The sequence below is a fragment of the Anarhichas minor genome, unplaced genomic scaffold (assembly GCF_050575085.1).
Source record: "Anarhichas minor isolate MPS153535 unplaced genomic scaffold, ASM5057508v1 ptg000007l, whole genome shotgun sequence".
Lineage (NCBI taxonomy): Eukaryota > Metazoa > Chordata > Actinopteri > Perciformes > Anarhichadidae > Anarhichas > Anarhichas minor.
The window spans coordinates 1506696-1578784 of NW_027466453.1; the positions used below are offsets into that span (position 1 = coordinate 1506696).

The window sequence follows — 72089 nt, forward strand, 5'->3', positions numbered from 1 at the left end:
CACAACATCAGGTTTAACTAATCCAGAATGAATATAGTGATTGCGTTAATCTGATTGGGGATCTAACTAACCCTAAACTCTCAAAAGTCAACAGAGACAGGGGACGCGATGTTTAGTGTCTCCAACCACTGTGGGAATATTCACATATTACAGGAGCACATCTGCAGGTTGTGTTCACTGGCTATAAAAATGAATCATTAAAAAAATATAGCGTCGTCATCAGCCTCCACCTGACTGGCCAGTTCAGTGGCAGAACGTGACGTCGGCGCTGCCAGCGTGGAACGCGCGTCACGTCGCGCTCCTATCCAGGAAGTAAACTATCCGGTTCGGTCTTGAGTCTGCGGAATAGAGAAAGAAAACACAGCAGCTGATACGTGTCCAACTCAAAGGTTCAGCGAGCTTTCTCGAAGACTTCTGAAGGGACAACGTGTCCTGGACCCGGACCCGGACCGTGTGCGTCCCGTGCCCCCTCACAGACCCGGACAGGCTGACAGCTGTGTGCAGTGAAGGTAAGAGCTCGGTCAGCTGTGTGTGTTGCTAGCTAGCCCTGTGTGTCAGACGTGAGACGGGCCGTGAGACGGGCCGTGAGACGGGCAGCGAACACACTGCTTCCCCGCTGTCCTCCGGCTCTGTGGAACCTGCTGGCTGAGAGGAAGCAGCGTGAAGCGGGTGTTTTCAGTGTCCTATGTCAGCGGCTCTCGGTAACGTGTCCGCTGACAATGCGGATGTGCAGTGGACTGCTGGTCATCACCAGATCACAGATCCTCCTGTGATCCTCCTGTCGAGCGATACATGCCATGTAGGTCTGTATCATATCCATAATGTAAATAAGAAATTCTCAATATACAAAATAATGAAACAGACCTGATAAGTTGTTTATAACTTAATGTTTATTTTTGGTCCAACAGGGTACTGCGCTGCAATACCTGTATTAGTAACAACAACAACTGTATTTTAATTTCAAAATTCCAATATGTGTGTCACTTTTCAAAGAGAGGTTTACAGTGTGCTTAAATGAAACTAATAAAATCAATAAACACAAACAATAGCAAAAGGGTCTGGTAGATAGGAAAACAACCAAATGTTAGCAGTGCATAACGTGACAACTGTGTTCTTAATATTGTTTGTCTATTTTTTTTTAAAGTTAGTAAAAAGTCACAATGTCACAGTTTTTTTTAACATAAAGCTAAATATCTAAATGTTGTGTGTTTAAATATCTTTGGAAAGAACCTGTATTCACTCGTTTAATTTTTGCAGCCTATCTTCAAACTGTCGTTACTTTAAGCAGAAAGTTTTTCTGTATTTATACACCACCAGATTTGAATAATTGTACGTCCCCAAATCGCCAAAGTTCAGCAGAGAGCTGAAACCAAATGAATGAATTAGTAGCTAATAAAATCTATGTTAATAGATAATTATAATTATAAGATCAGTTATTGTAAGATCATTATAAATATTTGAAGTGAAATTCTATCATGCCATAAGGACATTATTTTAGCAGCTGAACCAGTCGCGTTGTAAATAGGCCTCGTAGGTAATGCTTTAATAAAACGCTGTAGTTGCTCCAAAGTAAACACAGTGAACGTGTCCACACCCATCTGCATGCGGCCTATCAAGTATAGAGATTGTTCAACTTTTATTTGGTTTCTTTCCCACTGGCTACTGAACTTGTGACAACACTGGTGTTAGATTAGATTACATTAGATCACTTTATTAATCCCCAGGGTGGAAACTCATTTGCCACCAAAAACTCATACAGACACAGTCCACAGTACACAACACAGTACATAACAGACAGAAACACATTACAAAGGATAAATAACACCAGACAATGCCATATAAAACATGATCGACATCAGAAAGATAAAAACCTCTAACGGTGTTCATTTAAAAAATCGGACTGCTGCTGGAACGAAAGACCTTCTTATTCGTTCAGTAGAACACTGAGGCATCCTGAGTCTCCCACTAAATGAGCTTCGGAGTCCGTTGAAGACACCGTGTAGTGGATGTCCTTCAAACAAGACAATTGTTTTTAACTTGGCCCTTGTTTGCTTTTCAACAGTGATTTCCAGTGAGTCTGGGGTAAGGCCAATCACTGAGCCAGCCTTTCTGATCATCTTATTGATCCTGTTTTTATCATCCGCAGTGATGCCGTGCCCCCCCCCCCCCCCCCCCCCAGCAGAGCACAGCATAAAAAAAGAACACTAGCCAAGATCCCCTGATAGAAAACATGAAGAAGCTTCCTGCTGATGTCAAATGATCTCAGCTTCCTCAAGAAGAAGAGTCTGGACTGAGCCTTTTTAAAAACAGCATCAGTATTCTTCTTCCAGTTTAATTTACTGTCCAGATAGACCCCGAGATATTTCTACGACTGGACAATTTCTATCTGCTGACCTGCAATTGTCACTGGGGAGACCTCCTCCTCCTTCTTCCTTCTAAAACCAATAACCAACTCTTTGGTCTTTCTAATATTTAGTTTTAAAAAAGTTTCATCACACCAGCTGACAAAAGATTCAACCTCCCGTTTGTAGGCCAGGTCGTTGCCTCGGGTAAGTAGACCAACCAGAGCAGTGTCATCTGAGAACTTCTGGATGTTACAGGACACATGGCTCTGCCTGTAGTCAGCTGTATAAAGTGAGAATAAAAAGGGGGATAAAACTGTTCCCTGTGGTGCTCCAGTTTTAGTTAAGATAGTGTAAGGCCGTTTTTTATCAAGCCTGACAAACTGTGGTCGAGAAAGAAGGTAATCCAAAACCCAAGCAACAGTTGTATTGTGCAGTTACCGTAATGTAAATGAAAATGCACAGTATTTACAGTGTTTTTTTACTCTGTCATCTCTTTACAATGTCGGCAGGTAAACTGCAACACAAGGTACATCAAGACAATGTAAAAAAAGAAAACAGGGACAAAATGTAACATGTTACCGTTTGTATTAACGGAGAATATCATATTTTCAGCCTGTTTCCAGTCTTTTAGACATGATGGGCACACATTGTTGCATGTGAAGGGATGCTGTGAATACAACATCAGTGTGTCTCAATGTATGCATGCATGCACGCGGTGACAATTCTGCCTCTCACACACACACACACACACACACAAACAGTTTTAGTGTTGCAGCATTTGTAATGACTGATTTAAAAATGTTTTTCCTAATATTCTTTTTGACTTGCTCCCAGCACACACACACACACACACACACACACACAGATCCACAAACACTTTAGACGATGGTGGACTCAACGTTTGCTCAAGTGGGCAAGAATCTGAGTGAAGCCATGAGAATCCTGGGAGACGGACAGAGGTGAGATTAGAGACTATTCTACTTGAATTTAGAAAACGAGTATCAAATATGACAGCTGGAAAAATGACCACAAGGTCCATCAATAACTTTCTGATGATGCTATGATGTTGGTGAAACTCTAACCCCCTTTAAGATTATGGAAACACAACTTTATCACAAGGACGTAACATCAAGCAAACCAGCAAACTGAGGGAACATATCTGTATGTTGAACTTATAACCCAAGGGTCGGCAGCCTGCGGCTCTTCAGCCCCTCTGTTGCGGCTCCCTGAGTCTACATCAGGGGTCCCCAACTGACGGACCGGATCCGGACCCAGGACCTAAACCCGGTTGATAATTCGGAATTATACATATTATGCACTGAGTTTATACTTTAACCGGCGCTTCTTATTCAGCCGTTACGGCACTTGTTCGGCGGTGCAGGAAACACACCGACCAATGCGTTGTCAATCACATCACGTGATGCAGCTCAGCCAATCAAATATGGGCATTCTGACAAGTTTCCGGACTCTAGTGAGGTTTACACACACCGTGACACACGGGGCTAAGACGAGGAAATAGAAAGAAGAGCAGGGAAATTGCGTTATCTCACATGACGTTCTCCAAAAAGAGAAACGTGTTCAGAGAGAATATAATTTATAAGCAAGAATGAACAGAATCTTATATTTAAATTATTCCCACAGGCAGTTAAATCCTCTACTCCTGTCAAGCGCTTTTCCCTGCGAACGGCTAATCATGATTTTCAGACCCCCGCCCTCTGTAAACTATCAATGGATAAATCCAAAAAAAGAAAAGTCACGGAGGAAAATAGAGAGTTTAACTCTGCGTGGACGTCTTCATTTGCTTTCACTGCCAACGATGCTGGCTTACCTGTATGCTTCCAGAACAAGCACACAGCATTTGCTAAAGTGTCACGCTGGAGATGATTTCTCAACTGCTGCAGCAAACTCCTCTTCATAAGAGTTTGATATTGTTCTAACAGGTAAAATTGCAATAAAATGTCAAGAATTGTCTTTATTCTTGTTCTATATTTTCATAAATACAACAAACTATAGTTTTTGTATGTATATAAAACTTTATAAGCTGTGATATTAAATAGCTTTTGCGGCTCCAGACAAATTTTATTTGGTGGAAAATAGGACAAAATGGCTCTTTGGATAGAAAAGGTTGCCGACCCCTGTTCTAACCAATGAGCACAGAAAGCAACATCATCCATTACAGTCTGTGTTGTTGTGCATCTGTTTAGAGAGCCAGAGACGGGACCAGAGAAGTGGCGCTTCAGCAGAACCAGCATCCCTGGACCCCTGCAGGGAGAGTAAGACACACACACACACACACACACACACACACACACACACACACACACACACACACACACACACACACACACTATCCCTTTCTGTTTATGCAGGTCTTTAAGTCTCCTTTGAATATTCTTGTGTTGGAAAAAAGGACTTGAGTCTGAGAAGACTAGATGTTTTTTCTATTCTTGGTAAAAGGGCTCTGAACCACTAGTGACATTTTCTCTGAGCTAAGAGAAGAACAAAAAGCCAATCACAGAAATCAGTGGGGACTAACAAAATACAAACAAATCATGAATACGTACACAGATAAGAGGACAATTGTTTTTATATTGCCTCCTGCATGAGGCCCAATGAATCAATAAACAACAGTATCAACTTAAGGTCCTATACGTTTCACATGCTAGCTTTTCCTAAACGTTCAACGGCATATCGTTTTCTTACCACAATTGGACACAGCAGTGTGTTCTGAGTCACTTCTAGGTCAGTAACCTTCGACACAGCACTCTGTCTCCTGCTCATTATTTAGAGGATGCTTCACAGTCAGTCAGAGCAGACTCTTCTGAAAACACGTCTATGAAATATTTGTTGCAATTTCTGCTGTATTAGGCTTCTGTTTTCCTTGAGACATGTTTTGGGGCAGTTACTATTGGAGTCAATGGAGAACTGGATGTCTCTTGGTCAGTTTGGAGCTCGTTGAGCAATATGTATAAGTCTGTTTATTGGATAGATGTATTTAGTGATGGAGGAGGAGTTGTCAGTGTGTTGAGGATGATATTTGATACCAAGTGTGGAAATTGTGTGCGTGGGAAGAGTTTAAAGTTATTTTGAGAAGAGTTGAAGAGCTGATGCTCATCACTTCCTTTGCGTCTCCTGTGCAGCGGTCAGGATGTTGCCACTATACTGCACCTGGTTCACAACCTCATTCATGATGAGGAAGAGGAGGAGGACATGCCCAGTCAACAGTAAGTAGAACTCATCAGTGAGCAACAATACATGAGGATAGTCTGTCAGTGTTTTGTACCTCAACTGTTCCAAATGAACCATGTAGTGTCATGTTGAATCCAAATCCATACCCTAATATGTAGCTATGAGTAAGATGATCTTAGTCCTTTAAGGTGTCATGAATCTTGTCAGGCGTCTAGTTCCTCATCATAAAATCAGTACATGCATGGCTCAAGCTGATATGAACCAAGGCCAGACTGATCGGTAGAAGGAAGAAGAACTGTTACAACTACAGCTAATGTAGTTTTTCTTGAATCAGAGAACAGTTACTCCTCCATGGAAATAACGGAATGGAGGAATACGGTGTGTGATGAAGCTGCTCTTTGTCTCCAGTAGGATGCAGCATGTGGGTGAACAGGGTCACATGGCCCTGCTGGGTCACAGCCTGGCCGCCTACATCTCCGTGTTGGACAGAGAGCGACTGAGGAAGCTGACCACTCGGATCCTGTCTGACACCACATTGTGGCTCTGCAGACTGTTCAGGTAGACCTGTGGCTACAAGCCCAGTACAGCTTAGGATCTAAACTGATCACTCATACTTTGCTTGTGTTCATCATCACACAGTAAGCACCAGCACCAGCAGGTGAAAGGTTCTCCACGGTCTGTTGGCCTGTGTAATACATCTAGGTCTCATTCACAGCATTGTTATTATTAGATAGTAGAAAAGTAATCAGTAATACACAATGCTAAATCTCAGATTCTGTAGTTGTACCAGTTGTTGTCTTTGGCACTGTATTACAACTCAACATATTGGTGGAGCTTTCTGCTCTCAGTACTCTCCATTCTCACTGTGCCTCAGGTATGAGAACGGTTCAGCCTACTTCCATGAGGATGACCGGGATGGCCTAGTCAAAGTGTGCCGGCTGGTCATTAACGCCCGTTATGAGGAATATGCCTCTGAGGGCTATTCAGTCCTCAGCTCCAGACAGCCCGTCATCTACCAGAGCGCCTCCGGCAGGTCTGGACTGGGGCAGCATCTGTGCAGCCAGGTAGGAGGGGCGGAACACAAACTCTCGCATGATGACGGTTAAAGACCCTGTGTGTTCCTATGCTACCACTGGGATTTTAGAAATATTGGAATTGTACACTTGAAGGGGCTTTAAAAAGAAAAGATTCCACACGGGCTCCTTATTTACCTGCAGACGGTCTCTGTTGAATGTCAACAAAGTAAGGTATTTAACAAATATCCTTTTAGCAGCACGACTAGTATTGTTGAGACGTTTGCACACTAAATCTATGACTTTAATAGTTTCAAAGTGTCTGCTTTCAGTATTCAGTATTATATAGTCATGTAGATTACACTGTATTTTATCCAGCTGCATACACAATAGAACATGAGCGTTATTTTAATGCTAGTCTCTGTGTCATCAGCTCGGCCTGCCTCTCTCTAGTCTGTGTACAGTCCCATGCAACACCATCTTTGGATCCCAGCACCAAATGGTAAAAGAATCCAAATGAAAATCACTTTGAAAACAAACTTTCAGATAGTTGAAGATAATTAGTTTTGACTCGTATCCTGTTTGTCTGTCAGGACATTGCCCTGTTGGACAAACTAATCAAGGAGGACATAGAAACCGGAAAGCTTCCGTTGCTGTTGATCGCCAACGCAGGTGACGGATAATCACAGTTCAGACACTTTATGTTTCACTCTGTACACAGGTGGTACTGAATATATTCATTGAGAGGCAAATCACTTGCTTATGAGACTTTCTTACTGCTGTTTTTTTCCCAGGTACCCCTGGGGCAGGACATACAGACAAGTTGGCTCGTCTGAAGGACCTGTGTGATCAGTACAACATGTGGCTCCATGTGGAGGGGTGGGTCAATTCTTTAACTCTCTGCACTATATGGTTGTGATTTATGCACCTTATTTTTAACATGAACTCACAGAAATACTCAGTGTTTGTGCAGTAGACGTGTGCTGATCGTACATTGACGATTGAGGGCATGCACACCTCTGTTCTCCATCTGCCTGCTCACCAGAACTTTGCTATGTGCTCTATAAGAGTAGTTAACGTTGTGGATATGACTTGGATTATGATATTAAAGATAAGATGATTATGTTAAATGGAAAGTGATGCTGTGGTTTTCACTGTGGTTTCGCTCAAACACAGACTTTAAAAGGGAGCTGTTGTGTGAAATATATTTGTATATATGTCGTAGTATATGTTGTGGCGTACACAAGTCTACTGTCAGAAAACCTGTGGAAATCACTGCTGTAACGTTCACTTCTAACATGCTGTTGTGTTTTCTTCTTCAGGGTCAACCTGGCAACCCTGGCACTGGGTCAGGTCACCTCTGCTATCATGGTAAGCTAATGGTAAAATGACAGACGTGTTCAATGTACAGTACGTCCTGTTCTTCACCATGCTCATTGATTAAAGGACAGGTTCACATTTGAATACGTCTATTTTAAAATGCTAATGACATGCTCTATGTCCATTGAAAGGATGAATGGTCCTAATTGTTGATCCTGATCCACAGACACAAACCAAGACTGTGGGCTTTGTCCTCCATTACTCACATTGGAATCACATTAGGAAGCCAATATGGATAGGTGGAACAGGGACCAAAACCTCTATTTACATACACATGGGCATGTGAATATTGTTTTAAGAGAAACCTGAAAAAATGTGAACATTTCCATCAAGTGTTAAGATGCTAAATTAATTTCAAAACACAGCGCTGTGTCAGCTTATGACAGAACAAAAACTCATCACTTTTACAGATTAATGAAGCCAGCAATGTGACAAATAGCACATCTGAAAGGAGGTAAAAGCACATGTGCACAGTGTAAAAAAACCTGAAACTGAGAGATGGCAGTGTTGAAGAGTGTCCACTCTGAGCTACTAATTTTGACTGTAGGAGTCAGACACTCAGGAAAAGCCATCTTATATTTGACTTTCTCTTGTGACATGTGTTTATCAGTGAACGTTGTTCTTTTCCCTCCAGGCAGCCAGCAGGAGTGACAGTATGACACTGACACCAGGTCAGTGGTTGGGACTCCCTGCTGTTACTGCTGTCACCCTCTACAGACATGAAGACCCTGCACTGGTAGGCTCATCTCATTTCATACAAATTGATTCAACACAGTGATGCGTGTTGTTGGAGGTTTGTGGCAGTTTTTGGTCGTCCAAAACTATTTTCCACTTGCAGTCCAACTTTAACTTGAAGTACCCAAGTTAAGATTTGTTCTAAAGGTTTCATTAGTTGTATTGCGATTAGCTCTCAATGACACAGTCTTTGTCTTTCTCTAAAATAGTGCCGTGCCTGTTTGGGGTGTGGGCCGATTGCTTGGCCCCCAGAAGCGTGCTTGCAGCGTTATCATGAACCGTTCATCGGTCACAAGGCTATTAAATGAAGGCTGAGACACGGTCTCTGACCCCATAGGAGCTATGGGTTTTGACACATGCACAGTGTAACTGGGGCTGTGATGTTGGAGTGTTTCAGGAGACGACGCTAGAAATTAAGGGATGAGGTGCCATGGTGCTCTTTGGGTGTGCTCGGCCTGATGGAACGTTTTGGGCAAGGAGTGCTTACGAGGATTGAAATGGAGTTTTGTTGCATATTAACATTTCATTTATGTTTCTGACAAGCCAGTGCTCTCCCTCTAAGTCTACTAACGACTTCCTCATATCTTTTTTTGTTCCGACCCAAGGCCAACTGCAAAAGCCTCAGTGAAACGAATCAATTATCCTCATGTTCTATGATTGTGCACAAGCTATTGAGACTTTGGCGAAGTGGGTGGAGGTTCACTAACTCCAGTCAACAAACAGAAAGGCGTGCTGGAACCCAAATGTTCTGATTTATGGGCGAGTTTGCTCCGGCCAGTGATAGTCACTAACTTTGTCATTTTACAGCTAAACAGTAACTAAAATATGTTTCTGAAATCATGTAAAGCCAGAATAGGCAATACATTGACAGAATCTTGATGTTTGATCAGCGCTGCCTAACTTGACAGTTTGATCTGAGTTTCGTGAGCCTGGTGCGTTGTGATGGACGGACCTCATTTGCATGAGGTTGAGTTGATTTATACAAATTCAGATACGGCGAATAGTCAGTCAACTCGCCAAGCTGTATCCATCATGCAATGCGTGCCCGGATCAAGGATCTGTCGACTTCACATATGTCAACAGATCCAGTGCTGACCTTTAGTCAGCAGAGCCCTGAAGCCCCGCCCCCACTGCTACACAGAGCGCTGTCTGTTGTTTTAAGAGTTTATTCATATTGAACATGTCACCTGTCCAAATTGCACCAACCGTAACACTTTTGTAACACGGTTGTCGAGATATGCGAAGGACACACACACACACACACACACACACACACACACACACACACACACACACACACACACACACACACACATATTCCTTGCTTCATAGTTGGATGACTCACTGCTCCGCTATGTTTTGTGTCTCAGTCTCTGGCAGCAGGTTTGACCTCCAGCCAGCCGGTGGCCAAGCTGCGAGCGCTGCCTCTGTGGCTCTCGCTGCAGTACCTCGGTCACAGTGGAATCGTCCAGAAGATCAGACATGCTACCGCTCTGGTGAGCATCTCTCCCACTTAACCAAAAACTGACTTTTTTACATTTCAATATGTAAATGTCTTTCCCAACAAATCTTTTTTATTTATTTTTTTTTTTTTTTATGTTTAACCAATTTAAATGTTGGTATAAATGAAATGTGGCACACAGGTGTCATATTATGAAGTTGAGCAATAAAATCCTATTATTTTCTTTGGTAGAAAGTCAGTTGTTTCACCTTTTATCTCTCTCCCCTCCAGAGCCAGCAACTCCTGCAGAAACTAAAAGCTCTGGCCTCCATCAAAACATCGGTATGTGTTCTTTCTATGGACCATGAATAATAGCAGAATGTTTACCACAGTAAAAGGTGAACAGAGTTTTTGTGAGAACCTGCACAAACCAAGTCAGCGATACCCCACTGTGAGGGAAGTGATAACAGTATGTGCAGTTACTGTTATATACAAAGGGATATTTCTGTGTTCACCTTAGACTTTGCATTATGACTCAGTAAAAATAGAGCCCCATTGTGTATGTGATGGAGCTGCAGTCACCTATCACAGCACTGCCCTCTACATGCTGCTCTGCCTGGTTTTGATCACTGCTACATACCTGGGGATTTGAAAAAGGCCAGTGTTCAGGAAACAGGACATTTTAGGTATGATGATCAAAGTATAGAATATATTTTTACATGACAGCCATCATAAAAAAGATTCTCAGATTTGTGCTGATATCCGACTTTGGCTTCACATTTGGCACAATAGGCCTTATCTCTAAATCGGGAGAAGAGCGAGTTTGTTCCTGTCCATTTTACTGCCATTTCCACATCACCTTATATTATCTTGAGTAGCTAAATCACAACTTATGCATTTGTTACTGAAAACGTATACACATGTTAAATAGTTTATATACATAAGACCAAATAAAAACATTTAGCCCTACCTTTTCAGCCCCACCACACCACCATTTGTCTCTGTGTAGACCTAAAAACATTAATTGGAGAGCATAATATTATATTTACTCCCCCTAAATGCTAGAGGACCTGATTAGATTTTGGCACAACTTATGATCTGATCTTATATTATCATCACCCACATGAAATTCAAACACATATATTGACATAGAAATGTTGGTTGATTAATAATGTTATTTGCATGATGGACAGCTGAGGTACAATGTTTCTGTTTGATACAAGGGTCGACGCCTCTCCATATATTCATAAATAACATGTATGACATGAAAAAATGACCTCCAGCTGTTCCATGTGTGTTGATAGGATGTGCTTCAGACAGAGATCTCTCTCGTCGAGGCTTTGACCATGGTAAAACCAGAGTTGTTTTTGACACTAAAACACTCTCAGGGGTACAGACTTTGCTTCAAAGATTGTTCGCTGGGATACACTAAAGGCACATACTGCAGCCATACAGTCACTGAGATGTGATGTGAATACTCCCCAGCTGGGATGAGTAGCGTTGTACATTAACACAACTGTAATACATATGCAGTGAACAATCAGAGTGTTGGGGATCAGGATCATTACACTGTGGTACTCAAACTCACAGGTGCTCGTTAAAAGAAGGATGGAATTCAGTTTGGTCATGGTCAGCAGCATTCACTGTGAAGATGCTCCAGTTTGAGTTTAAAGTACCACTGTGTGAGTAAGATGTGACTGTGTATGAGCACAGGTCCATATGTGAATATATTGCTGTATGTGTGTGTGTGTGTATAACTGTAGTTATAGTCAGTGTGGGTTGCCTTGATTCCAGGGTGTGGTGTCACCGATCATCTCCGGGGCTTCACTCCGGGACGTTCTGGGCTCTCTCATGCTCTCTATTGTAGGTGGGACCAAGCCTCTGCCTGTCTCCCCTACTCCCCCTTCCCCTTTGTCCTCCCTTCTCGTCCTCTTCTTTCTTCATGTCACTCCTGACCATTTTCCTTCACTCACATCAGCTCAGCGGTATTTGGGTCTCCATTGGCTGATGGACTGTTCACTTCTTCCTAATTGTTTAGGATGTGGACCACTCAGGCATGTTCTTTGAGGTACTTCAGGGAATGCCTCTCCCCAGTCATTATGTTTTGTTGCCTTTGGAAGAAATACAAGGGTCATAAATAATTAATGATGGGTCATGTGCTGTTGCATTTCATTACTTCCTTTTGTTTAAAATCCAAATACCTCTTGGTGATGCCCCCTGTTAAAATGCTTTCCACAGCAGCAGAGTGGAAGGTTTTTAGGACTCCCAAACGCCCTGAACACAGCTGACATCAACATGTATCTTAGAGTATGGTACTGGAGCTGGTGACCACTTGTGATCAGATCTCACTTCCCAGCTCTGTATTCAAACAAACATTTACATCATTTCCACTTGCAAAGACTAAATACGTTGTTGTTTAGCCTGCTGGGTTAAACGAGCTAACCAGTGTGAGGCAACAATGCACTTTGCATGTCTTTGCACGCCAGTAAAGCCGAAGAAGATGAAGAAGAAATGCACTTCCTGTGCCAAGTCTGCCGAGAAAGATAAAGAAGAAATCAAGACAATACACACCTGGTCTATTGCTTGGCTGTTGAGTAGGCGGTCTTTACCAGGACACATTCACTTACAGTACTAAAAAAAATGTGGCGACCTCGGAATGTGGTCTGAGTGATTGGATCTCAATGTGTCCTCACATGCATCTTTGGTGCATTCACACCTGTACTTTAAGCTGTCACCTGAGACGCATGTTATTGCCAGGTATGAACAGGGTCGGACAGACTTTGATTTTCTTAAGCTAATATGTGAACATGTCAGATTATGTGTGAGGTGGACTCCCAGGTACCTTAAGGTGCTCGCCCTTGTGTCCTAGGGTGTTGGGGTGTGGAGCTCTTCTGCTGCTTTCTCCTAAAAGCCACAACCAGTTCCTTGGTTTTGCTGACGTTCAGTAGGTGGTTGTTGGCCTGGCACCATAGTGTTAGCTACTTCTTCCAGGTAGGCCTTATTGTTGTTGTGGACACGACTGTGTCATCAGCATACATGATGATGAAGTTGGAGCTGTTTCTGACCACATGCGTGTAACTTGAGTACAGCAGGGAGCGGAGTACACAACCTTGGGGGACACCAATGTTGAAGATGATGGCTTCGAAGTGCGACTCACCACCTAAGTTCTGGCAGTCAGAAAGTTCATGATCCAAGCACAGGGGGAGGTGTTGGGTCCCAGGTCCATCAGCTTAGTTTACAAAACGGTCCACAAATCCGAAAAGAACATTTCAGGGTTTTATCCTATTTCATTGAACCCTAGCTGGCTCTGCTCTTCTGAATCACAGCGCCTATCTCCGAGTTGTTATTAGTTAATGATTCAAATATATCTGTTGTGCTCATTGAGATCTGTACACCTGGTTAGAAAGGATGGAGATGACATCAGTGCAGCTGTATAGGTTGTTATAAATCAAGTCCTCTTACACAAATAACAACTCTTAAATCTGAATATTTATACTATCCTTTTGAAAAAGAAAGTTGCTTGCTCTAACACTCAAAACAAGAGTGATCCTGAAATGTTTCAAGATGAAATATTAACGGTAATGACACTCAATTAGAGTTATGTGGACAAAAGATCTTCTTGCGGATTCATTAGAAGACAGAAGTTGTGTTGTCTTCCTAAAACAAGCTGGGGGCGGGGCTCTACGGTAACATCTGTCGGTCGTTACCGACAGATGTCGGTCAGGCCACCAGTTTTGGCCAGATAGAATTATCTCAGCAACCACTGGATGGATTGCAAAGAAACTTTGTACATACATGTATGTTCCCAACAGGATAAATTGTAATAATGTTTGTCATTCACTGACTTTTCATCTTGCGCCATTATTAGGTCAAAATGTAACTCTGTCCAATACTTTTGGTTTATTACCAAATGTGCACATGAGCACACTTAACAAGATTGTGAACATGGTCAACATACCTGCTAAATATCAGCATGTTAACATTGTCATTGTGAGCATGTTAGCATGCAGATGTTACCATGTTAGCAGGCCTGCTAGCGTGGGTACAGATTCTTAGTCTTGTTAAAATGTTTTATGTAGTTAGTGTTCCGATACATTCACTGACCATTGAGTCTAAACCCATTTTCACTGCTTGTCCTTGACACGGTGGCAGCAGGTGAAGCATAGCTGTCTAAATTTCTTCTTCTTTAGCCATGTTCTTCATCTCATGCCTGTTGGGATATACTGTACAGTCCCTTCAGCATGTTCTAGGTCTTCCCCGGGTCTCTGCCCACACCACAAGGAGGTGTCTTGAAGGTAACTTCATCAGATGCCCCAACTACCTCAACTGGCTCTTTTCCCCATGAAGGAGCAATGCTGCTAATCAATGCTGACTTCTGACATGTTTAAGTCCAAAGCAACCTATACTGGCTGTCAGCTGACTTCAAATAATGTGAAATGCAGCTATAATGAGCTCATTCTCTGTGGGCTGTGTTTTGTTTGTACAGCTAATCTTTAGCAGTGAATGTTGTAGTAGACCAGGCCCATGGAATCCATGGCAATCCTCTGGATACTAGTTTGAAGAAACAACTATTTAATGATCACCGGTATCTGGTCTAAGACTAACCTTAATTGTGTTGGAATGGTTGTGATTCTGGTGTGGTTAAAAAGAGGAACTTCACTTTTTATCATAGTTATGATGTCATAGCAATTGTGTTAACCATGAGCTCTACCTTTCTTCTGTTTGAGCAACACAGTCATAGTATTTGCACAAGTAGAGGCATCCCATCTGGTGATCTTATGTTTGCTCTTTTCTTGCTTAACAGTTCTTTGTCTGAGCTGATGTCTCTTCTTCCTGCTTGGTTGAAAACATCTTACCGCTTGTATGTATGGGCTGCTGTGTACTTGAATCAGTTTTAGCTGTGCCCGTTGCTCCGACACAACTCCTGTAATGCTGGTTTTCTCCTGTGGTTTTATACTTTTAATTCCAGTTCTGATTTAATTTGACCCCTCTTCACCCCTCTGGTTTGTGGGTCCCCCACTGAAAGGAGGAAACCCTGGAGCTGGTGCATGTACATCAGCCCACCAACAGTTTCTCTAATAGATGAATTAAAACCCTCAGTATGATTCAAATGAACTAGGTCACAATGTGTCCGCTGTCCACATCCAAAGGCAAAAGTGGTACAACCTCTTCTGAGTGGCCACACTTGAAGAATACATCCTAGAGAAGGGCAAGCTGGGATAAACAGCACACATTTCCAGACAGTGTCTTCTTGAAGGCATTCAAGGAATGTAGACCGTCACACAAAAGGTGACTGTAGTAGTTGTGGTAGTGTGAAGAATGAAAAAGAGAGCAGTTCAAATTCTACCTACTTTTACAACTCCACACACCTGGCCAACCGATGCCTGGGTGAGATTCAGACAGCAACAAGCGCTGGGCCTGAAGCATGTTGAAGCCTTGAAACCTGTCCTGGGTGCAGAGCCATTTTCCTATTTATGGATCGAACATACTAGTCATTTTTCTGGTTTTCTAACTTGACAACACCCCATATGCTCGTGGATTATGCATGACCCTCACATCCACACCCGAGACACACTAGCCTTCATCTCAGCCCCACCCAGGCATGATGCTTTTCTTAACTTTTCACCTGAATGTCATCAATAATGGGCTTCACTGTGGTTTGTTTCCTGTCTTAGTGGTTCAGAAATGCACCACATGCAACTTCACTGACATTTGTTTGCAGAATTGTATTCTGGTTAAATGGCATAGCATAGCACAATTTGACCCAATAAAACAAAGTAATGCTTAACAGGTGACACCAACTCTGGGTGACAGTCAGAAACACAGACATGTCCAGGTGCTGCCTGCATCAGTGCCCTGGGTGCATGGTTCATAGACTTTCTTTTGAAAGAGTTTACAGTAATAATGGAGTAGTTAGGTTTTAGCTGCTCCATACCACTGAGAGGCAAGGACTCGATCACTTCCATAATGACCAGTTTGACAAATCAAACAACAAATATGTGTCGTACAGTTACAATCACCACTGACATTACATGTAGTAGCTTCAGTAGGCATGGACACAAAGCAAATTCAACATCGCACCCTTTCAACTGATGGTAATAGTTGTGCATGTCATTGAGCAGATCACTGGTTAAGTATGAGGATAACGATCCCTGAGCATCAGATGTTCACCTTGTCTTTGTCCAACAGGTGGAGGATGAACTCAGCTCTCCTGTGGTGCTTTTCAGGTTTCCCCAGGAAATGATTTCTGGTAAGGTTCACACTCCCTGGACCCAAAATAATGAGCCAATGTTCATGAAGACTGTTTGTCAATCACAAACAGTGATGTACTACCGGACGTCGATACTGACCTTATTTATTGTCATGTTAGCTGTTAAAACCTAAAGTAATAAGATATTATTAGCTCAAAGGTCCATTTACTAGTTTTCAATCAGGTCTCAAGGTCATCATTAGCTTTGTTGTCATCACATGACCTAAATATGGAACATCAGTCACATGATTCTGGTGGTCCTGTCTGTCCCGATCTTCAGCCATAACATGTTGCACTTTGTGTAGGCTTCTTGACTTCTTGACTTCTTTGTCAACACTACAAATATTGACTCTTTGCATAAACTTAATGTAATTGTCAATAAAAGCCTTTGACACTTATGAAATGCTTGTAATTATACTTCAGTGTAACATCGGACAAAAATATCTAAAAACACTGAAGCAGCAAACTTTGTGAAAACCAATACTTGTGTCATTCTCAAAACTTTTGGCCACGGGTGTAGTCTTCAGCTTAGAAGACCACAAGACGCTTGAAAGCTCAGTTGAAGCTCAGTCAAGCTAAGTTGACCTTTTGAGCCTTTTCATTTTGTTACACATACTATTCCCAAATGCTCAAAAATGTACTTTAATGCCCAAAGATAAGAACGAAATTTAGAGGATATTGAGATATCGGGATAATAATGTCACTATAAACTAAATAATCATAGTACATTGTCGTATTCTTACTTTAGTCGCCATTTCCCTTTTTGTGTTCATAGCATCCAGTGGGGGCTCAGGGGAAGGTTACTGTGCTGGGGAGAAAGAGGTGCTTGATGCCTTCAACAGATGGGTGAGTAAACATGTACTGTAACTTGTGCCTATGCTAGTTAAAGCTGCAATAATTCACATTTTCATATAAATGACGGGACTAGGGATAGGTATTGTTAGGATTTTATCGATAATAGTGCTCCACGATTCAGCTTATTGGTTCGGTTCCTTATCGATACTCTTATCAGTTCTTTTTGATGATATTGTGAGAAAAAAAGACAATTAATTAAGAAAAGAATCCACATTGCTTTATTATTCTTGTATTTAAACAAATAGTCTTTCTTTAACAGCAATACAAGAAGTTCCAAAATCATTAAAATACATTTGCAGATAAACAATTAGCTCAGTAATTATCTTTAATTTATTAGCCTGTTCTTACTACTCTGTATGGCATCACTGACGTTACCTGCAGTGGACGAGGATGGACGGCTGCTCCACAATCAGTAGAAAACTGAGCATTTCTGCAGATTTATGTTCTGCTTGTAAGCCAAATGTTGTAATATATTACTGTTATTACCTCCCTTTTTATTGCATTTGTATCAACGAGAGTTCTCAGCATCGACTGGAGTAAAATGTAGCCACACTTTGGATCTTTTTCTTCTCTCTGCCATGATGTGTGTCTCACACTGTACTGAGCCGGAGTCGGTGTGTGTCAGAGTAAAGCACAAAGATACCGAGAGAGGAGGTTTGAGACGAGGACATCACTGGAACTTCTAAAGTACCGATAGCAGAACCGTAAACTCTGGACCGCATCAACACTCTGAGTTTTTACTCACTTGGAACCGATTGCTGTCTAGAGCCAAGTTTCAGGGGGTCATCCCTAGACAGGACTATACCTGAAGGTGCAACCTGTAAGATCTGACCGGAATTTGAGTCAAAACATGAACAAAAATAACTAAAATGTTAAAAAGAATGTGAAGAAGTAGCAGTGTTCAAAGTTAGCTTTATTGTCAATTCCACAATATGTACCGAACATGCAGAGGAGTTGAAAAAACGTTTCTCTCCAGTCCAACATATAAATTGAATACAGTGCAAATGGATAAAAAAACATTTAGACAACATATATATTAAGAAAAAACTATAATTTCTGTATTTAGCAGCAGTCAGACATAGGGAGTCTTAAAAGAGAGGGAGAGTGTTGACTTTGTGTCAAATAGGTCAATGTTTGTGCTGCAGAGATATCTACTGCTAACCAGCTAGCCCCGGCCCGTCCTGAAACATCTGCAGGCTGAAACATCTGTTGAATCTTTCTTTGTTGCCAGAACAAAAACCAATGCACATAACTCACCAGGTGCTGCGGTGCTTAACTGTATCTTCATGTTGCAGTCAGAAATACCATGCATACTGTACATGAGCCGATACTATCGAGAATATGAACATGAATAAAGCATGGACTTTGAAGCTCACACTGGTCATTACTATGGATTTATGGATCTTAGCCTATGGCCATGGCCGTTTGACATGAATATTTTGTGCTGTAACAAAAGAATAAAAAGTTAGAACTGAACCAATTTAGTTGAGTGTTGTCATCGACCACACAGCTGATGTTTTCATTTTTCTATTGTCCTGAGTGTAGCTGGGTGAACAGCTGCTTCAGCTGGTTCCCAACAGTGGAGTAGATGTGGTGGAGCTTGAGGACGAGGGTACATGTATTCGCTTCAGTCCCCTCCTGACTGCTGCAGGTAACATGAACTCACACACACACACAAGCAAGATTGATATATGTTTTAATAGATGTTAGATACGGTCGGTAACGTTTAATGAAAACATCATTATGACCATGATTTTCTCCCTCCTCCAGTTCTGGGGACCCAGGAGGAGAACATTGAGGACCTGATGGAGAAGCTGTCAGAGCTGGTGCCTGTGATGTGCTCCACAATGTGCCTGAGACAGGACTTCAGAGAGGAAACCCACCGACACTCTCCCTCGCTCACATACATAGAGGAGCTTAGCTGGCCTGGCCTTGGTGCTGTCCGGTAAGAGTGGATCGACATTACCTGTATTCATTTAAAGCAACCTCCAGTAAGTGTATTCAATAATGTTAGTAGACTCATGTAAGCACATCGCCTTCACTAAATAAGCTGATCTACTTTAAATGCTACATTCAGAGACTATAGGTATTTATGTTTCAATTTAAAGAGCGTCTTTGACTTCATTGACGCCTTATATTTGGTTACATGCTCTTTGATATTTTCAATGCAGCAGCTACAACATGCTGCTTTACAAAGCAATTAGTCACATTGTAACCCCATATACAGTATATGCACTATCAAAATAATGCTTTAAATAGTGCTGTTAATGAGTTTGATGTGTGACTTGTAATCAGGCAGCGCTGCATAAAAAAGTTTTAGTCTGGAATAAATGTGGATGGAATTGTCTGTCAATGCTTTCAAAGTATGGGAAAATCCTTGGTGAATGGCCATTGGCTAAAACAAATCACTCACATTTGTGTTTTAGAGTATACCAAAAAAAACCTGAATTTTCCTGCAGGATTTGTTCCTCTGTCATTTCAAAAAGCTGACTGAACAAGAAACTCCAGTGTGCAAATGTCTGTTAATCATTCACCAATGTCTTCCTCATCTTGGGTTTGGTGTGATGCCTCTCTGTGTTTACAGCTTCACTCTCAAGGATTCAAGGATCATTTATTGTCATTATGCCACACAGGGATGTACAACGAAATTCAGTTGTAGCCCATTTGTAACACAGTGGGAAGATGTGGGATGACGCATGAACAGTGGGAAGATGTTTAATGGGAAGATGTCGGCATATGGCCGACATCTTCCCATTAAATATCAACATGACACACGTGTGTGTGTGTGTGTGTGTGTGTGTGTGTGTGACACCTGTGTCTGAATGACAAGAGAACGACATGGCTTTAACTGAAGGATTAAACCAGCAGCGTCATCAATGTCACTTGTACTTGCTGTCCTTGTAACAATGTTTGCATTTGCTGTGATGCTCAGTGGGACTCAAACTCGAGTGTTGATGTTTAGGTATGAGCCTCGGGCTGAAGGAATGGATGAGAGCAGGAGGAAGCAGGAGCTGGAGAAAATCAACAGTGAGCTGCTGAAGAAACTACAAGACCTTGACACTGACATCATCTTCTCCACTGGTGAGTAGCACCTCTTCACATTTGAGAAGCCTGTGAAAGATGTAACTCAGTATTTATCTTTTCCATCTCTTCTCTCCCCAGGCCCTGAGTTTGGGACGGAGGAGGACTGTATCTTTGTTGGCATGGTCACCGAGGACGTTGATGTTTCAGAGTTGGTGGACACAGTAGCTGCCCTCGGGAGGGACATAGAGGAGAACGGAAGGGTAACTGCTATATCATTTCTTTTCTAGGATACTTGAAGGTCAAAAATTTACTGATTAGTTAACATTCAATCAGTAACCTCCCACCAATACTGACAAAGTGGTTGCAATATTGTAATTGGCTATAACTGGAATGGTGATGGTCATTGTGTAATTATACCCCTTCTTTAAATAATGAAACGGTACGAAAGAATGAATAAATCTCTCCCAGTTCAATTATGTGCACTCAGTTATGATTAAATAGCAGCTAAAATATTTGGAGAACTCCAGAAGTGTTTTAACATTCGACCTGAGCATGTTTTACTAGCTTCTAAACAACTACAACAAACACTTGGTTGTGAGATTAGGCATTTTGGAGGTTAATTTGAAATATAAAATTCATTTCAGCAATGAGGACACTGTAGTGCAGTGCACGGCAATGTAAAGGTATTTGCCTTGAGGCCATGTTGGAGCTGTGCTGGTCACAAACCTGCTGCTCTGTAGATTAGGACATTATTTAGCTTTGAATGCTAAGCTCATTCACAAACAGTCACTCCGCACAAATCTGTGCTTGAACCCTGCGTACAAATGTTTCACGTACAAATATTTTCTTCCATGAATTTGTTCTGCCTCCGACCATGCATATGCACAGATTTTATTTAAATGCATCTCATATTAAAAACGCATTCATTCAGAAACACTATTTAAAACTGTATGATTTGATGTTTTTCTGGTTCTATAAATGTAATTATTGGTGCTCTTAGATTTCTGCTGGACCACCCTGTTAGTACAGAAGCATACTGACAAGTAGGAGAGCAAAACATTTTTTACCTCATTTAAAATGTTAAACACCCACAAATTAAAACGTGTCGTGAATTTTATCTTTTTTTCAATAAATTGTGACTTTTGGACTTAAACACGCTCTTGAGTTTTTGGAAATGTTTGGGTCACATTAATCGGAAACAACGTAGCAAATCTAATTATGCAAACAGTAATATATATATATATTTAAAAAAAATAATATTAGTTTAGCCTGACTAACAAAAGAAGCTACACATCATTCAAATGTAAAGGTTATGAATAACGTTTCTAACTATTCGGTACCGCCCTATTACACTTATGAAATAAACTACCTCTGGGTGGAAGTCGCTTGCTGGATGTCCTCACTTTTACCCTCATTTCTGCCACTCCTGGATTTTTGTCAAAGAATCGCGGCGAGTCTCATCTCGGGCTGTTTGGATTGTGCCTGAACGCTGTCCCCTGGTAACCAACATGTCAGGACTCCTCTGGAGCTCTCCGACTCCGATACATTGGCAGAGATAGATAGGAGTCATTTCTTAAGTTAACGTTGATGAAATGCTCCTTGTCCTAACAGTAGGAGCAAATATGTGTCATATTGAGAATGTATGTCAGTTAGGATTGATAAATATAGGCCCTGGTTTTATTTTATGGGTAAAAGATGGATGCCAGGGGTCACATCTGCAACTACAGAGACTCAGACCCAGCACCTTTTCATGTCAGAGCTGACTCACCAAGCCCTGATCTAGCCAACACTTATCAGAACATGGAGATGACAGCTTATTTTCTGTTAAAATCCCAAATTCAATGGAAAAATCCCATTTGCTTTTTATCGAGCGAACCAGGGCGACACTAACTTCCTGTAGGATACAAACGTACATCATCTCTGCACCACTCTATTCTGACATTTCTAAATGGTAATGACTCTTTCCTGTGTAGCTACTGGAGAACATGACAGAGGTGGTGAGGAAAGGCATCCTGGAGGCAGAGCTGCAGCTGCAAAAGGCCAATGAGGAGAAACTCATAGAGGAGGTGTGTGTGCCTGCTTATGTTAGTTTGTACTTTGGGGTAAGGAGTTCTCAGGAGACTAACATGTTTGTTTGCTCTTGTTTCATTAATTGTGAGTGTGTTTGGGTGTGTGAAGGTCGACATGCGAGTATACAAATCCAATCCATTGAACTGTTTGACTTCCTTTGTGTCCGTGTGTAGGGAATGCTGAGACAGCTTCCTGTGGTTGGCTCTGTGTTGAACTGGTTCTCTCCATTTCAAAGTTCCATTAAGGGAAGGACCTTCAACTTGGCTGCAGGTACAGAGTGTCCTTGTATGGTGACAGTTAGAGATGATAATGCTGAGTCACTAAATGTCACATCAGGTGTAACTTTTCTACCCAATGATGAACTTATTAGTATTATATGTTATACACAGTATTAGTGTATAACATGTGAATGGTGTGTGCCCATAGGTTCCCTGGACTCCACAGAGACGACTTACTCCACCAAGGCCCAGCCAGGCAGGCCGTCCCTGCAAGAAAGTCCCACCTCCTCATCAAAGAAACATCCAGGTAGGTCGAGCAGTGTTAAGCTGCCGTCAGTGAGGCTGAGCTCCTCCTGCAGATCATTCAGATGAAAAGCCTTCCAGTACAGGAAGGGATTATACGTCTGCTCTGTGAGCCACTAGAAGGCTTTTCATGTCAAACATCTGTGCAGGAAATGTTGAGTTTTATTAACAGCTTAACAAGGATAAAAAAACAACCTATAAAGGCTGCTCACACCAGACAGTGGCACAGAGAAAATAATCCACAATATGTGCTTCTATAAACTCGGTGGCTTCGTGACTACTCGCAGGTTTTTTTGGTAAACTGCTGTTGCTGGCCAGCTAATGATTAACATGCTAGCCAGCCCTACTCCCTCTTGACATGTTGTTCTAGGGACTATACATCAATTTAGTCAATACATTATTATTGGAGTGGGAAAATAAGCTCCCTGAGCTTGCTAAGTGTCAATTAGCAAGCAAGCTAACTTTCACTTAGTAAGCTCATTAGCCCAGTCACTCCCAGGACAATCAGTTCAAAAGACATTTGTACATGAAGTCCTATCTGAAACCGTATACTGTGAGTGAGTTGTGCAACACAGCTAATAAGCTATGATTGCTTCCTCCATGTTTGACTCTTCTGCTCCCTATTCCCTCAATGTTTGTTTTTATTTCATTTGTTTTTTTACCCATTCCCCCATGTCAGTGCTCTAAAGTTGGGTTGCTATCGTTCAACAGTGTAAATTTGTCAAAGTTAAGGAGACTTCCATTTGATCAATTGTTTGGATTGTGTCCACACCTCACTGAGGTCCCAACTCAATGCGAGCCAGGCCACCTCGACACGTGGTCTGGCTGATCGGATCCTAATAAGAGTGTAATCTTGGAGCGTACAGAATTGACAGTTAATGCGTCCTGACTTTATTGGATGACAAAAGTCCCATTGGAAAGACAAGACCACGGCTTTAGTGTTTTGGACAGGGCATGTTTTAATACGCACCCATATATCCTCAAAATGTAGAAACATCTACGTTACCAGTTCCTGGGAGGAAGGAAAGAACCTCATTTTTCTTATTCAAAGTAGTCTCATCTTTTTTTCCATCTTCCAGAAAGTTTTACCCTCCGACTAGTTCATATTGGCTAGCTTGCAAGTTGATGAAGAACATGAAAATAGTGGACAGTAATTTCTGTCAGCACTCTCTGAGCTCTCTCTTCTTGTTACCAGTGCTGTTCAGAGAATTCTCTACCTGTGGAAAATGACATCCCACTCAGCTTGTGCACTTCCTGTCTTAACGGTGTCCTCACAGGTCAGAGGTTATTCCGGCGCTCAGGGGCGGGCTCCGACTCCTTTAGTGAAACCAGCTCCATTGGCCCAGCTGAGGAGACAACCAGAGAGGCGAGTACCACTCCCAGCGGTAGCATCCACCCCCCCGCCTCTCCTCCTGCGCCTGAGGAGGACTCACGCACCGCAGAGGTTGTCGTACCAGAGAACATCCAGGAGTCATCTGTGCAGGTGCACACACAGCTGGAGGATGAAGTGGCCTCAGAGGAGAGGCAGCCTGAAGGCCAAGAGGTGGAGCAGAGCGGGAGATAGGATACACTCTGTCTGCAGGTGTCCTCAACCGTCCTCTAAATGGTACCAGCCTAACGGATGTTAAAAGAAAGGTGTTATTACATTGTTAATCTAGCGAAGGGAAAGTGGTGATGGAGCTAGATTGGGCTGTTTGTCTCTGTCCTATGTCAAAGGAAAATCCACCCCTGATACTTCCATGCTGCGATGCTCACTTCAGTGCATTCTAGTTATTTAGTGATTAGTAAAGTGTTCTGAGAGGTTGATGAAAAGTCTTCTGCTGCACTCTAAATATCTTGACGGATCATTTCATCCCTGATTGGTCCTGTATTCACAGCTATACTAAGAATACAGTAAACGACAGAATGAAGTGTTTTAGGGTGGATTTCTCCTTTAAAGGTAGGATCTCCATTTAATACTCCCTTTATCACTGAACTGGAATTATAGCAGCTTGATGTTAAAGCAATGAGTGTCACTGCAATTACAACGTTTCGATTCCTCACTGTAAATAGTCTACGCAGATGTTATATATCTAACCCATGAAATTACTAACTGTAATTATTTAAAATGAATTCAATCTGTATAGGAGTAGAGAATCATAATCTATTTAATTCAAATATACCTACTGATAATAGCAGTCGCCTGCGTCAAACACTCCCTTCATGTTTGCGCTGAAACAAATCTTAAAAAAAAAAAAGAACCAAATTTAGAGAAAGAGGTCACATTTTTAGGAATAAAAAGTTGTAATTAATGAGTCACAATAATATAATTATTAATTATGAGATCATTTTACATGATTAATCATATTATGAAAATATTTTGCAAGATGAAGTTTTAATGGTTCATGAAAAAGTTAGTAATTACTCAATTATAATTTAAGATGAAGTTGTAATTCTATGAGGAAAAGTTGTGAATTTACAAACTGAAAAAGTCATGTTACGAGATAACAATTTTAATAATTTCATTTTAGTAAGTATCATTTTTGAGAACTATATTATTAACTTTTAAGAACAAGCTAAATGTTTCATTATTGGATGAAGAGCATGTCCCTGGTTTAGTTCTGTTGTTCTTAAACATAATAATAATGAACGTAATGAGGTGCTTATTGGTGATCCTCATGTTGACCTGTAGATGGACAGACTGTTCTCTGTTCACTGCAGAGCAGTAAGACCGTATACATTTAGAACATAACAGTCTCTAAATATTCCACGTTTTTCTCAAAAATGATGTCTTTGTTCCCACAATATCATGACCTTTCTAGTACAATCACAACTTTATTTTCATAATGTTTGACTTTTTTCTCAAAATTATGACTTTTCCCCAAAATACTATGACTTCATTCTCCTAATCTCAAAGTTCTGTAATAACAATATCAACTTTGTGAATGAAAATCAGATTCCCTTCCTCATTGCACATGCAGCTGTGGTTTTCTGCAAATATATGTTTGTTTATCAGTAATGCAACCTGAGCAGAAAGTGACTTTCTGTCACAGAGGAGCATTGCTTCACAGGTACTCACTGTAGGAAGATTTCTGTTCTTTGCCAAAACCATCCTGCCAGACCTGGGTCAAAGGACTTCCTGTCTGCCTTATTAGAAGGCCAAATAGATGTGTCTTTTTGGAAATTCCCCCACCCACCACTAACGTCCCATCTTTTGCCCTTGTCCCTTTGATGACTTTTGGTATAAATAATAACAGATAGTACCGGCTGATGATGAGCAAGTTATGTACAATTTATTATGTTTCTTTGTGTAGAAGGTCACACAGTCCAAACGCTTCTCACACCACCACTGTGCTAAATTGCAGAGAGCAGCTTTGTCATGTTTGAGTTGCAGTCCTTCCACACTCTATTTTATACTGAGTGTGTTTGCCACACCGGGACAATGTCACCGAAACCTTCAGGGTAGGTCCCAAAGGTCCCTGCTCACTGTGTGCTTCTGGCCTTCCCAGTCCGTGTTGAAAGAAATGTGGTCAAATCTGTGGTCGTCAATCCAAACTGTGGTCCTGGATGTCACTGTGAGACACCCCACTAAGGACCACTAAGTCATGAAAGGAAATGACCTATGACATGCTAACTGCTTGTAGACATGCCCTCAGATCTGATATCACACAGATGTCATCAGACCATCTCTCACAGTGTGACATGGAACAAAGCAGAACTGTTATCACACCTGGTCTAGAGGCCTTGAAGGGTTTTGCTTCAGCAGGAAATGGAAGTGTGTTATAAATTCACACTTAATATGAAACTGCCATGGGAACTTCTGTGTTCATACAAACTTCTGTCGCCTAATATGAAGCATTATGACGCAACTTTACACAACATGATGGCTTCTCATCAGTGAGTGATTATGATTGATTTCATGCTTTTTGGAATTTAATTGGAGTGAACGAGCCTTAATTGGTCTGGCAGAATGGTTTATCGAAGTTAGATTTGCTCTCATGGAGGTGCCTAAAACAACCGGTAGTACTGGTGGGACATGTACTCTAACGAGTTGTAATATGTGGATTAATACGGTGGGTTGACAAGGGATTTACACAGTGAGAACCAAGATTACAGAAGAATCAATTTCATCTTTATTGCACTTAATCTGTAGATAAGTTCTTGACTACTGATCTTTATTTCGTTTTTGACATGGTGTAAATGAAGCAGAATCTTGTCGATGATTATTTCTCTTATTTGATCCTAATGCAAAGCTGAGTCAATAATGTCGCAACCTTCCGGGAACATGTTTGATGAAGAACTTTGATTTGATGTCCTGGTCCGTCCTGCCTGTCACTGTCTGAATGATTGATTGTATTTGATAAGCAGAATCTTTTCTCTTGAATGTTTTCTACAATTAGTTTACAGAAAATAAACACTTTCACATTTTCTGTAAATTTTGTCTCTCAACAGAATAAATTCAAAGTTTTGTAGTCTTAATGTTAGGCCATGGCTGTATGTGGATCAGTTCTTATTCTATTATAATAATCATAATAATATATCAATTTTCTATAGCGCTTTTCAAGATACCCAAAGACGCTTTACAAGGCAGAGACAAACAGAACAATCAAACAAACAAAAACTAATAAACTAACAAATAATGACTGGAGAAGCTGTGCTGAATGGGTCATGTAATGGAGGGTAGGGTGCCGGGGTTAGCAGGTGAAGGCGAGTTTGAAGAGGTGGGTTTTGAGGGCTTGTTTGAATGATGATAGGGAGGGAGCCTCACGGATGTGGATGGGGAGGGCGCTCCAGAGGGGAGGTGCAGCAGCTGAGAAGGCCCTGTCACCCCAGGTCCGGCGCATGGTCCTGATGGTCTTCAGAGTGTTTGCACCAGCGGACCTGAGGCAACGGGTTGGGCCGTGGAGGGGGAGGAGGTCTGAAAGGTAGGGAGGGGCCAGGTTGTTTAGGGCTTTGTAGGTGGTGAGTAGTATTTTGAAGTCGATTCTGTATTTGACCGGGAGCCAGTCTTGTACCTCTCTGTCTGATTCTTGTTCTTTCTCTGTCCTGTTGGGAAGTGTTCATTCAATGCAACTGGCATGTGTGTGTGGTTCAGTTATTCACGATGCATTCTTGATTGCATTTGTAATTGTACATAAGTTCTAGATTTCTGGCAAACAGAGCAATAAATCAATCAAAACAATTGCAGGCATAAATAGCAAAAAGTACATTCACAGACAAAATGAAAATCACAAAATGGAAAGGTCTGCGTGTATAAATGTGTTTTAAGACCTTGTAGTATGCTGGACTAAAACTTAATCTACGTTTGTCAGATTGTTGTGCCGTCTGAGGCCTTTACAGCTACAACAAAAGCAAATACAACAGCAGTCAGACCAATACAAATAATGATCCAACAACAATACTGATTATCAGAGGTGTGGACTTGAGTCACATGACTTTGACTCAAGACTGACAAAATCAAAATGGTCGATTCGAACCTTGTAACTGTGGGACTTGTTGGTGTTAACTTGTGACAGGATGAATTACGCGCCAGAATCGGGCCAAATACACCGGCCCGAGTCCGGCTGCCGACACTGCTATTATTGGGATTGCAGTGACGCTGCTGCTCGCACACATCCACGAGCTAATGTACCTACATTGAGATAAAAAACAGCAGCAGTCGCCTTCAAAATAAAAGCAAAGCAACTGTATTCCGTGCATGATGTACAATTATTTACGTTTTATTCCTTTAGACTTTGGTGTCTGTTGAAGACTTTGATGTCTGTTGTAGACTGGTTTTGTGGTAGATCGTCTCTGAAGTAATCTGACTGTACTCAACACTGGCTTTGATAGGAATGAAGAAATGTATTTCGATCAGATACTACAGTATATAAGGTTTTAAGTCCTAGCAGCGTGATGTCACAGAGTGAAGCCCAGCAGAGAATGTGATCAAAGCCAAATTCTCTGGATGACGTCACGGAGTGAAGCCAAACATTCCATGTCCATGGATACATAACGGAGAGGAGCTTCACTTCTTATTGTTTGATTATTCTACATATTTGCTTATATAGATTCGATTTATGATACACCTTGTGATGTTCACGGTAGAACCACGCCACCTTGTGGGCGGTACAAGATATAGACAGGCAGTCAGCAAGACCGCATGAACAGTGTGTGTACGAGCGTCCGAATAAAAGCCTGTTACAGTACATCAAGTCGTTCATCTGGTGCATAACTACACTACAGAAACATTACACACCTCAATAGCTTTTTTTGTTAGTTATTTGTTTAGTGTAATTATGTTGTTGTTTAGTATATGTAGTATTTTGGTTTGTTTGTTGATGAATTGGCTAACACTGAGGACATCTGTGGTTACATGTATGAGTCGGCAGCGACAGGATCTCAGAGACAATGTTGAAGCACTTTGACGTTTGGATCTGCATGAACCTCATCTGTACACAACTTAGTGTGTTTGATAAAAACTAAATCGACCAGCTTTTTTGAAGGAACTGAGCCTCCTTTAAAATAAGGAAACTATATATTTGTGTTTGTAAAGAGATTTCTTTTAATAGAAGTGTTGTTAAGTAGAATAAAATTATCCCTTCACATCACAGGACATGTTGTTTTAAGGTCTGCATGTTTTTCATGAATCTGTTTTCACAATAAAACCCTCACAAGTAAGAGAGGAATCAGCAGCAGTTTATCACAACATGTGACCAACAAGCAGAACATCAATCTGCTTGTGGAGCAGCCATCAGGTAACGTTAGTGATGTCATACAGAGTTTGATCAGAAGAACAGGGTAATCAAAGAAAGATAATCACTTAGGTCATTGTTTAGCTCAGAATGATTTAAGGATTAGGGAACTTTTTGTAGATAGTCGGGCTGAGGCTGCTGGTACTTTACCTGAGTATTTCTGATTCATTCAACTTTGTACTTCCACTACATCTCAGAGGGAAATATTATACTTTTTACTCCGCTACAGTTGTCTGGCAGCTTTAGTTACTTTGCACAATATCCTTTTTCAAACCTTTCCTAACTACCTAAACTGAACAACAGTGTATACAGTTGTTAAAATGAGCTCCACCTAAAACATCTGCAGCAGGAATAATGATACAAACTAATTTACATATCTCATATCCATATATAATAGTAAAACACTGACAAGGATCATGTTTCTGATACATTAGTTCTTTTATTAATATTGTTTGTAGTCCAATGACCTCATTTTCTGTCAGTTCAGTGAACGAGTGCACTGAAGTCAGGTTGAATGTCTGAGGTGAGATGTGAAGGACAGCTGACAGGTGATCGTCAGTGAGAGAGGATCTGGATTGTTGGAAAGAGAACCAACATCTTCTGAGCATGTTGCTTTTGCAGCTTAGCTAGCAAAGCTTCAGATGTCCGTGCCGCTCTGCATCAGTCAACACATCCCAGGTAGCCAAAATGACCTGGTCCAGTTCTGGCGTAAGCTCGGCATGCCGGAAAGGACCCAAGTGAGGGAAACGGGGATGCAATTAAGAGACTTGGGATGTAGGCTGCCCTTGGAGGAGCACTGCTCGCGCTCGCGCTCGCCTGTAGAGACTCGTCTGGACGGGAACGCGCAGCTTGGGGCAGAATCGATTCTGCCCCACGCTGAATCTATTTGAGGGCGCTGATTGGCTAAATTGTATGTCACACATTTATATCTTTAATCAGCAATTGGCTAAACTGCTTCATAGACCCGCCTCTTTTGGGCAAAAACGATTTTGCCCCCCTAGCTGCGCGTTCTGAGACGTGTCGTGCACACAGGCGGAGAGCACGAGCAGGAAAAGCATATATTTTGCGCAGATATCATATTTTACACATATTACTGGGTATATTCCATAGTTCAAAAACACAAATATTGACAATTTGTATAATTTATGATTATTATAATTATTATTAATATTTTTTTTTGTGTGGCTCAAGGTGGGGCCATGCCCCAATTGACCTCTATTGGCCAGCCGCCACTGTAAATGATAAAACTCATCAAACACTCAGGAATGATGTAAAACGTGTTTAGTCTCTCCAGCTCTCTCTGACTTTAATTGTTTTCATAATAAAAGTTATTGAGGGAAATATCAGATCATGAAAACACAAATCTTTCTAACAAATGAAGAAAGTTGTTTGTGGTCCTTTTGTTGTTCAGACTATAATGAACATTTATTTAAACCAGATGTTGAATCAGAAACCTAATCAAATATAAAGCTTGAGTTTATTCTGTGATCTGTCTTCACTCTGGCGTTAAACTCCAGTCAGTCAGTCAGTCCGATCGGCTGCAGCGTCCAATCACATGACTGATGAACAATGAGGGGGCGTGTCGGCCGTTAAAAGACTTCCTGGAAGTCTGTTCTCGTGGGTCCTCGGTCATGGCTCCTCCGAGGTCCCTCCTCCGTCCTCGATCCTCGCTCCTCCGAGCTACGTTAGAGCTTTGGGACGGCTGTCAATATGGTGGCGCAGAAACAACTTCCGGTTCAAGCGAGGATCGAGGAGCGAGGAAATGACAATTAAGAGACTTGAGAAGCACCCTAGGTCAGCTGAGACTTGCACACGCGGAGAGGACGTGCAGGAAAAGCATATATTTACCGCAGATATCATATTTTACACATATTACTGGGTGATTCCATATTTCAAAAACACAAATATTGACAATTTGTATAGTTTATTATTATTATTATTTATTTTATTTTATTTGTTGTGGCTGAAGGTGGGGCGGCGCCCTAGCGCCCTCTATTGACCAGCCGCCACTGGTGACGACTGAGGACATTGAAACAATTATATTGGTTGATGAATTTAGATTTCCTCAGTGTAGTTTGTATGCATGATTGCAAAGCTGTGATACATATCTTGGATACAATAAAGGAATCAAAAGGGAATACCTTCATATAATTAACAGTGATTGAGACTGGTGTGTTCACTGTTTAAAATTAACATTTAACATTTTTTAATTTTAAATGTTGTACCTAAATGTAATGATCTTTCCAAACGAATAAATGCACATTATATTAGACAGTCAAGTATGTTGTATTACTAAGCAATATAAAAGTCCATCTCCTTTTGCTACATCAAAATTAATCGAATCTGCAGTTGAAAAGGTCAGAAACTAATGGCGTAAACTGGCTCTTACTAGCCTTTGGGGAATGTATTTTTCTTGCCCTCAGGAGTCTTTCGATTCAACGTTTTCCGCTTTTGAATAAGACTTCATATCCCAGAGGTCACCGCATGTAGCACGTCGACTAACGGGACGCCTTAGCTCACTGTCTCTGGGAGTGCTGAGTCGAACATCCTCTCACCGTTAGAAACCGGCTGCTGTAGTTCACTGAATCGGAGACAAACCATTCCACTTCGAGTTGGGACGCTCTCACTTACTCCAAGGGGTGACCTTAACGTCAGGTTTTGGGCGGACACTTACGGAGACCAAGAACTGCGTAGCTGAAATCTCACACTAGTGAAAATCCAAGACCCACGATGGACCAGAGAGACACTGCCCCTGATTCATGGGAACAAGAGGACGATGTGGAGGCCACGATCGACGGACAACTTGATTCAGAATTCGCGTCCCTAAATGTGAACGCGAAACCGTTTGTGCCCAATGTGAACGCCGTCGAATTTGTACCCACTTTTGTTGTAAAAGCACATTCCGAAAATCTCGATTCTGTTGGTAAGTTCATAGTCACGTTGTGGAGCTACTTTAGCTAGCAGTTAGCAGTTGCTAACATGAGCGTGGGCTGGCTAGCACCGTACAGACACGCGTTCCTTGAAGCGCGACACACTGCTGGGGTGTTTGGTGTTAGTCATTTAGATGGTATGCCTGACACTGTAACTTTAACTATAACCCACCAACCGTGTTAATGCTACTCAGGCGTTCGACTGTAGAGTGGCCTCATAGCTTGTTCATAACTGTCTTAAGTCATCAACCCAGCCGGCATTAGCTAGCGCCGGTTAGCTGGTGTGGTTTCACAAGTGAGCGCCTGAGTCGCTCAGTGCTAAGTCAGTACCTTTGAGCTAAGTAACCAAACTGTTTATTCTGAACAGTAAATAGGGTCAAACACCCATGTTCTCGTTGTGAAACAGCCTAACTTCACCTGATGGTTAAAGCTAAGCTCGCCATTAAAAATCATTTCGTGGGAATGGAAGTGTTTGGTGTGACGTGGATGTTCTGACGCACTGCTGGTCAAGAGTGAGACACAACGTGTCCTACTGAAGACCTGGACGAGACTGAGTGATCACAGGCAGTCCTCATAGGCCAACGCTTTTATTTTACTGTCAGTGGTTTCAGAACCTTCTACTGTCGTCTCAAACACTACCCATGGACTATTTTACGGAATGAAAGTGTGTGCTCCAACATGTGGAGGTGCTTGACATAAAAACCTGTAGTCCTCCAAATGGAACAGGTTCTTGTTTTCCTCTGGCGTTGACTTGAGGTGGCTTCTGAAGGCACATTGAAACCTGTGTATGGAACGTAGGAAAATGTATTTAACACACTTTCCTCTTACTTTATGAATTCAGCCTGTAGCAGGAAGAGTAGGTCAGGCTGCTTTCAAATGAACTTAAAACATGAACCTAACCATTGTTTCTCTTTTAGTTGCTGTTGAAAAGATATCCACCATGGAGGTGTCAGAAAGTGCCGGTATGTATGGAGTCTGTTTGTGTGTCACACACATGCTGCTACTGCTCGCCTCATTGTCCTGACATGTGCAGGCCCACACTGAACGCATTGGAGTAACAAAGCCTTTAGTGACTCTTGCATCATGAGTTTCAGAGACCCAATTCCTACCTTCTGTAGTCTTTCAGCAGTATTGACTCTGAGCATCTACATCTGCCACACGGTGCCTTTTTGCAGATTAAAAACTGAGTTCAAAGTTTTTAACCACAAACTAACTGTAAAGTGAGTTTAGTTGTAGATAAGGATTGGTTAGTCTTTTGGTTTGTCTGGTTCTTGCTCTTTCACTGTGATATGGCCATATGTCAGTGGGAGATAATGCCACAAAATGTTCAGGAACATTTTAGAGAAGCATGAAGCGAATCCACCATTCAAAATCAGTTGAGCTGATTACATGTTCTTACGGTCTGTCATGATAACTACTTTAGATCAACGATGTATCGTCAGAGAAATATATTGTGACGGTGGCTAAGTGGAGAGCAGGGCCGTCCTTCAATCAGAGGATCGATGGTTCGATCCCCGGCTCCGCTAGTTGCATGTCGGTGTCCTTGATCAAGACACTCAACCCCCAAAAAAAGCTCCCGTAGCTGTGCCTACGGTGTGATAGAATCTAAATTGTAAGTCACTTTGGATAAAAGCGTCTGCTAAATGACTGTAATGTCATTCATTCATTGACCAAAAATAAATATATCTATCCATCTATCCAAGTACAGCTTCTCAGAGCAATGCACTTTTAATTCTTAAGAATATTCAGACATTCGAATTAGAATGTGAAAAAAGTCAAATATCTTATGTAAAGGAATCATAAATGTGTTTACACATGACAACCACAATGGTTGGGCCACTTTCTCTTGGTCATACAGCTTGTTGGCTGTGCACATATTAGACAGGTTTCTGTAATAGACATTGAAAATGAATAGTTACGGGCAAATACAGTCATGTAGCTAAATATTTCCATAACTACTGGAAATCTACACAAAGTATCTAATGCAAGGATTTCTCTCTAAATTTCACAACACTAGAGCAGGGGTGTCAAACATGCGGGCCGGATCCGGCCCGCCACGTCATTTTATGTGGCCCGCGAATCCGTCAGATTAAAATATATATATATATATATATATATATATATATATATATATATATATATATATATATATATATATATTATAATAATAATAATAATAATTTAAAGTTAGACTTGATAATAAAAATATCCCCATAGTCGAAATTATGAGATAGAAAGTCGAAGTTATGAGATACTTAAACACAGTCACAGAAGCAGCTCTTTGGCTGGTTACTGTACACTTGACATGGAAATGTATTGTGAGTACATTGAAGACTACTTTATACGTGGCTTTAAAACACATGAAATACTTCACGTGGGATTGTGCAAACGCACCCTTGAAAGGATTTTAAGCATTGAACAAAGTTATTGTAATAACTTGTGTTTGATATTTGTCTTTGCTATTTTCTTTAATAGTTTGATCTTTGATAGAGTAATGTGGGTTTCTTAACCCTAAATTAAAAGGATTTAAGTTATAATCACAGAAATGTGCTTACATATATTTTTACTTTTATATAACTGCATGTACAATATTTTTACACTTTAATAATCAAATGCAGAGACAGTTATTTACCAATATGTTAGGAGTAGTTACATTTACACAGTCTTACATTTACAACCGGCCCTTTGAGGGAAACCGTGATGCTGATGTGGCCCAGAGTGAAGATGAGTTTGAGACCCCTGCCCTAGAGAGAATGCAAGATTAAGGTACTTCCGCTTTGGCTTCACCTTTCAGCCGCCTGTCTGTACATCATGATCTTGTGTAGTGCATTTATTACGTATAACCCAAATCTTCGCTGACCCAGAAGTGTAAAACATGCTAGAAAGCTCCAGCAGAGACTGGTATGTCTGAAGGTTTGGGTGAAGCAGGTGTAGGTTATTTGCAGCAATTGGAGGCTCGAGATTGTTCTCATTGGATGATGTTCAACATGTGAAAGTTCCTACACCATGTCATCATCATCAGTCAGTCTGGTTTTCTCCTGATTGGCCAGCAGACAGAGCTGAACACGATATCTTCTTTTTTCATTGAAAGCTTTGATTTGGTTTTTGAATGAAGCCCAAACAGTTTTTGATGGTAGTGACAATGTTGTTTTTTTAAAATGCTAAACATCAACAAATTTGATGTGGAAAAGAATATTTTGTTATTGTGAATTATTTTTTAGGGTAACAAAAGGCACGTTAAGGTACTAACGGTATCAACGATGCCAAACCATGACTAATCTTAGACCACAGTCCTCACATAGTACACCACACAGGCGACTGGAGCGGACACAGGGAATCATTGGTTATTGAAAAATGTGATTTAACAATTTCAAATGGCTCTTATAATCTACACAATGGTTAACCACATAGATTAATTTTGACTGAGTGTGAGTGACATACTTAAGTTTTTTGTGAACTTCACCACAATGGTTGGATGTGTATGAATGTTATGGTCCTGGTGGACAGGTGGTACATGGTAGCCCTGTCATCAGTGTATGAATGGGTGAATGATGACATGTCGTGTTAAAGAGCTTTGAGTGGTCAGAAGACTAGAATAGAGAGAAACAAGTACAGTCCATTTACACTACGTGCCATAATCCATGTTGTGGACACACCTTTAACAGGCCAGCATCCGCTCTTCATGTGAAGCATTCTCACTAACTGAACTGCTTGTCCTCTTTCTGTAGTCTTCGATCGTAAGTCTCCAGCCAAACATACAGAAAAGCAAACTTATGATCTGATCAAAACATTTTTCATGTACTGTAGATGCAGCTTGTATAGCTTGAATAAGTTGTGCACACATTCAGCTAATAGATTCTAAAATGTAGAAGTGCAACAGTAATCTGATATCATCGATGGAGAGTGAAAACATTGATGCATGTATTTAAAAATTCCAATGGCACTTTTGTGTCCTCCTTCCTACTGCGGTAAATACAGTTGTCAATTGTCAAATCATTTTTTAGTTGCTCACTGAATTTCTACTAATATAACCTGACTGTGTTAAATAGGCATATAATATCCTGGCACGACAGTAAGGGTTGCCATTGGCAGCCAGTTAGAGAATTTGGCAACCAATTCTTGAGGTTTGGTTTCCGTCAGTGGCAAGCACTCTTTAACATAAAGGTACAGCAAAATGTGCACCTCAAAATACATCGATTTCAAATAATCGTATTAGTGATATTTAAATATTGCGCTTACAGTCAGAAGCTGACAACACTGCACATGCGTCAATTGTTGTGCGCACAGTCATCTCTTTTAAAGATGATGGAAAACCACATTCAGTTGTTTGGCTGTGGGGGGAACGTTTGACTAACCCGTCAGCGTCACAATTATTAAGCTGACATATAACTGAAGTATCTTAAAACCTCTTTAGCTCGACGCCCCCAAATTTGGGGGCTCTCGGGCTCAGAACCCCTCAAACTCAAATGCGGAAAATAGCCTGATTATTAGCCAGTAGTGTGGACGTGGCCAGTTTTTTTTTTCGGATGAAACAGCAACGTATGGGCAACACCATCAAATAAGTCACTTCTTACACATTCCAAACACAACTATAGGCTACTCATATAAGCATATATAAATCGTGGCATAAAAGCATGAAATCCTGGCCAGAAATCGCCGTTATGAGTACCGCAAATCAATGTTTGTACCCTGATGCTAGCGGCTACCAAGCCATGCAATGCATTTATTAGCATTAGCACACGTGGCCAAACACGTAACTAACTTCGGTTTTCCGATCCGTGTGAACACTGGACAGCTGTGTGTGATCAAACGTACCTTCGTGCTGCCCTCCGCCGAAAAAAATCGTAGGTATGTGGCCAAGTTTTATGAAAAATGAGGACAATAACGTCGCAGATTTTCCGTTTCAAAGCTGGAGTCATTGTTGCCAACTGCATACTGTTTACTTCCGACCTGTTTCCAGAATAAGAGCGGTCAAGCCAGCTTGGGCGAGTGGTCAGACTTCCTGCGAGCTGAAATTTACGCCCGGGTACACGCGTCACTTCTGGCAACTTTGTTGGTTGAAACTTTTGTCGATCAACACCAAATTCGACAGAGGCCTTCCTGAGACTCTGACGCGTCGAAGGAGGGCTTATTTACTGAAATCGACCGAGGATAGGCTGAGATCCAGCCACATACACACACATGAACTGAGAAAATCCTATAGATGACAGCCAAAAACAGGCTCTGATGATGTTATGAATCTCAAAATGATTCCTAACATCTGTATTTGGATGTATTGAATAATATGAGTGATAAAAAAAGTGAAATATATAGTTATATAGTATATAAAAGTACAATGTAAGAGCTGCAACAGCTGGTTCGAAAATGATGACCTCGCTTGACCGCTCTCTACTAAAGCCTCTTATTCTTCACTTTATTCCACTTTAACCTTTATTCAATAACTACTGATCAGTTGTGCTATGATTTGGGAAAGTTTTAGGGAGCTGTCTGCATTATTTCAATAACCTTTTATCAATGAAAGTGCTTTTTTTCCAGGCGAGCCTGATTATTTTCAATTTGAGCTGTGTAATGTCTTCATTTACTATATTAACCAGCAACATATACACAATATTACCTATCTAAACAATCTCACACGTGTTGTGATCTGATTATATCAAAAAAAATTATTAAAATCGACCTTGTAGTTACAGAACTATGGTCAGTTTTGTAGGGCTATGCCATTTTCGAGCAGAGACCTACAAATTAATCCGAGATTAAGAGGTTTAATCACGGGCCACCATACGTTGAGATCCAGCAACCAAAAGCTGATGCCTGGTTGCCAACCTGGCATCAGCTTTCAAAGTTAGTGTTAAGCCCTGCTTATCCTCTCATACCGTTACAGGCTCCTGGAGCAGGTTGCACCAACTGGTCTTAACTAAGCCTGGTCTTTGGAACAGACTTAAAGTAGGTTGCACCAACCAAACCCAGTCTTAACTTGGCCCGGTCTTAGCGATGCACGCTCGTGTGAATACCCATGCAGCTATGCCTATTACCTTGTGTTTCCCAGGATTGAATAGGTGACACTTCCTGGACTCAGTTTGATCAGAACACATGTCTGCCTTCTGTTTACTGCAGTGCAGAATCACATCTTCATCAGAAAGTTGCCTTGTAGGGCTAGACTTACTGGTGTTGTGTCTCTGTGCACAATACTTAACTGAAGGAGGAGCCTGCTCTACCACTGTGGTGGCTTCTTCTCCCTGTTGATGCTGCTCCATGTTTAAACTCATGGCATGATGGCTACCGCTGCTCATGCTGTCTGCTTTCCATGTAATGGCTATGTGAAGGCTAACAGATGCATGGAGCTAACTTACTGCTCCCACAACGCATTTTGTGCATCATAAGATAGACCCAACTACTCAATGACCACTTTCGTTGCTAACTGTTTTATGTCTTTTAATGGATGAGTTGTTGAAACTTACCTTATTTTCCGCACTATAAAGCGCACCGGATTATAAGGCGCACCTTCAATGAATGGCCTATTTTAGAACTGTTTTTATATATAGGGCGCACCGGATTATAAGGCGCATAGAATAGAATAGCGTCGTAAGCGTGTCTCTTGAAAGGTGCCATTTTGGGGTCTTTATACACACAAGTGGTGTTGGACTAGGAGTAAGCACAGTACCGGTGTTTACCGCGGTGCGGCTTTGTAGTTTACCAGTCGTACTGAAACATTTTGACAGAGCGCCGTGTACAACCAGTATGGATCAACCAATTAACCAATTGATCCATATATAAGGCGCTCCGGATTACAAGGCGCACTGTCATTTTTTGAGAAAATTAAAGGCTTTTAAGTGCGCCTTATAGTGCGGAAAATACGGTACATGTATTATTACATGTATAACAGTTATTCAAACATTAGCTGATGTTTTGATGTACTTATAATAATGGAAGAAATAAAATATTTGGATGAGGTCCCAACAAGCCCGAAGCCTACGAACACATCCACTGGCCCCATCGTTCACAGTAGAAGAAGTGCAGATTGTAGCCTTAACCTTTTCTCGATGGGAAAGTTTCTATCGGCATTGTGTCACTGCAGCACATACTGTTGCTGTTCTCTTCTGACACGTTTGTCAATGTACTCTCATTTTACATGGCTCTTTTACTTCATCTGAACATCTTGGTTTCATAGTAAACTCTAAAGATCCAGTAATCATTTTAGTAATCCACAGACCGCCCAGGCCTAACTGTTTTTATCCAAGAATTTGCAGAGCTACTCTTCCATTTTACCTCAAAGTATGACAAAATGCTTATTTTAGGTGATTTTAACATGCATGTCTGCTGCCCTTCACAGACTTTTGTCACTGATTGAGTGGAAACCCTGGAATCTTTTAACCTCACTCAGGCTATACAGCACCCCCCCCCCCCCCCCCCCCCCACTCAAAGGGTCACACCCTGGACCTGGTTATTACTATTACTATTATTATCTAGTTCTTTAGTGGTCTCAACCCTGACAACCTTGAGACTAAGGATATCTGTGTTTGATCACAAAGCGCTTTTATTCAATGTGGTTTTATTCACACCTGTCAGACTGTCCCGGACTCAGTTGACCCCTGAGAGACAAAAGGTCGAGTAGAACACCCAGCCAGTTCATGAATCCACAGCATTTAAAGAGACTGTAGGAGAAAGGAACCATGTATTTTATAAGGGATGCAATGAGGACTTATCAAACGGCAGTTAAAGGTGCCACAACTTCCTTCTTCTCCAACTTAATTTTAGCAAATCACTCAAATCCGAGAAATTTATTTTAGATAATCGACTCTGTGGTCCCACATTCTACTGATGCCTCACAAGAGATGAGTGAGTAGTTTTTAAACTTTTTTACAAACGGAGTCGAGGACGTCAGGCAACAAATGACCCCCCCCCCTCCCAGACCGTGTTTTACATGTCAGGAGGGATATTCCTAGTTATTTTAATAACTTGTATCAGTCCTTTTTAGCTGAAATCATATCCCGTATGAAATCAACAAGGTGCAGTCTTTTATACCAACTACATTTCTTAAAGAGGTTGTTGATACAGTTGGGCCCAGTATTGTATTGATTATTAATAGCTCAATAGCAACAGGAACTGTTCCAACTACTTTTAAACATGCTGTGGTCCACCCTCTTTTAAAGAAACCTAATCTTGATCTCTCTGTTCTTAGCAATTTTAGACCCATTTCTAAACTTCCATTTTTATCAAAAGTGGTTTCATCCCAGCTTTTAGCTTTTATGTGTCTTAATAATGTCTTGGAGAAGTTTCAGTCAGGGTTCAGAGCTTGAGACCTGATGATCCAAGAAGCCTAGCTGCTATTTTAGACTGTCTTAATGAGACACATTTTCTTCAACCAATAACTCAAAATCATATTTAGTCCCTTAAACCAGTCAATCAGTCCCATTAAAAGTGCCCTTGGCCCCCTGCTCATTAACATAAAGTCCACTGTCAGAAATACTTCACAGCAGCCGTAGATGAATAAGGACCCTTCTCCTTTATTCCTCAGGTTTATGTGGGACTAGTGGCAGTTTTTACTGATTGACACAGAAAACCCCATGTTTATTAGGAGCTTCTTTGCTTCTTGTCTTTTCTTTTGTTCAGACACTGATCACAGCAGTTTACAGTAAACAAGGTCTCTTGTGATAAAAACAAATATGCTGCTGATTATTGATCTGCAGCTCAGTGGTGGTTAATGAGCTCTGTCTGTATTTCACCCTGAATGATGTGGACTGTGTTGGTGGCTGTGCAGCTCCAGTGGAAAACGGCGACTCAGAGATTACCACAGAGGAGCCGTGGGACCAGAAAGAGGTCGAGGAGGAGCCAGGAGGCGGGTCTTATGGGGACCGGGGACCATCGGTGGCAGCAACTACGGAGGAGACGACTCCGGAGACGATGGAGGAGGAAGAGGAAACGCCAGCGCCCAAGGTGCCACCTACGCAGCCAGATGCCCCCAAGAAGGAACACATCAATGTGGTGTTCATCGGGCACGTAGGTCAGTGATAACACCTGTCTTTGTGTCTATTGCCATTCATTGAATGATCACATTAACAGGAGGGTCGGCAGATTACCAATTCATAGTTTCTTTATAAGAACTATAATTGACAGCGAGGCTCCAGCCAGACTAAACATTTTTCCTAAAACCCTCACCAGAAAGAATTTCAACCGTCCCGAAGTTTGCGTAAACCGTCATAAATTTTAAATGTTAGACTTTTACCTCATCTATAGTAGTTACAAAAGCACAGTCAATTCAAATGTATTTTTATTTAAATATTGCTTTGATTTAAATAAATCTTGGCGCGTGCGTCAGTGACGTTACGGCGGCGGCACACGTGTGCAAATATCAAACTGAATATCAAAAGCAGCTGGTTTGGATCGGCAGCCTATTTATCGGTGCAACTCTCTATAGAAATGGCTCTCAAGAGAAAGGTGGGGGTATCAATGATGTGACAGTCAGGTCCAGCTCTTATTCCAGCTGCGTGTCCCGTCTGTTAGTGTCACCACTCCACCTGTACTCTGTCATCAGTCATTATGGCCTGTTAGCACTCAAAAGACTTAAAGCCAAACGGTTCAGAACGTCTCTTCTCATGTGGTCGCACAGCATAAAGTTCAACAAAGCGTTGCTGAAGGTGACGTGGTCTGAGGCAGCTCTGAAGCTAGCCAATGACGGCGGTCAAAAACTTTGTTACTCAATTTTAGCTTGTCTTTTGGTAAAATATGAATATAATGATGCATGGCAATATCTAACTATATGGAAAGTGAATACCAACTTTGACCCTGCGGTGTTCCGTTATTTAAAACCTCTGGGTTTTGGACATTCGAGGTTCCCTCCCGACAGCGACGCAATGTAATACACCGTTTGTCTGATCTAAACCCGGTCTGCGTTCTTCTCTAGATGCTGGCAAGTCCACTATTGGGGGACAAATCATGTGAGTAACAGTCTCCCTTTTAATGGTTCACCGCCTTTCCTTGTAATAAGTGAAATGACATTCACCACATCAGGCTTTGACTTGTTTCCATCCTCTTTAACAGGTATCTAACAGGCATGGTAGACAAAAGAACCTTAGAGAAGTACGAGAGAGAAGCCAAGGAGAAGAACCGGGAAACCTGGTGAGTGAAAGCTCTGTTACTCAATCTAGAGCATGGAAAGATGCTCTATGCTGACTGAACTAAAATGGATATAGTTGTGAGGTTTGACTCTTAATTTTCATTTGTATTGAGTTAATATGGTCAGGAACCATGTGTGGCTGTTTAATCAGCTGGTCCAATATTAGCTGAGATCATCAGCGTAGATTTGATAGATACATCTGTATTAGTGTCTCAGATTTCATTGTGTCCAATATGAATTGTCTGTCTCCCAGGTATCTGTCTTGGGCGTTAGACACTAACCAAGAGGAGAGGGACAAAGGCAAGACGGTTGAGGTGGGCCGAGCCTACTTTGAGACAGAGAAAAAGCACTTTACCATCTTAGACGCTCCAGGCCACAAAAGCTTCGTGCCCAACATGATCGGGGGTGCATCACAGGCGGACTTGGCTGTTCTGGTGAGTTCAGAGAATGAAAGTGGAACATCAGATCAGAGCTTCATTAGTAGGCTTTGTGTAGCCAGTAGTCTTAGAAAGCAAAGAGGTCCAGCAATTACAATCAGCTAGGGTTGAATTTACTGAATGTCAGTTCTTTCGGTACATTTGAAGCTTGTATATTGAGGTTTTGGAGTGATGCTTTGAATGTCTGTCAACATGTATTATAACATAATAACACAAAATCCTGAATTTGAATTGTGATTCATCAGATTAAAGTTTTATTTTAAGTAAATCAACTGTCTGGAGTGAATATGAGTGCAGGCCTCCCTTTGTGCCGAGCTGGAGAGTTAACTGTTTTTACCGCAAAGAAAAGATAAACTGCAACAAGTATAGATTGAAGCAGAATATTTTGTTTGATAAAAACATTTTTTGAAATGATTAAATCTATCAATGACTTTTGAACTTGACAATGCTCTGACCTGTATCTGTTGCTGTGCAGAAATGTTGCCTTTGAATAGAAAAACCAAAGTGCAGCATTTGACTGTTTATTTAGAATTTGATTGTCAACGTTATGAACGAAGCTTCAAACTATTCGGTACAGACTCGCATTACCCAACCTTGGAGACGAAGGCACATGAAAGCATTAAAAGGGAACATTCACTGTCAATAAGTGAAACGGCAACATAAAGTAAACCCCTGCTCCATCAGGGTTCCCATTGAAAACACACTGATAGCTGTTCAACCAAATGGCCACAAACAAGTTTCTTTTTGTAATCTGTAACATCTTTATATGTTAAGAGACTTTTGTGACATTAGTTGGCTACAGCAAGGATTCACTCTTGTGTTTTTGTAGCACTTGTAGACAAAACCACTGACTGACTGAATGTGTTGACTCTCAGGTGATCTCTGCCAGGAAAGGAGAGTTTGAAACTGGTTTTGAAAAGGGTGGACAGACGCGAGAGCACGCCATGTTGGCCAAAACAGCTGGCGTCAAGCATCTGATAGTTCTGGTGAATAAGATGGACGACCCGACAGTCAACTGGAGCCTGGAGAGGTGGGTAGATCCACTGATCGACCGGAGCAGAAGCACTCTAAACTCACACTGAGCAGCAGCTCCTCAGTCACATTTGTAGAATATCAATAAGTAAATTAAAACCGATGTGACTGTGCTCAAACTGAATTACAAATCAATTTGCATGTCCTCGCTGAAACCTTGTATGTCCAAAACCCTGTGTTTTTAGTAGACTTTAAAGTTGGTTTGTTTTTATATCTGGTCAGATATGTGCATGTGTCATGGCAGTGTTTTATTGGCCTGCTTACATTGAGGTGCTCTAATATTTAGTCTCCTTTATGTATGTAAGTGCCATAGGATGTTAACCCAGATACCGAGGACTCGGTACATGTCCTCTACACACACACACACACACCATATATTTGAAGTCCTTCTTGCTCCCTCCTGTTGTTGAACCCTCAGGTATGAAGAGTGTAAGGAGAAACTAGTGCCATTTTTGAAGAAAGTGGGCTTCAACCCGAAGAAAGACATTTACTTCATGCCGTGCTCCGGACTGACCGGATCCAACCTGAAGGAGCCCACTGACCTGTGCTCCTGGTACACGTACGTCCTCCAGCTTCCTCTCGTCATGCTGACTGTGTCCCCTGTTCATCCATGTCTACTAACTGCTGTCCTATTCCATGTCATTTCAGAGGGTTACCATTCATTTCACACTTGGACAGTTTGCCACATTTCAAGAGATCAAGTGATGGCCCCGTCAGATTGCCCATCGTAGACAAATACAAGGTACGAATAGCTTGATTCGTGCCTTTACAAGGAAGCCCATGAAAGGTTGTTGGTTTCAGACAGATGCCACCAAGCATTGGCGAACACATTTCAACTTTCTGTAGGTGCAATGTGGACGTCTGCATCCCAAAAGTGGAGACATTGGTAAAACACTGGTGTTCAGAAAGGGTTCAGAATGTTGATTGTATTTTATACATAACATACAAAACCACACTTGACATTGAACATAAAAGGGCTCACCTAAACAGAATACACTTTGAATATGTTGCAATGAAGGCACGTTCTGCTGTCGTCCTCTGATCCGTCTGACATTTAATAATTACAAAACCAATTTGCACAAGCTGTACACTGTTATTTTTGAATCTGTTGCTGGTGGTTTGAAGTTGCTGGTGCATGATTTAACAAGTCTGCTGATTAAGGGAACGCTCTGTGTATTTCACGGTATACCGTAGTGTCTGGTGTCATTGTTTGAACCTGCAGGCAAACCTATACCACTTTTATTAGTACACAGATTAAACATGTGAAGTTTCTGCATTTACTGCCCTGGTTGTTGAAGCTTGACTGAGTTTATTGATCCCTCTACTGTTGAGGGAGTATATATGTAATGTGCACATGGACAGTGCTATTATCCAACATTTGCTCATCATATCTAAGTTTGTACAAAGTCTTCTTTGTGAACTGACACAACAGAATCTTTAATGGAGTGAAGTAAACACGTGGTTCTCTATCGATCTGTCTCCTCAGGACATGGGCACTGTGATTCTGGGCAAACTGGAGTCGGGCTCCATCAGTAAAGCACAGCAGCTGGTCATGATGCCAAACCGGGTAAGATATCCCACAAGCCCTTTCTTCCATCAGCTGGAACCAAGAAGTTGAAAGACGAGAAAGCAAAAAAAAACTATAGAACTATTTTTTAGTTTTAGATTTTCTAAATGGTGTCAGTGCAAACATCCAAATGCCTTCCACTGACTTTCACTCAAACATATTTACTATATAGAACTTGCATCGTTTGTGTCATCAAAGAGTAACTAAACTCCCGAGTGTTGGCTGAAGAGCCTCTAGAAGGTGATGCCGAGTCGCAGCTATCGTCTGTTACCATGTAGCATTCTAATCCCAGTACAAGCCTTTCTCTGTGACATCACACCGTCAGACACGGCCCTTTGTCACCTGGCTCCAGATCAGCCAATAGCACAATTCATTCGCAATAGCTAAGTTTGAACCATACATTTATAATACAATATGTAGAATTAAATCCATCCACAACACTACTAAATACCAATTACCATGGTTTTCAGCTGAAACCAGTGGTTTGGGGGGTTTAGTCCCGAATTCTTCATGTTCCTCATGGATGAAGTATTGAAGGGATATAATGTGTTAAACTGAACCGATCTTTGCGTAAATGTAATTACTGACTATTGTCAACTAGGTATCTTCAACTTAGTCCTACACATCAAGTTTGCCCTAGTTCTTAAACGGCACAAGCAAACACAATCTCAGTCATTCTTTGTCTTCTCCTTGTCCCCTCCATGTTTGTCTACCTGTCCTCATGCAGCATGTGGTGGAGCTGTTGAGTCTCCTGTCAGATGATGTGGAGACAGACGATGCCGGGCCGGGGGAAAACCTCAAGCTGCGGCTGAAGGGCATCGAGGAGGAGGAGATCCTGCCAGGCTTCATCCTGTGTAATGCTGAGAACCTCTGCCACTCAGGGCGCACGTTCGACGCCCAGGTCAGTGTCACTCAGCGGCTCCCAGTCCCACAGCCCCAGTTTACTGTCGCTCAGCAATGTAAGACCTGGGTTCACTTCCCAGCAGCACAGCACTGCACCCGGTCCAGCCAGGTATTCCAACCATCACATGTGACCGTGTTAATGGGCGGGGAGCCACTAAGGGATCTGTTCCCGATTGGAGGACTAGAGCGTGCAGCTGGTGTGGTGGTCCATCCCTCCCCGTTACCACTGTCTGGATACCTTTGAGCAAACTGCACCAGTGGAACCAGAGCAGTGGGAGTGTTCATTAAAGTGACAACATGTCTGTTTTTGTATGCACCTGCTCATAACCACTGAAACTCTTACTCACAGATCGTCATCATCGAACACAAATCCATCATCTGTCCAGGTTACAACGCAGTCCTTCACATTCACACCTGCATTGAAGAAGTGCAACTTACAGTAAGATCTAATGCTAACTTAACTGTTACCATGAGGCCGCTGCAGAAAGACACAGTCTTGTTTTCGAGGTGGACTTGTGACATCTGAGCAGTTGGCTGATTGTATCATAGCTGTGTATGTGCTGATATTCTGTTACTTCTGTCTGCAGGCCTTAATCTGTCTGGTAGACAAGAAGACCGGAGACAAGAGTAAGACACGGCCACGGTTCGTCAAACAGGACCAGGTCTGCATCGCCCGTCTGCGCACGGCAGGAACCATTTGCCTCGAGACCTTTAAAGACTTTCCTCAGATGGGACGGTTCACCTTACGGGATGAAGGTACATTTGATTGTCAATTTATTGATGAATTATGTTTTTGATTAAACATTTAGTCTATAAATGCTGAAAGAAAGAAAGTGGTGAGAAAATACGTGTTACAATTTCCCAGAGCCCAGTGTGAGGTCTCCAAATATGTTGTTGGACCAGTAGCCCTGAACCCCAAAGACATTCAGTGTATAGTGATGAAACTTTGTTTGCACGATAAATGACTTCAAATATCAAGAAATCATAATTGCTCCAAACACATTTTATGTCCATAAATTGAGCAATTGTTCTAGCTCTACTGCTAACTGTAATAATTATTCTATTGCTGTCATTAGAAAATCTTCTTAATGTGATTAATACTGGTCTCTATAACTGGACCTATATGGGGTCAGATCAGTCTCACAGAAGGATTCATAAATGTATTTTGTGATTTATATATGTGACTTTCTCCACAAAAATGTTTCAATGCACACAAAAATAGTTATTATATCTCAATTTAAGCAATCCACACACAAAATTTATATATTTCTGATGCTCACACAAATATGTCTTGTTTTTAAATAAATGTAAAATAAATCCACCAGTAAATGTATTTGAACTTTTCATCAAAAACACATTTGGATGTTACTTTTATACACAAACTGTTTAACCCAGTGGCGGGCCGTGTGTTTTATACCTGGGCCTTCAGTGCTGTCCTACTACATCATGCTGTATGCAGGTTATTAGGAGGTGGTTCAACGAACCACCTCCTAATAACCTCATTAGGACGCCAGCATGACTGGATGCTGCGTCATTAACACACGATGCATAAAGTCAAAATCAATGTAATTAACACAATGACAAGAACCAGTCACACATATTTATATGACAACAAAGCAGGTAGAATAACATAAAACCCAAATAACACCATTCAACAGGCTTCTGCACATTCCAGCAACACTGCAGCGCTTAAACACGTATTCCACCACACACTCAAGAGCACCATTCAAATATTATTCACATCAGAGTGAACAATATTCACCATATCATAAAAACGACACCATAGACAAATGAAGACAGTAGTAACGCTACTTAGATGTAAAAACAAAGCACTTCACTTATCAAAGCTGCTGTTCACTTAAAGACAAAGTCCATCCTCCTTTCTTTGTTAACAAAGAGTTTAATGACGCGGTTGCGGTTCAGTTCCAGTTAGAACTCCTTCTCTATTCATGGTGAAGACAGTCGAGCCTCCCCAGTTGTATTTCTTGAATACGTTTTAATGCGTTTGAGGGCTGAAAATGTCCGCTCCACAGAGGCAGCAGATATTGGGATTGTCACCGCCAAACATGCCAAAGCGCTAAAAATGTAATGTCACGTAAAAACGTCTTGCATATCTTTAAACTTTAACTCTTTCTACTACAAAGTTCTGCTAGCTAGTTTCACAACAGTCACGTGATGCAGCTGACCAATCAAGCGGCACGTTAAGGCTGACGTACTTGTAGGCCACCTCGGTAGCTCTGACACATCAAAGAATACGCCCAACATGTCAAACTAAAGATCTGATTGGTTGAAGACTATGACAATCAACAATATCGTCCTCATTCACTTAAACTGCAAAAGGATTCACTTGTGATTCTGAAGGGCAGATTTCTTTACCTAGAGACAGCGTAGGGGTGAAATCTGATTGGATAAAAGCTCTACTTAAAACAAGCTTCCAGCGCAACTGAGGAAGACAGTAGCCATCTCCTGATGTCGATTCACAAATGATTTTTTTCAACAAGGAATTATTTGTAGCCAATCAGATGCCTCTATTGTCAACTGATCACATGAGTGTGCCCCCATGAGGGAATACTCTTACGTCCACACAGGGTGGAAACCTGGGAACATGGTGGAAAGGAATCAGACGGCCCAAAACACTCTAAAGAGATACAGAGGAGAGACCATCATCTGGCAAACAAACTGATAACGCTAGCTCAGCTAATGTTAGCTAACACTAGCCAACATGCGCCGACACTGTGGAGACGCACTACTCTCAGCTGTCATATTACTAATATATAAAAGTAATGCAGGCTGCTCATGTCTTCTCTGAGTAACATCTATACTGCAAACCAAGGCATTGGTTCCTTATGACAACTTTAAGGAAGCAACTTAGCTACCTGACAACTTAACTGGATTGGTTGAAAATGGAGAAGACATCTGATTGGCTACAAATAATTCCCTGTTGAAAATAATGAATTTGTGAATGGATGTCGGTTCACACAAGCAGTTTGTAAATGTAGGGTCAACAGTTTGTATATGAATGTAACATCCAATTCCTTAAAATACATATACCTGTGGATTTATTTTACATTTACTTAGAATAAGAAATAATTGTGTACATCAGGAATATGTATGTGTATGTATGTATGTATGTATGTATGTGTATGTATGTATATATGTGTATGTATGCATGTATATATGTATGTGTGTATATATATATATGGATGTGTGTATATATGTACAGTGGGGCAAAAAAGTATTTAGTCAGCCACCAATTGTGCAAGTTCTCCCACTTAAAAAGATGAGAGATGCCTGTAATTTTCATCATAGGTATACCTCAACTATGAGAGACAGAATGGGGGGAAAGAATCCAGGAAATCACATTGTAGGAGTTTTAATGAATTAATTGGTAAATTCCTCGGTAAAATAAGTATTTGGTCACCTACAAACAAGCAAGATTTCTGGCTCTCACAGACCTGTAACTTCTTCTTTAAGAGGCTCCTCTGTCCTCCACTCGTTACCTGTATTAATGGCACCTGTTTGAACTCGTTATCAGTATAAAAGACACCTGTCCACAACCTCAAACAGTCACACTACTCCACTATGGCCAAGACCAAAGAGCTGTCAAAGGACACCAGAAACAAAATTGTAGACCTGCACCAGGTTGGGAAGACTGAATCTGCAATAGGTAAGCAGCTTGGTGTGAAGAAATCATGTGGGATTATTCTGTGGGAGCAATTATTAGAAAATGGAAGACATACAAGACCACTGATAGTCTCCCTTGATCTGGGGCTCCACGCAAGATCTCACCCCGTGGGGTCAAAATGATCACAAGAACGGTGAACAAAAATCCCAGAACCACACGGGGGGACCTAGTGAATGACCTGCAGAGAGCTGGGACCAAAGTAACAAAGGCTACCATCAGTAACACACTACGCCGCCAGGGACTCAAATCCTGCAGTGCCAGACGTGTCCAGGCCCGTCTGAAGTTTGCTAGAGAGCATTTGGATGATCCAGAAGAGGATTGGGAGAATGTCATATGGTCAGATGAAACCAAAATAGAACTTTTTGGTAAAAACTCAACTCGTCGTGTTTGGAGGAGAAAGAATGCCGAGTTGCATCCAAAGAACACCATACCTACTGTGAAGCATGGGGGTGGAAACATCATGCTTTGGGGCTGTTCTGCAAGGGGACCAGGACGACTGATCCGTGTAAAGGAAAGAATGAATGGGGCCATGTATCGTGAGATTTTGAGTGGAAACCTCCTTCCATCAGCAAGGGCATTGAAGATGAAACGTGGCTGGGTCTTTCAGCATGACAATGATCCCAAACACACCGCCCGGGCAACGAAGGAGTGGCTTCGTAAGAAGCATTTCAAGGTCCTGGAGTGGCCTAGCCAGTCTCCAGATCTCAACCCCATAGAAAATCTGTGGAGGGAGTTGAAAGTCCGTGTTGCCCAGCGACAGCCCCAAAACATCACTGCTCTTGAGGAGATCTGCATGGAGGAATGGGCCAAAATACCAGCACCAGTGTGTGAAAAGCTTGTGAAGACTTACAGAAAATGTTTGACCTCTGTCATTGCCAACAAAGGGTATATAACAAAGTATTGAGATGAACTTTTGTTATTGACCAAATACTTATTTGCCACCATAATTTGCAAATAACTTCTTTAAAAATCAGACAATGTGATTTTCTGGATTTTTGTTTTCTCATTTTGTCTCTCATAGTTGAGGTATACCTATGATGAAAAGTGTGTGTGTGTGTGTGTGTGTGTGTGTGTGTGTGTGTGTGTGTGTGTGTGTGTGTGTGTGTGTGTGTGTGTGTGTGTGTGTGTGTGTGTGTGTGTGTGTGTGTGTGTGTGTGTGTGTGTGTGTGTGTGTGTGTGTGTGTGTGTGTGTGTGTGTGTGTGTGTGTGTGTGTGTGTGTGTGTGTGTGTGTGTGTGTGTGTGTGTGTGTGTGTGTGTGTGTGTGAGAACTATTTTTGTGGGTAATATATAGAACTATTTTTATAAATTTTTTTGGAGGGGGGGGTTATGTTTGCATTCATTAATATTGAGACTAATCTGACTCCATAGAAGCGACTCCCGACAGACATGAACCCAATATAGAATAGCACAGTATTGATCATGGGGGCCAGACGAGACAGAATAGATTAATTACATTGGATTTGTTTTATTCACAGGATGCTCAATAATCATAATGTAAATATTCTATGGATACAAATCTTGTCAAAGACAACTGCTGGCTCTATAACACAGAGAGGGAGTAGGCTCTGTGAACATTTGATCACTTATTGTATTGTAAGTCATTCCATCACAAAACTATTACATTTGTTGCTGGTTAAAGTTAAGCCATGTAGTTATCATAGCAGTACTCTCCCATCAGAAACATTATTATTATTATTAGGGTTAGGGTTCTGAAGGGAATAATATACTGTGATGTATACCGTTACCACTCTAAATGTTCGGCTCTCCGCTTGGTTGTGAACACTAATGAGGCTCAGAGCTGGAGTGTGTCAACAGAGAGGATTCAGAGATCTGAGTCTTTAGTTACTCTGAAATGTTGAAAGGTGAACCTGATTAGCGATTCATAAGGATTTGATAACTAGATTTAAGTTCCGTTGAGCATCAGTGAGTGAGGCAGAGACACAAATGTGAGGCTTGTTTTCTGTGTCTCAGGTAAGACCATCGCCATCGGTAAGGTGCTGAAGCTGGTAGCTGAGCGGGACTGAAGAGGACGGAGCTGCCTGAGAGTCCGAGTGAGAAGGAATGGGCGGAGCTCGGTCACAACCCGACCACACAGTTGTCAGCGGCGACGGCACCTCCCTGTCACGCCCCCCCTTCTGTGCCGAAGGCCAGCTTCAGAAAAAAAAGAACCTGTTTTTAAGCAAATGACACACCAAGATGAAGTCCACACGAGTCAGCTTTCTCATATTGAGAGCTCAGCTATGCCATTCCTGGGTTAGCCCACCCCCCACCTCCCTACATGAGGGGTGTTCTTCCACTTTTTTTTCTTGCTTTCATAAATGACAATGACAAATGGCGGAAGTTATATCTGTAAACAGATGTGGACCAGGATTCTGCTTGGAATATAAAGGATGATTTTCAGACATAAATTGCAAAAGAAATGGTTTGAAAGAACTTAGCCAGTTGAAACCAAAATGTTTATCTTGGGTGTACATGTCTCCCTTTGACCCAGTTTTTGGTTTCTCGTGGCGTTCTGGCAGTGTGCTTGAGCGTGTTCAAATGTTATTAAAGCAAACAACTATGACAATAAAATTATAAATTGGGAAAACAAAGTGTGTTCATTTTCAGAGCACAGTCCAGTGGCTGCTTTCATATCTCCTTTGTTAAAGTTGTGGGTTCACAAAGCACCAATTCCAATGTTGTCAGGCCGTATGTTGGTGAACAATGGTATTCTTAAAATACTCTTGAAAATAAGGAATTTTATTTTGGAAGTTGCTTTTCAAACAGTTATTAACAGTATTTTCACAACCTTTCATGCAACAGTACGTTGGTCTGTTCTGTGAGCCGGATCATTTAGAAGCAGAGAGCACCGGCACCTTTGTTTTCTCCTGTACCATCGTGGTAACCACACTTGTACAGAGAATAGACTCAAAGATCCAGAGTGTGCAGCTACGTGAGTGTGCTGACCGTTAGCACTGAGCAGGTAAACCAACCTATTGGATTTGAAATGAAGGTGAATGCAGCTGTTTATTATAGGAATTGCAATGTTTTTTTGTATTTTACCAAAGATTTCATTAGATTTTGTTAAAATGGAGAAGTGGTTAAATTAAGAGTCCATCCCAATTTTTAGAAATTAGGTTTCAGGAAATTCCCTTTTGTTCTCAAAGCAATGACTCGTATGGTTCTTTTGTGTGTTTGTTCAGGTGTGACGAGTTGGGATGTTTTTCATGACTTTATTAACTATATCTAACTTTATTATCACTTTGTTCTCCATCTGTGTTCTTGAAATTGCTAAAATTACATTTACTCGAGTACTGTACCGTGAAGGAGTATTTACATCATATAATTTATACTTAATTGTATTACAGATGTAAATATTCTACTTCTTACGCCACCCCCTTTATCTGGCCGCTCAGTTTTTAATTACAGTACTTTGAAGGTTAAGATTTAACAAAAATTCTGCTCATTAGATACAACACACGTTAAAGATTAAAGTATTTTTTACTTTTGTCACGTTAAGTAGGATTTTTAATGCAGGCTTTTTTTTTTTTTTTTTTTACTTGTGATGAAATATTTCTAGATTGTTTTATTGCTACTTTTACATGAAATGAAAATGATTTTTATTGAGTACCACTAATCCTTGTGCACTGAGGAGTGGGTAGGTTTACAGTGTGATGCTGTGAGCCTGCATAGAGGGGAGGGGTCAGTCAGTCTGTCAGCGCCGGTCCAGCAGGGAGACAGATGGGCTTTAGGTAAGATGCAGACGGTTATTCAACATTTTGTCATTGTATACTTGTATGTTTATTTGATGTGGCTGATGACATGATGCTGGATTAAATGCCTCTGACCGTTCACATGAATCCTCACTATGGATCACTATGGATTTATTCTGTCAGACTGAGGAGATGCCGTCGTCGTTCATGCTGAATCTGCTTTTGTGCTAGATGATAGTTTCTGTACTGAAGTTCAGGCTTCTTGCATGTTTTCTATTTAGTTTTGCAACAGGTTTCCTGAAAAGTCTCATCTCACAACTAGAATAGAAAACTATTTTAAAAAAATGTCAGTGCTTCTTATAAAATATCTATTATTCTATATTTCTATTGACTACAAATCCCATGAAACCAACAATGCATGTGTCCTACTAACACGTAATGTGTTTGTATCCAGAGTGTGGTACAGACGACCTGATTCTATTGTCCTAGAGCTCCACAGATCTATTTATCAGCAGACATTTGGACCGTCGTAGTGGAAGAAGCAGGTTCCAATAACATTCTATTCTGCAAGTCATGACAACGTGAACATGCATGAAGAACACCGGTACCCTGAAACTGGGGCAGCTAAATGGAATTCAGCCAATATTCAGTCCATTATTACAGCTGAGGACAGTGAGTGTGTGCAGTGATTGGAGCTGGTGAGGAAGAGTTCATCCACGTCTACATCGTCCACCAGCTGTTGGCTCACTCATTGTTTCTGCTGTCCTTCAACATGGAAACACGTTTTTATGTGGAAACTGGTCATTAAGACCCTCTGTGCTTTGAGCTAAATGCTAATGTATATTTAACAGCTGTGTTTACCAAGATCATCTTATTTTCGTGTGTTAGCATGCTAACATTAGATAGTTAGTGAACAGAGCCCAGCTCATGGGAACGTCAGTAGTTCTTGGGTGTTTGGTCATAAACCAAAGTATCGGACACATTAGAACGTTGACCTGATAAAGTTATTACAATTCATCCTAAGGGGAACATTTATCCAAATGTTTGGATATTTCAGCATGAAACAAAGTGGTGGACTAAAAATCAACTACATAAAGTGTAAAGATTGGCATCTTCAGTAGGAAGCGATGGGTTTAGGACTGAGACACAAACAGGGTGGGGACAGTATTGGTGTGGTCTTTTCATGGGATTTGTGAACAATAATCCAAATGTAGAATAATGCCAGAATGCATTCTGTACCTATCAGACTGAGTGATCTGTGGTGTTGTGCATCTAGTCTCTGCAGTGTCCCCCAGTGTGACCATGCTCTCCACATCAGTCCCTATATCAACCATGGATGGGGAGGACACTGAAGCCTCCACACCGCTCAACCCTCTCCTGGACAGGAAGTCACTTGGCTGTCAGGGCGGTCTGGTTCCATCCTGCTGGCTCCTCTACTTTAAGCCCATCGTGGCCATCAGTGTTGGTGCGCTGCTGTTTGTATCGGGAACAACCTTGGCCCTGCTCTCCTTCACCCAGGTGGGCAATGTCCCCTACCTGCTGGGGCCGCTGTTCCTCTTTGTGGGTCTGATGTTCCTGGTCACCGGCCTGGTCTGGGTCCCTGTGCTCAAACAGAGCCTGGAGCAACAGCCACTCACTGAGGTCAACCATGGCAAGGGGGACCAGGTGGAGCACAAGCACCACTGATGGGGAACCCTGAACCAGTAACCATCTGCTCTGAAAGCACAAAGTGATGTGAACTAAAGTGTGAGGTCACACTCTGTGGGAGTGTAGGATCTGGTGGTTTTGGAGCTTGACCCATAGCAGGGACTAACAGTCAGGATGTCTTGGCCTCAGTGAGCATTCTTAACTTGGATTTGTCTGGATTACCATCAGTCTGACATCGAGATCACGACAAGCCGTTTTCTGTTTGTTAAGCTAATCAGTCTGGGTACGTAGGATTTTAGAAATACTGAGGTCATGAAGAATAAAAACATATTTTACAAAATGGATTTTTCTTTTTTCTTTATTTAGCTGACTCTTCTGTTAGATTGTTAGAACATATTATCTCCCTGTCCTGTGAACACCTTGTGTCCTATAGACCTCTGTGTTTTAAAATGCTTCATTTAGCCTAAGAATGAACAACCAATACTTAATCCTGACGTTTATCTGAAAAGGGTTTTCTCTGAGCATCAACTCTGCACAGTGCCAGGAATAACATTCTGGTGAGGAAATAATGAACATATTAGACTAAAAATAAGTAGAAATAGAATAAGCCTTCAAAGTATTTGTTTGTTGCAGTCGACCTGGAAGCTGCAGCAGCGTTTGGTAGACCAGCCAGTTGGCTACAAACATGTTAGACTTTAACATCATTGCGTCTTAACAAGTTAGTGACTGGTGTCTCAAAGCAGTTCTCGTTTCCTGTGGTTTATAGTGAGACCAGAGTGACAAGACTTTTCTTTTGTTGTACTTGTGATATCACAGCCCTGTGTTACTGGCCTCCTCTCCACTCTTTAAACTGGAATAAACAGTTGCCCTCACTTCAGACTACTACTGATACTCTTATCTTTATCATTCCATTTGACAATAGAACATGTGAAACTTTATCTTTGTTATTAAGAGGTTTAGTAGACCAGTAAGAAATGGTATTAAATTCTTACATACCAAAGGCAGAGCCGTCAGTGGTGGACCATCACAGCCAGACTTCCACGCTGTAGACCAGGGGTGCCCACACTTTTTCGGCTTGCGAGCTACTTTTAAAATGACCAAGTCAAAATGATCTACCAACATTAAAAATGCTGAATATCTATTTATATATATATATATATATATATATATATACTGAGTATACTTTATATTTACAATATATGTTGGCGTACCTTGCATAACTGCATGAACCCTTATGGCACAATACAATTCTGTACATGTTTGGTCATTACCTTACTCTGATGACTTGCACTGAATGGGATTGGCCAGAGTAGCATAGTCCGGACAGTAGCTGCTGGTAGCCCGCCTCAAGCAGACTTCAAATGATCATCAGTCATGGTGGAACGGTGTTTGGACTTAATGTTCTTCATGTGGGAAAAGGCTGACTCACATAAATGAGTAGAGCCGAATAATGCAGTCAAGAAGGGATCACATGTCCTCATGTTTGGGTACTTTTCCTCTGTGAGAAAACTGTCCATGAGCCCTGGACTTCAGCTGAATGTCAGCTTGCAGTGTCCAAATCTCATCCTCCACTCCAGACGAGTTCAGGTGAAACAGCGTTGCAATTTTTGATGCGAGTGAATCAACCTCAATATCTTCCCCAAATGTGCAGCACATAAGTGTAGCAACTGGCTCGAGTAAAGCAAAGTCTCGAAAGCGTTTGTCAAACTCTGACAGACACTTGTCAATCTGCTCTGTGTAGCGCGCACTGTCAAGTTACGCACACGCCGTCCGTTGAGTCTCCAGTTCTGACGCGAGGTTTTGGAAGTTTCCCAAATCATGGCGCTGCAGCTTTAGCTTCTTTAGTAGAAATAAATTGGAAGGCTAACTAATTAGCTCGCCGGAGTTTTGCGGTAGCTCGCGCGGTTGACCGCGCATACGTGGTGACCCGTGTGTTAGAAAATCAAGTGGCAAATGCCATGAGGACATCTCATTTTTTTTGAATGGCATGCGATCTACCCGCACTACCTCCGCGACGTATTGGGCACCCCTGCTGTAGACGGTCATAAGAGGGGGGTGCAGCCTGAGCAGGTGTAAGAGGTCATGTAAACCCTGGCGTGGAACCATCGGTCACCACTGCGGAGATCAAACAGAAACGTTCACGCTTTTACCGTTAACACTGGGCATGTACAGACATGTATACCTTGCATGATGAATGAAACATGTTTGACAGACTGGCTAGCTCAATGTTTGTTGTGTCAGATCAGCATGAGAAGTGATCTCTCTATGTGTTGTTCAGCTAGATCCATCTTATGTTAAATAGTAAATGGGCTGTACTTGTTTCTCTCTTTTCTAGTCTTCTGACCACTCAAAGCTCTTTAACACTACATGACATCATTCACCCATTCATCCACTGATGACAGGGCTACCATGCAAGGTACCACCTGCCCATCAGGACCATAACATTCATACACCGCAGGAACAGCCTGCGGGAGTAATTTGGGGTTAAGTGTCCCAAGGACACATGGACTAGCGGAGCCGGGGATCGAACCGCCGATCCTCTGATAGAAGGACGACAGTCTCCCCCATTATTCACACTTGATGCAGTTTTTAAGGACATTTTTCAGCTCTGACTGAAGATGACGTCCTCATTCTTAATACTGCTAACAAAGCTCTGATTGGCCAACTGTCTCTCCAACCAGAGACACAGCTGTCCATGAGCACAGCAGAGCTGACTGAACACAGGTCAGCTTTAACCAGTGGATGATCCACTGGTTAAAGCTGTGGATCAGAGGTCTGGAACCAGGCCTTTGAGAGTCCCCAAACTAACCAGAGAAGCCCTATAGGTATAGTGTAACTGCTTCTAACCAAAGGGACTGAAACAGGCAGTAAAGACCTTTTTAAAGGAGCCTTTAATAACCTTTAATATATTAAACACTATTACTGCTGTCCCTGTGGGACAAAGTGTAAATGAAGACCAAATGAAGACCTCTACATATGAAGACCATGCAGGTCTTAAAGTGATTTCATGTTGTAGGCCAGCTGGGAGGTACTGCCAAAAGGTTAGATTAAAATATATAAAATGTCTTTAGTAATGTACAAAGTTATGTTTATGTTCTCAAGAATTATAAAGATACAAATTCAAACAAAGCAAAATGTCAGCAGTTCCATTTGAATATCACAACTCCAATCATTAGAGACAAACGTGTCTCTGCTAACGTTCTCTCCGATGAAAGGACCCTGAATACATTAAATATGGATTCATAATGACAGGCAGGGGCGGTGAGGGTCAACAGAATATTTATTTTGGTCATTACATAACACATGTTTACAGATTATATTTTCTCATGTTTTTTTTTGTTTTCATTAATTATTTGGGATGGTGGTCCTTGGATATTTTTAACAATCACAAGTGGACCTTAAGTTATAAAAGGTTGAGAACCCTGTTTGTAGATGTCATATCTCCTGTGTTCATTTTCTCTATTTCATTTGACGAATATGTCACACAGGCCGTCCCACGCGGGTCATTTTCTGCTGACCATCTGTCTCATTGTATCCTGGTTGGCTGTTGCTCTACTTTATTTATTTATTTGTCATCTTCTCCATAAGCCGCTGTGGCTGCTGGTGGGCTGTGTAAATCCTTTAGAACCGGATTACTGAGGCAGAGCAATGCCACTGGACATATCCATCTCTGATTGTTCTCAGATCAACATGGCCGCTGGTGCAGACCACCCAAACTACCCCCCCCCCCCCCCCCCCCCCACACACACACACACACACAGTCCTGTGGCTCCAGGCCAAAGACCGGCGGATGCACACAGACCATCTGTCTGTGTGCAGAATGCAAATACAACAGAAAATACTCAACAAATACCACAACAATACACTGATGCCAACATGTCTACAAGTGTGTAAATGTGGCCTGTTTTTCAGTTTTTTGACGTTGATTCAACAGTGGAGAGCAGCTTAGGTCTTCAACCACTGACGCTCGATACCAACCCCCATTAATGCTGATACGGAGCTGATGGACACAATAACTCTCTGTTCCATGATACAAGATTATTTATATTTGATTCAACTGTATTAATGTAGCACAGAGTACCAGAGTACGTCCTGGTTTGTAAAAAAAGATCATTTGAGGACGGCTAGATAGCAACACTATGGGAAGGTCAGTAACTACAAATATGAGTAATATGTGCAGCTGTCTAATTGCTTATATCATTTTAGAAATAATCTATACAGCACATCAAATTTAAATGAACACGTTTGCAAAGAGAGATTAATTATTATTGTGAAGAAATATAAATGTCACGATGATAACCATGTATTATTTTTGAACCTATGTCTTTATTTGATAGTGACAGCTGAGATAACAGACAGACAGGAAATGAGGGAGAGAGACATAGGGACGACATGTACGGTCCCCTGTCCTGGGGACAGTTATGTGTGTCCTGAACGGTCAGAGGAGAAGGAGACCAGGCCTGAACAAGCACACATTCTCGGCTACACTCACCTGTTCAAATTGCTGCTGAATCACAAACCCTCACCGGCCAGGTAGGGGTTGAGCCCCTCCCCCCTCGGCACCACGCCCCTCCTCTGAGTGTGTGCGGCACACTACCTGTCCTGAGCGAGGCTGAGCGCCTCACCTGACTCACCTTACAGCGCTCGGAAACTCAATGCCAGGGCACAAAGGCTCCGGGAGAAAAGCGCTAACTGTCGGAGCGTCCCGTCAGCCTACTGTGTGCTGACATGGAGCCGGTCTACCGGGGTCTGGGTCGCTGTGTGTGCTGTTTCTGGCTCGCGGTAGCCTTTGACATCGTGGGACTGCTCGTGCTTCTCATCGGGGTGTTCGTGAACGTGTTCTTCTATGACCTGCTCATCTACGCGGGAGCCATCGTGATCTTCCTCAGCCTCATCTGGTGGGTGTTCTGGTACTCAGGGAACATTGAGGTTCCCCCGGCGGAGCTTGAGGATGATGTCGGGTTACTGAAGAAGGACAAGGGCGCTTTGAGCGGCATCAGCGGCGCAGTGAGGCGCCTCTCCAGCCGCGTGTCCAGCGGCATCAGGACCTCGCTCCGGAGGAACGGAGCGCCGTCTGGCACCCGCGCGGACCGCACGCAGAGGTCAGCCGGGGGGCCAACGCTGGTGGAGCAGGTGGCCGTTGCCATGGCAACGATGACCCCACAGGAGGATACCCCGCACAGTACTGTCTCATCAGTGGCAAGCTGTGACGTAGAAATGCCGCACACAACAACAGAGACCTCACCTACATAGTGTAGGCCGACAGGTGAGGCCTTCACACAAAACCACCTGTAACGTATATGTAGTTACATGTGTGTGTGTGTGTGTGTGTACACACATTATTACAGAACTCTATTATATTGTATTCCTATATTTTACTGCAGCACTATTTTATGTCTTAAATTCCAATTAGACTTTGGAAATAGAGAACACTAAGAATGACCTGCGTCACTGTAACTCTAACTGTTTATGATAATAAAGAACTAGAAACTTACAAAAATGTACCACTAAAATGGTGATTTTTGGAAGCGGTCAGATAACAAAGAATTCTCATTTTTAGATATATTTATACGTTTGGTCACTCAACTTCCAAGGTCAGCACATGTAACAACAGCCAGGATTTAAGAAGTACTGAGGTCAAATTCTCCAACAAAGAAAACTTTACTTGCCACAAAAATGCACATTTTCTATTATCATTGTTTAACCTTTTGTTTCGTTTTTATGTATTTTAACTGTGCAATTATATTTTCTGTAAATCTTCAGGTCATTCAAACCCAAATTCCCAGTAACATTACAATGTCCTCACTCCCTTCTAAAAGTTCACTTTGACCATTTTTTATATATAATAAATATTTTTACATTGGCACCTCATGGCACAATATTATAGAAATAAAGCTAAATTTGATCCAACAAAAGCTTTTATTGTTGTTATTACTTGTATATCAATGCAAGTGAATGTTCAGATGTATTTGTGTTTTTGATGTTACCTATAAAAATATCTAGTTTTCATTTTCTTTCTTTGATGCAGTTTAAATGCAGAACTGAAAGGACGACTTGTGTTGCGGCAGATAAGAATCTTATCACTGGATTAATGATTAACCAGTTCAGTGCTCACTAAGACAAGCCTTTAGTTTAAACAATAGCTGGCTGTCTGATCCCAACACAGCTCATGTCCACTGTGTCTGTGCACACACACTAATGATGACGTGTCCTCTGTTCTCTACCCACAGACAAGAGAGCCTGCCCTACCGTCTTCAGCTGCCTCCACTTCATGCTCAACTCTTCTACTGTTGGTGTGTTCAATGAGAAATTATTAATAATAGACGATGCATGGTGTTCAGACCTAAATGAAGAAATCACTGTAGAAGAGTGGCAGGACATATGTCTACAGAGTTTACTCCAAACAATAAACTCGAGGTTCAAGCTTCTCCAGTATGAATGGGTGATGAGAACATACATTACTTCAGAGTTACTGCATCGCATGTACCCCAATACACCGGATGCTTGTGTTAAATGTGGTATACATAAAGGTAGCTTATCTCATTGCCTTTGGGAATGCACCCTCATTCAAGATTTCTGGAAAGAGATTATTACAATTGTATCTATTTGTATCAACGAACAACTACCATTATGTCCAAAACTCTGTCTCTTTGGGTGTTTCCCAGTAAACTGTACACTTAACAGTAGCAAAAAGAAGACGGTCATATTTTGTCTTCTTGAAGCTGAACATAAAATTGCAATGGCTTGGAAATCTGTTCACAGGCCGAGCAAATGAAATTGGATAGAGGGACTGATACAGTGCCTTGCCCTAGAGAAACTTACATATGCAGTTAAAGGGAAATATAACATCTTTGCAAAGATTTGGGGCTCATTTATGGAGTTTCTGGAGGGGGAAGATTTTGTTGTAACCATATAGTCTACCGGTTTCCTTTTTGTTTTTTTGTGTTTCCCTTCCCCGTTTCTCTCTTCTCTCACTGGTCACATTAGGGAATGTGGGAGCATTCTATTTGTGGGGTATAATATGTATCTATCTGTGCATGTACATATGTCACCCTCTACTGTTATTTTTATTTTTGTTTCTGCTGAGAAACAGTCAGTAACGCCCAACAACACATGCCATTGATATCTTTATTTGAAATATCTCCAAGTGCCTTTGTGTACCTTTTGATGTGCCTTGTTCTGTCCTGTGTTTGTGTATTGTGGAAAAGACAATTAAAAACATTTGTCAAAAAAAAAAATAGACGATGATATTTAGATAATGTGTTGCTGAGTACAGCTTTATTTCAATGTATTTTTCTAATAAATGTTATGTTTTAATCAGTATAGCAGCATCCATTCAGTCTGTGAGATCAAAAGACATCAGAGATATTTTCACTTCATATTTGTGACTTAATGTATCTGTGTGTATGTGATGACTGCTTTGTGTGACGAAACTGTCTTGTTATGATTTTGTGTATATATCTAATGTGTTCTTATAAAGAGCTAACAATGCACCACTGCATCATGAGTTAAACCATCCTATCTCTGGTGCAGTACTCCGTGAGTGCCACATCACTACATAAGTGTCATTATCCAGCAATATCTTACATCAGTGGGATTTGATTCCTCCAGTGGAAAGACAACATCTGGATTCACTCAGAGTGTGAATTATACAATAACAATCGACATTTAACCTTAAGAACGTATGCTACTAGTTATGGAGTCCCATCTCTCTCCTTCCTGAACAAAACATATACTTATTTAACAAATAATTCAGTTTTTACACAAATCCGTCTGTTGACACATCAACAGGAGTCTGTGGCTCACCCAAAGGACTCCCGTAGTTGTGCCAACGGTGTATGAATGGTTATGAATATTAGCTAGATCTGATGGACAGGTGGTGCCTTACATGGTAGCCATCAGTTATGAATGGATGTGAATGGGTGAATGATGACATGTAGTGTTAAAGAGCTTTGAGTGGTCGGAAGACTAGAAAAGAGAGAAACAAGTACAGTCCATTTAGCATTTACATCAGTGAAGTGAATTCATACAGTTTTTCTACAGCAGACAGTGAGGGAGCTGGTGAACAGCATCTCAAGGAAGGAGCATGTAACAGCTGAAGAGAGACCTCCCCCAGGAGTTCGACCAAAACAGCTAAAAGGAGAGTGAATGTTACATTCATCAAGTGACACAAACACAACTCCAAATAACAATGTTGTTTGTGTAAATATGTAACGGTTTGCTAACAAGTTTGCCAAGTCAACTTAAAATGTGATAATATGTTAATGTTGTGTTCACAACTTTTTGTCTCAAGTGATCTAAAATCAGTTATTGAAGGTTTGAGTAATCCCACGGGCGTCAGCTCTCCATCCAATATCAGTCATAGTCATAGGCGAGGGTTTATGTTTTAAGGCTGCGGGGGCCCAAATCAAAGTAAATGCCACCAACATAACTTTTATTGTGCTTCCTTTAGTGGCCTAGTTATAAATGAAATGTGACACTGCTCTGCTAAAATGATAACCGGCTACACCCGTGTTTCCCAAAGGATTTTGTGAGACTATGGTGGGTGGACCTCGGGGAGGTCATGAAGGAAATGTTGTAGGCTACAATTTAAAGTTAAATGCTTCAGTGCGATGCCTTGTGTTGTTCTAAACAATTCATTCATAAACACATTGATTGTAATGATATGGATGGTGATTTCATGACGGCCTTTCTAAGCCGACCTAGAGCCGGAGGGAGGTCTCACGAGGAGGTCCTTCCACACCGAGCAGACTGTTCTGACCCGCTGAGTTTTATTTATTTTTTCATTTATTTTTTCATGGGCCTTCCTCGCCGGTGCTCAACCTCACCCATGTGATTGTGCGCGTCTGGTCCAAACTGGTAATTACGCATTCTTATGAATCACACTGCTTTTCTTGGCAAGACCCGCCCTGCGTAGCATTCGAGCGCTAGGATTGGCCAGGCGTCCATGCTTGCAGAGGTACCGTTCACCTGATTTGTTCAGGTCCTATGGCCTGATCAACGAGCTATCCTGAACCTGACTACTCGAGTTCAATGTCTGACCTTCATCGATCGTCTCTGCCTCAACCACATACACATGACATGCAGCACAACGGATAGGAAGAGCCTGAAATGAAAATCCATTCATTCAAACTTTCTTAACTTTCATTTGAGTACAGTACGATGCAAAATAGAATCTCTAGGATAAACAAAGACATATCTGTGAGGTAGTGTCATAAAGCAGGAGCTTCTGCTGTGACAACAGCAGTAAATGTGATTGGATCAGGCTCCAGGTTTTTGCTGTGACCCTCACCCTACTAAATGATTTCTATATATGTTTCTGGTTAGGTGGGACGTTCTGATCTTTCTTTCCACTTTAAGTTGTTGCAGCAGCTGACATGTTACGCAGGGAAAGCTGAATATGAATATGTGATGTCATCAATAAATGAAATGGGTGCAGGTGGTTAACTAGCTGTGTGTAGCTGGCAGCAGACTTCCTCATTCCCACCCACTGATAACAGGCCTCAGTGTCTAACCTTTGGAACCTGCTGGTTTTATTATATTGCGGTTTCCTCTTCCTGTAGCTGTGCTGTGCAGTACTGCAATACTACGGTTTCTACAACTACACAGAAAAGAAGGGGGACAAATAAATGTACTGTGACAACTTACTGTGGATCATTAGTTCCAAAGAGGGGGAGAGTATGCAATTCCTTACTTTAGTTAACCCATCAAAATAACATTGTATTACATGTAAACACAATTTTAAAAAAGCATAATGCTCCATCAGTGTGACAAAAAGGAACAACAGCAGCGGAGCTATAAGGAGCAGAGATGAGTGGTGGTAGTTTCACAGGACGAGGCACACTGAATCCTTTAGGACAGAACTCTGATGCACTACTCCTCCTGACTCAAACCCTATGGTGACCATATATTATCATATTATTATAGGATTATAAATACATGAAGGGATGTAGTGTAAGGGATGAAGGGATGAGTGTCGTGAGATAGAGGGATGTAGGGTAAGGGTCGAAGAGATGAGGGTAGGGGATGAAGGGATGAGGGTAGGGGATGAAAGGACGAGGGTCATGGGATGAAGGGATGAAGTGTAAGGGGTGAAGGTATGAGGGTCGTGGGATGAAGGGATGAAGTGTAAGGGGTGAAGGTATGAGGGTCGTGGGATGAAGGGATGAAGTGTAAGGGGTGAAGGTATGAGGGTCGTGGGATGAAGGGATGTAGTGTAAGGGATGAAGGGATGAAGGGATAAAGGGATGAGGGTCGTGGGATGAAGGGATGTAGTGTAAGGGATGAAGGGATGAAGGGATGAGGGTCGTGGGATGAAGGGATGTAAGGCAAGGCAAGGCAAGTTTATTTGTATAGCACATTTCAACAACAAGGTAATTCAAAGTGCTTCACATAAAACCATTAAAAGCATCAAAACATAAGGCAAAAGAAAAGGAGATTTAAAAACAATTAATAACATTGATTGAAACATTAAAAACAGTCATTACAACACTAAAAAGCAGTGTAAGAAATAAAATACAGTAGTAAAATGCAGAAATGCAGGAAATTAATATCCTTGAATCTGGTTCAATTAAAGGCAGCAGCAAACAGAAAAGTCTTCAATCTTGATGTAAAGGAGCTGAGGGTCTCAGCAGACCTGCAGCTTTCTGGGACTTTGTTCCAGATGTGTGGAGCAGAAACACTGAACGCTGCTTCTCCATGTTTAGTTCTGACTCTGGGAACAGAAAGTAGACCGGTCCCAGACGACCTAAGGGGTCGGGATGGTTCATAAGGTAGCAGCAGATCAGAGATGTATTTTGGCCCTAAACCATTCAGTGCTTTATAAACCAACAGCAGGATTTTAAAGTCAATTCTTTGTTGGACAGGAAGCCAGTGCAAAGACCTCAGAACTGGAGTGATGTGATCCACCCTCCTGGTCTTAGTGAGGACTCGAGCTGCAGCGTTCTGAATCAGCTGCAGCGTTCTGATTGACTTTGTACAGAGACCTGTAAACACATCGTTACAGTAGTCCAGTCTGCTGAAGATAAATGCATGGACAAGTTTTTCCAAATCCTGTTGAGACATAAGTCCTCTAATCCTTGATGTATTCTTCTTGCTTGGTTTGTGGGTTTTAACATCAGTGATTGAAGCTGAGCGGTGATTTTCAATCGTTCGTCCTTGGTACCAAAAACAATTACTTCTGTTTTATCTTTGTTTAATTGAAGAACATTCCGGCACATCTAGTTGTTGATTTGTTCAATGCAGTTACCCAGCCCTTGTATGGGATTATAGTCCCCTGGTGACATAGTTATGTAGATTTGTGTGTCGTCTGCATAATTATGATAACACACTTTGTTGTTTTCCATAATCTGAGCTAGTGGAAGCATGTTGGGTAAAGGAACAAGGAGAGTAAAGAGGGTCCTGGAATGATGGATGGAGGAGAGCCATGATGGACCGCTGACGTCTGGTGGCAGGTGAGTGGAGACTCTTGAGTGGGGGGGCTGTCTCTTCGGAAGCTCTGATGATGTGGAGTGGAATGGATGTATGTGAGGTATGTGGGGGAAGACCAGCGGCCAGAGAACCTTAATGATATGGTCGGGGTTGGTTGAAGATGGTTGCTGAAAGCTGTGGGACCGCGGTCGACATGGTCGGAGGCTGGTGCCAATAGTCTGAATTTGTTGTACGAGGAATGGGAAAGTGATTTCACAATCGAGTTTCGTGACCTGGGATGTGGGAGGCTCAGATGCCGAGCTAGTGCTGAGCTGAAACCAAAGTGAGCCTACGTGTGAACTCTTTTCTGCCTCCTTCATATCAGGTCCTCCAGGTGATTCATGACGGCTCAGCACTCACAAACATGGAAACCTAAACAAAGTGGAGAGCACACAAGCAGACGCGCGGCACGGAGGAGGGAGATAAGAGTGCTGTGATTTATGTGTGAACAATAAATAATGAATCTGCTCGTTTCATTTACATCATTTGATTTTACAGGGCAAACAATGCCAGAAAAATGTAATGTTCAGACAAAGGCTGTGGTATGTGTAAACAATGAAATAATTATTTAACTACAGCAAGTTTTGTCTTTAAGCTTTCGGGTGTTATCTGTAGTAATTATAGTGACTAATTCCAGCAACTAGCCACTCGGCTGGGTGCGGGAGAAGATCATGTTCCTTACTCGCTTCAATAAAGAGATTCCATGCTCTTTCACTTTTAGGTGAGATTCCCCTTTAATTAGAATTTCCGTTTCCACGTGATGATATGATGACTGACTTCTCTTCCTGGTGTCTCTCCGGTGTGACTTGTGAGCGGTAAAAACCGTGTGATCTCCTCGTCACCCATCATCCCTGACTGATGCACCTGTGCCCCATACAATTTACTCAACTTGATGTAGGCTCCCAATATAAACAGACATAATACACAGACATAACTAATGGCTCCTACAGTAATAGTAATGGTCCAACAAGATGTAAAATTGCATATTTTGAAGTCAAAACCCTTGAATGACCCCAAAACCAAATTCACCTGCACAGGGAGAAGCTGGTGCCATCGTGGTCCAACAGCTCCTCCTCTACACCTCTCTGGATCCTGCTCGTGGACGAAGCAGGAACGTTTGATGTCTCTCCTTTCACTTTGACTTGTGCAATATACCTTCTAAACAAAGCCTAATGATACCAGTGACAGACTTCAAAAGTAGATAACATATTGGCCTCTTGCAATTTAATGTTAGAAGTATTCTCTTTCAACACTAAGTCATTGGAAAATGGAACACTAATTGATATTATTCTCACCAATAGGCCAACTAAGTACACATCTACAGTTGTTTGCCCAAGCCTTAGTGACCATAGCACAAAAAGTAAGGAAATTAGTGTTTGGTAGATTATTTCTCTGTTGTAACAATACTTCTTGGCAATAAATCATATACCGTTGGAAAGCCTGTTTATTTCCCTTTTAAATGGTGCCACATTTGTAAGGAACATGCATTTGTGGGATGAGCAGCAGAGCTGAGTATGTGGGTTGCGCCCATGAAAAATTTGCCAAGTCTTCTCTGCCAATGCCAAACAGAGCGGTTTATCAGAGACTACCTCCAGAATGTGGGAGTGGAGAGGATGGAATGGCCTGCCATCAGTCCTGACCTCAACCCCATTGAACACTTGTGGGATCAGCTGTTCGTGCCAGAGTGACCAACACAACCACGTTGGCTGACTTGCGACAAATGCTTTTTGAAGAATGGGATGCAAGAAACAAGAAACATTGTTGAGGATGTTTGGTCATATTTCAAAAACTCATTCATTTCCATTTGGAATAGAGACGCTCCTTCTGCACAGTCCAGCTGTTGATGAGCTCCAGACTGCCTTTGAACAGCTGCAGGCCTCATAGTTTGGTCTAAAGCTGCTTCTTAATGCTCAGAAAACCAAATTCATTATCTTTTCCAGGTTTGGCTATCAGCCCTTAGATAACGCTGGTATCCATGTTTTAGGAAGAGACCTAATTGAAAGAGTATCATCCTACAAGTACCAGGTATCTGGGTGGATGAGTATGGCTATCTTTTAGAGTGCACATTGAGAACCTAGTGAAGAAAAGGTTATTACCCTGATATGTATTTTATGTAGTCCATCAACCTTGAGCAGGAAAATGAGATCCCTCATTTAGAAAATGTCACCACTTCATTTGCAATCTCTGAAGATTCGTTTGAAACATGATCCTGTAGAAATACGGTTGGAGCTTTCCTTTGACTTCACTGATTTTACACAAAGAGGGAATCTGTTTCAAACTACTTTGTAAACAACGTCAACAAATAAGTGTATTTGAAGATTAAGTATCCATATTAGAGTTGTCGTCATTCTATTATTGTTGGTAGATTTCTCCATATTGTTTTATTACAGCATTCATTTTAATATTTAATATTTCATTTATTCATTCAATATGTGCTGTTTGGTTTTATTATGTCTGCAGAACTGTAGTCAAAAGACTTCAAGGTTAACATTATGTTTTGATTACATCTTTTATATAACATGGTTATATGAATTGTACATGATAATAATGCTTAACATATGTTTATTTTTTATTGTCTCCTTTTACACAAACCCCTGGCATATGGCTATTTTCCCCCCCTGCAAAATATACACACAAAAGCAAAAACCAACACCAAACTGATAAACTATATCTCCCCGTTCCCTGAAGCGAAGACTGGTCACATCAAATTACTTGATGAATTAGCTGTACAGTTAGAAGGAAAAGTGATATGTTGTGGAGATTTTAATGCTCATAGCACATTATGGGGTAATAGTAATGATGACAATGGAATGGTGATAGAAGAATTAATGGAGATAAAAAACTTAGTTTGCTTAAATAATGGAACTGGAACAATATTTAACATCATAACAGGGACAGAGTCGGCAATAGACCTTACTTTAGTATCTGATTCATTGGCAGGTGTTAGCTCCTGGGAGGTAATAAGAGGAACAACAGTAGGAAGTGACCATTATCCAATAATGACTGAAATAGGGCAGAGTTTAGAAGAGTATGAGACAGAAGGACTACAGAAATGGTCTTTCAGCAGTGCTGACTGGGAGAAATGTAGAAGGGTTAGTGATCAAGAAATGGAGAAAGTGTGTATTAGTGAAGATGTAGAAAATGTAAATGATTCTATTTGTCAAGCTATTCTAGAGGCTGCAAAGCAGTCCATGCAGAAGAAAGAGGTAAGCATAAGCAGAAGATGGTTCCTTGGTGGACTAAGGAATGTGATGAAGCTATTAAATCTCGAAATAAAGCTTTTAAAGTATGAAAAAAGAATCATAGTTTTCAGAACCTCATTGAATATAAAAAATTGCAAGCAAATGTAAGGAGGATCATAAAAAAGACAAAGAAGGAATGTTGGAGGAAATGTTGTAACTCAATAGGAAGGAAGACAAAAATGTATACGTTATGGAAAATGATAAAAAGAATGAATGGGATTAAAAGAGAGTTTGGGTATCCAGTCCTAAATGATGGGGAAACAACAGCAGTGAGAGATGCAGAGAAATCAGAGATGTTGGCAAAAACCTTTGTTAAAATACATAGTTCAGATAATATTAGTGAAGAAGGTAAAAAGAGAAGGGAAGCTACAATAATGGAGAATGAACATTTATTACAGCAAGAGGAAGATACTAATGATCTGCTAAACAAGCCTTTTACAAACACAGAACTTAGCCGATGTCTCAAGAAAACCAAAACGTCGGCACCAGGCAAGGATCAGATTTGTTATATAATATGAAGCAATCTAAGTGAATCCTCTAAGGATATATTACTCGAATTATATAATAAAGTTTGGGAGGGTGGGAAATTGCCTCAAAGCTGGAAGGAGGCCATTGTAGTCCTGATACGCAAACCCGGTAAAGATTGTACGAACCCAGGAACTATAGACCGATAGCTTTAACATCAAATATCTGCAAAATAATGGAGAAAATGATAAATGAAAGATTAATATATTATGTAGAAAGTAAAGGATATATATCCAAATACCAGAGTGGATTCAGGAAAGGGAGAAGTACAATAGATCCAGCTTTAAGTTTAGAACATGAAATTAGGAAAGCACAGGTAAACAAGGAAAGTGTTGTGGCTGTCTTCTTTGACATAGAGAAAGCATATGACATGATGTGGAGATAATTGGGTTATTAATTAGACTCTGCAAGTTAGGTATTAAGGGTCGAATGTATGGATGGATAAAGGATTTTATATTACAAAGATGTATAGAAGTCAGAGTAGGAAAGAGCTATTCTGGAAAGTTTGGTATTGAAAATGGAACACCTCAAGGTAGTATTGTCAGTCCATTACTATTCTCCATAATGATAAATGATGTGTTCAGTGAAATTGAAAATGGGATCGTCACTATTTGCAGATGATGGGGCAATTTGGAAGAGGGGAAGAAATGTGGAATTCATAGTAAACAAACTGCAGAGAGCCATTTTGAAGGTAGAAGAGTGGTCATATAAATGGGGTTTTAAATTCTCAGTAAGACAAAGACGATGTTCTTTACAAGGAGACAAATTGGAAGTGAAGTAAAACTAGAACTATATAATCATGAATTGGAGAGAGTAAAACACTTTAAATATTTAGGTTTGTGGTTTGACGAAAGGATCACATGGGCTGTACATAATAATAAAGTAGAGAATACATGTAAAAAAGTATTAAATATAATGCGGTGTTTGGTGGGAAGTGAATGGGGGGCAGATAGAACTGCTTTGAAAACAATATACAGTGGATTAATTAGATCTATATTAGATTATGGTTGTGTGGTGTATGGATCAGCAGCAAGCACATCTCTTAAAAAACTGGATATTATTCAATATCAGGCCATTGCCTGATATTGAATAATATCCAGAATATGCAGCGGTGCCTTTAAAACAACCCCAACAGCTGCATTACAGGTGGAAATGGGTGAAATGCCGCTAGAACTAAGAAGAACACAGTTAGCATTGAGTTATTGGGCAAATCTACAGGGACACAGTGAAGAACATCCAACACAAGAAACGTTAGAACCTTGCTGGGAAAAGGAGAGGAGGGAGACAAGAAGCTTTGGCTGGACAGTAG

The 72089-nt window shown here is 41.4% G+C and overlaps 4 protein-coding genes across 7 annotated transcripts; all 4 read left to right on the forward strand.

Moving 5' to 3' along the window:
* Positions 1 to 297: 297 nt before the first annotated feature.
* Positions 298 to 29397, forward strand: pdxdc1 (pyridoxal-dependent decarboxylase domain containing 1). Its single transcript, XM_076082036.1, has 22 exons — positions 298 to 3304; positions 4550 to 4618; positions 5486 to 5569; positions 5943 to 6092; positions 6409 to 6598; positions 6981 to 7049; positions 7141 to 7219; positions 7342 to 7426; positions 7870 to 7918; positions 8562 to 8663; positions 10033 to 10158; positions 10395 to 10445; positions 16293 to 16353; positions 17129 to 17199; positions 18754 to 18859; positions 18979 to 19153; positions 20171 to 20289; positions 20371 to 20492; positions 22206 to 22298; positions 22476 to 22572; positions 22729 to 22827; positions 24101 to 29397. The coding sequence occupies exons 1-22, from the start codon at positions 3231 to 3233 to the stop codon at positions 24385 to 24387; spliced, it is 2358 nt and encodes a 785-aa protein (XP_075938151.1). The 5' UTR covers positions 298 to 3230; the 3' UTR covers positions 24388 to 29397.
* Positions 29398 to 32046: 2649 nt separating this feature from the next.
* Positions 32047 to 52796, forward strand: gspt1l (G1 to S phase transition 1, like). Of its 4 annotated transcripts, XM_076082050.1 has the most exons (14): positions 32051 to 32459; positions 33384 to 33428; positions 41225 to 41467; positions 42368 to 42401; positions 42505 to 42582; positions 42834 to 43014; positions 43893 to 44047; positions 44468 to 44608; positions 44698 to 44791; positions 45536 to 45616; positions 46344 to 46517; positions 46869 to 46958; positions 47107 to 47275; positions 52177 to 52796. In XM_076082050.1, the coding sequence occupies exons 1-14, from the start codon at positions 32267 to 32269 to the stop codon at positions 52227 to 52229; spliced, it is 1731 nt and encodes a 576-aa protein (XP_075938165.1). In that variant the 5' UTR covers positions 32051 to 32266; the 3' UTR covers positions 52230 to 52796. The 4 variants fall into 4 exon arrangements, 1 of the variants encoding a protein (XP_075938165.1); XR_012949686.1 differs by lacking the exon at positions 52177 to 52796 and having other exon boundaries at positions 32047 to 32459; positions 46608 to 46958; positions 47107 to 47165; XR_012949688.1 differs by lacking the exon at positions 52177 to 52796 and having other exon boundaries at positions 32048 to 32459; positions 46600 to 46958; positions 47107 to 47165.
* Positions 52797 to 54147: 1351 nt separating this feature from the next.
* Positions 54148 to 55864, forward strand: LOC142938708 (phosphoinositide-interacting protein-like). Its single transcript, XM_076082071.1, has one exon. It carries the CDS (start codon positions 55200 to 55202, stop codon positions 55581 to 55583), a length of 384 nt encoding a protein of 127 aa, XP_075938186.1. The 5' UTR covers positions 54148 to 55199; the 3' UTR covers positions 55584 to 55864.
* Positions 55865 to 60272: 4408 nt separating this feature from the next.
* LOC142938503 (transmembrane protein 238) lies at positions 60273 to 60797 on the forward strand. Its single transcript, XM_076081725.1, has one exon. It carries the CDS (start codon positions 60273 to 60275, stop codon positions 60795 to 60797), a length of 525 nt encoding a protein of 174 aa, XP_075937840.1.
* Positions 60798 to 72089: the final 11292 nt, after the last annotated feature.

Excerpts from the sequence above, each read along its gene's own strand:
- pdxdc1 (XM_076082036.1), top strand. The coding sequence starts at position 3,231 with ATGGTGGACTCAACGTTTGCTCAAGTGGGCAAGAATCTGAGTGAAGCC. Across the intron at positions 3,305-4,549 it reads ATCCTGGGAGACGGACAGAG|AGAGCCAGAGACGGGACCAG; the intron begins GTGAGATTAGAG and ends GCATCTGTTTAG. Across the intron at positions 22,299-22,475 it reads AGGAGAAACTCATAGAGGAG|GGAATGCTGAGACAGCTTCC; the intron begins GTGTGTGTGCCT and ends GTCCGTGTGTAG.
- gspt1l (XM_076082050.1), top strand. The coding sequence starts at position 32,267 with ATGGACCAGAGAGACACTGCCCCTGATTCATGGGAACAAGAGGACGAT. Across the intron at positions 44,048-44,467 it reads GTCAACTGGAGCCTGGAGAG|GTATGAAGAGTGTAAGGAGA; the intron begins GTGGGTAGATCC and ends TTGAACCCTCAG. Across the intron at positions 46,959-47,106 it reads TTGAAGAAGTGCAACTTACA|GCCTTAATCTGTCTGGTAGA; the intron begins GTAAGATCTAAT and ends TTCTGTCTGCAG.
- LOC142938708 (XM_076082071.1), top strand. The coding sequence starts at position 55,200 with ATGCTCTCCACATCAGTCCCTATATCAACCATGGATGGGGAGGACACT.
- LOC142938503 (XM_076081725.1), top strand. The coding sequence starts at position 60,273 with ATGGAGCCGGTCTACCGGGGTCTGGGTCGCTGTGTGTGCTGTTTCTGG.